This window comes from Natrix helvetica (genome assembly GCF_964273705.1).
Source record: "Natrix helvetica genome assembly, chromosome: 2".
Taxonomy (NCBI): Eukaryota; Metazoa; Chordata; class Lepidosauria; order Squamata; family Natricidae; genus Natrix; species Natrix helvetica.
Genome location: NC_138552.1, coordinates 294,335,297 through 294,389,532, shown reverse-complemented (window position 1 = coordinate 294,389,532; position 54,236 = coordinate 294,335,297). Strand labels below are relative to the sequence as shown.

At 46.8% G+C, this 54,236-nt stretch overlaps 1 protein-coding gene across 1 annotated transcript; it reads right to left on the bottom strand.

Moving 5' to 3' along the window:
• Positions 1-7,686: 7,686 nt before the first annotated feature.
• Positions 7,687-48,980, bottom strand: TLCD3A (TLC domain containing 3A). Its single transcript, XM_081945496.1, has 5 exons — positions 48,716-48,980; positions 28,620-28,703; positions 18,778-18,994; positions 12,073-12,168; positions 7,687-10,650 (listed from the first exon to the last, which is right to left on the bottom strand). Exons 1-5 carry the CDS (start codon positions 48,835-48,837, stop codon positions 10,378-10,380), a joined length of 792 nt encoding a protein of 263 aa, XP_081801622.1. The 5' UTR covers positions 48,838-48,980; the 3' UTR covers positions 7,687-10,377.
• Positions 48,981-54,236: the final 5,256 nt, after the last annotated feature.

The following is a 54,236-nucleotide window of genomic DNA, read 5'->3' as shown; positions in this document are numbered from 1 at the left end:
ATTTCTCCTTAGTTCCAGGTTGCTTCTCTCCTTGATTAGTTTCCACTCATTGCTCCTTGTCCAGCCCTCAGGTCCCTTGGAAAATAGCTTGACTCCCTCTTCTTTGTGGCAACCCCTGAGATATTGCAAGACTGCTATCATGTCTCCCCTAGTCCTTCTTTTCATTAATTCAATACAATAGCAGAGTTGGAAGGGACCTTGGAGGTCTTCTAGTCCAACCCCCTGCCTAGGCAGGAAACCCTATACCGTTTCAGACAGATGGCTATCCAACATCTTCTTAAAGACTTCCAGTGTTGAAGCATTCACTACTTCTGGAGGCAAGCTGTTCCACTGGTTAATTGTTCTAACTGTCAGGAAATTTCTCCTCAGTTCTAAGTTGCTTCTCTCCTTGATTAGTTTCCATCCATTGCTTCTTGTTCCGCCCTCAGGTGCCTTGGAGAATAGCTTGATTCCCTCTTCTTTGTGGCAACCCCTGAGATATTGGAAGACTGCTATCATGTCTCCCCTAGTCCTTCTTTCTATTAAACTAGACATACCCAGTTCCTGCAACTGTTCCTCATATTGTCTTCGACAACTGAAACGGAGTTCGGACATTCCAGTAAAGATTTTTCCCCTGAAATATTTTGAAAACAAAGATTTCTATTAGGCCTCTTCCCACTCTGAAAGGTGGACCCACTAGCCACCAAGTCTGCAATTACAGTAGTGGCCAATATTGTGGAAACCTTTTGGGAAAAGTGTACTTTTGAGGTTTGATGCAGTGGTGGGCTTCAATTTTTTTACTACCTATTCTGTGGGTGTGGCCTTTTTTCTGGGTGTGGCTTGGTCATATGGCTGGGTAGGCGTGGCCAACTTGTAAAATGTGGTGAAACTCACTTAACGCTCTTGCTTAGCAACCAAAATGTTGGTTCAGAAACTCAGAAACATTTGAAGCACGCAAGTCTTAAAGCTGTCAAGTTACAAGACCCTTGCACCCCTAACCCTTTAGAGAAAAAAACCCCAGGGGTGTTCAAACTTGACAGCTTTAAGACTTGTGGACTTCAACTCCCAGAATTCCTCCTCCAGTCATGTTGGCTCAGGAACTCTGGCATTGAAGTGTGCAAGTCTTAAAGCTGTCAAGTTACAAGACTCTTGCACCCCTAACCCTTTAGGGAAAAAAAAAAACCCAGGGGTGTTCAAACTTGACAGCTTTAAGACTTGTGGACTTCAACTCCCAGAATTCCTCCTCCAGTCATGTTGGCTCAGGAACTCTGGCATTGAAGTGTGCAAGTCTTAAAGCTGTCAAGTTACAAGACCCTTGCACCCCTAACCCTTTAGGGAAAAAAAACCCCAGGGGTGTTCAAACTTGACAGCTTTAAGACTTGTGGACTTCAACTCCCAGAATTCCTCCCTCAGTCCTGTTGGCTCCGGAACTCTGGCATTGAAGTGTGCAAGTCTTAAAGCTGTCAAGTTACAAGACCCTGGCACCCCTAACCCTTTAGGGAAAAAAAAACCCCAGGGGTGTTCAAACTTGACAGCTTTAAGACTTGTGGACTTCAACTCCCAGAATTCCTCCTCCAGTCATATTGGCTCAGGAACTCTGGCATTGAAGTGTGCAAGTCTTAAAGCTGTCAAGTTACAAGACCCTTGCACCCCTAACCCTTTAGGGAAAAAAAACCCCAGGGGTGTTCAAACTTGACAGCTTTAAGACTTGTGGACTTCAACTCCCAGAATTCCTCCCTCAGTCCTGTTGGCTCCGGAACTCTGGCATTGAAGTGTGCAAGTCTTAAAGCTGTCAAGTTACAAGACCCTGGCACCCCTAACCCTTTAGAAAAAAACACCCAGGGGTGTTCAAACAAGTGTGCAAGTCTTAAAGCTGTCAAGTTACAAGAACCTTTGATGGCTAATAACACCTTTTTTAGGAGTAGTACCAAATCGGTGGAAATATAATTTAATCAAGAATGTAACGCAACCAGGTTTGTTCAATTATCTGTATTCTATGAAGTTATAGCCAAATAACCAGAAAAAGGAAGTGCAACTTGCTTAGGTTGATATCAGGTAGCTTTACATCATCCAATGGTAGGCAGTGAGCATGAATGCTTAGAGAGCCAATCAGGTGTCATCTTGGTTTGGCAATGAGCCAATCATCACAGTAGGATTCATCTTTTGATGTCATGTGTTGCAGCGAAGAGGAGGACTTTTGTTAGGGTGTTATGTGAGCTCTTATCAACTTGGTTGGTTTTTTTTTTATGTCCTTTTGTTTAGTGAGCTTGTAAAACGTGATAAAATTAAAGGAATGGTGCAAAGAGTTGACTGGTCGCCCAGAAAGCGATGTAAAATATTACTTTTTTAAAAAGTTTTTTATTTTTCCATTTTCGTAACGAATAACCACATGTATACTGTTACATAACCAACATTATATTATTAAATATTTACATCAATTCATCTTACCATCAACTCCCAAAAACGATTATTGGCTCTTCCGCTCTCCATAGACCATAGTTGTACCTTTTCCATCACTTTCTTCTCCCTCTCTCCCCTCCTCTACGTCCTTTCTTCCCTCTGTCATCCTTCCCTTCTCTCCTTCCCCTTCCTCTCCTCCTCTCTCCCCTTTCCCTCCTCGTCCCTTTCCCCCCTCTCCTACCCTCTCTTCTTCCCTTCTCTCCTCTACTTCCCACTCTTCCTCTCATTTACTTGGTCTATTTCAGCCTCTGAGCAAGCTCCATTTTATGTTGACGGTGTTTATAACTTGTAAAACGTAATAAAATTAAAGCAGTGGTGCAAAGGGTTGACTGGTCGCCCAGAAAGCTGAGGAGAAATACTGAGGAGAAACTTCCTGACAGTGAGAACAATTAATCAGTGGGACAGAAGTTGCCTCCAGAAGTTGTGAATGCCCCAACACTGGAAGTCTTTAAGAAGATGTTAGATAGCTATTTGTCTGAAACGGTATAGGGTTTCCTGCCTAGGCAGGGGGTTGGACTAGAAGACCTAGGGTTTCCTGCCTAGGCAGGGGGTTGGACTAGAAGACCTCCAAGGTCCCTCCTTTTCTTTACAACTGCTATTCTAAAAGCAAATACTTCATAAAAGTTATTGCATTGCGTTCTTGATTAAATTGTCTTTCCGTTGATATATAATTGTATGGTATTACTCCCCCCCCCAAAAAAGGGGTGTTATTAGCCATCAAACCTCAAACATACTGTACACGTTTCTTAAAAGGTTTCCACAATTTTGGCCACTACTGTATTTAATGTTTCTGGATTTTCGGAGCACTATCAGGTGGCAAGAGAAATCAAAGAATGAAGGAAGCCTGCAAAAAAACTAAGCACCATTTCTTCATTGAAATTGCTTTTTTTATTAGTTGCCAAAGATCAAGGGCCCGAGTTGTGTGCAAGGTTGCAACAATCCAGTGCAATTGGAAACCCAGGCAATCCATAATGACATTTATTATTTATTTGTTTGCTGCCTTTGTTGTTTTTACAAAAACTCGAGGCGTAAACATATCTAACACATGTTCTTCCTATTTTCCACACAACAACCACCCTGCGAGGTAGGTTGGCCTGAGATCTAGCTGCTTTTTATGCCTAAGGCGGGACCAAAACTCACCGTCTGCTGGTGATTGGCTGAAAGTCACCCAGTTTACATGCCCTAAGGCGGGACTAGAACTCAACATCTTGTGATTGGCTGAAAGTCACCCAGTTTTCATGCTTAAGGCGGGACTAGAACTCGCCCTCTCCTGGTGATTGGCTGAAAGTCACCCAGTTTTCATACCTAAGGCAGGACTAGAACTCACCGTCTGCTGGTGATTGGCTGAAAGTCACCCAGTTTACATGCCCTAAGGCGGGACTAGAACTCAACATCTTGTGATTGGCTGAAAGTCACTCAGTTTTCATGCCTAAGGCGGGACTAGAACTCACCATCTGCTGGTGATTGGCTGAAAGTCATCCAGTTTTCATGCCTAAAGTGGGACTAGAATTCACCGTCTCCCGATGATCGGCTTAAAGACACCCAGCTACCTTTCATAGCTAAGTCAGAACTCAAGATGGTGAACATACATAATTTCCTTCCTGCCCCACAACAACCCTATAAGGTAGGTTGGTCTGAGAGAGAAGAAGTGGCTTATAAACTCCCCCAGCGGGTTTTCATGCCTACGACGGGACTAGAACTCACCGTCTCCTGGTCATTGGCCCCAAATCATCCAGCCAGCTTTCATAGCTAAAGCAGAATCTGAGCTCACAATTTCTTGCGTTAATTACTCCTCTATTTTTCAGGGCTATTTCGTAATATATATTTTTAAAGTCACATTTTTTTGTGTACAACCTGATATCCGGCCAATGTAATATCAACGCAAACTGGTTGTATGCCTTGGCAAGTCGCTCCAAATGATTTCAGACATCGGAACTGACCAATGGTTTTTTTTTTAAAAAAATCAAATGGTCACATTTTTTTGCCCCCCCCCCCGAAAGGTTCAAAAAGACATCCTTCCTTCCTTGTAGCACTGACGGCGTTACCTAGTTTGGTAATGAAACGTCTGCAAGAAAACCAAGCAAACTCAAAGAGAACACCAAGGACCCCCACCCTTTTCCCCTTCCTCAATTTTTCTCAATATTCTTCGGGAATGTGAAGATCTGTTAATGGCATGAGAGATTAATCCTTCTAAGTTATTACCTTTTAGTCTTCCTCACCTTTAATTTGTTCCCACCACTTTAAAGTGGTTAAACAGCACTCTTAAATGGGGCTTTTGTGATCCATTGCAAGCATCAACAGGTCCAGCTTGCTTTCAACAACAACAAGTTGTACACCCATCACAGGAAGAGGAAAATAAGTATAGCAGACACAGGAGCTTTCGCCAGGGGGCGTTAGGACAAAGCATTCATTTTAAGAACAACAGAAGTTATGCCCTGTCGGATGAGACCCCTGCCCAGTCTCATCCAGTAGTTTGTTTCCTGTTTGTCCAATAACTGGCCAAGGAAGCCAGAGACTTCCCAGCAGATGGTCATCAAAGGAGAAAGAGAAGGAGGGGAGGGAGGGAGGGAGGAGGAGAAGAAAAAAGAAAGGAGAGGAAAGGGAAGGAAGAAGAAAGAAAGGAAAAGAGAGGAATGGAAGATAGAAAAGTGGGAGGAGAGGAAAGGGAGGAGAAGGGATGGAAAAGGAAGGAAGAAAAGAGGGAGGAAAACAGAAGGAAGGAAAAGAGAGGGAGGAATGGAAGATAGAAAAGTGAGAGGAGGGATGGGGGAGAAGGGGAGGGAAGGAAGAAAAGAAGGAGGAAAAAGGAAGGGAAGGAAAAGGGAGGGAGGAATGGAAGATAGAAAAGTGGGAGGAAAGGGAAGAGGAATGGAGGAGAAGGGACAAAAGGAAAAAAGAGGGAGGAAAATGGAAGGAAAGGAAAAGGGAGGGAGGAATGGAAGATAGAAAAGAGGGGGAAAGGGAAGAGGAAAGGAAGGAGAAGGGAAGGAGGAAAAAAGGGAAGGGAAGGAAAAAGGAGAGAGGAATGGAAGATAGAAAAGTGGGAGGAAAGAGGAAAGGACGGAGAAGGGAGAAAGAAAGGGAATGAAAAAAAGAGGGTGGAAAACAGAAGGGAAGGAAAAGGGAGGGAGGAATGGAAGATAGAAAAGTGGGAGGAAAGAAGAGGAAAGAAAGGAGAAGGGAAAGGAAAGGGAAGGAAGAAAAGAGGGAGAAGAAGGGGAGGGAGGAATGGAAGATAGAAAAGTAGGAGGAAAGAGGAAAGGACAGAAGGGAAAGAAAGGAAGAAAAGACAGAGGAAAGAACAAGGAAGGAATAGAAAGAAAGGGAAGGAAGGGAAAGAAGTTCAGGAGGGGGTGGCAGCAGAGAAGTTCTTGACTTACAACCACAACTAAACCCAAAATTTCCATTACTACAGAAGGAGAAGGAAAGAGAGTACACGGAAGAAAGGAGGAGGAGGAAGAGAGGAAGGAAAGGGAGGGGAAGGAAGGAAGAGGAGGAGGAAGGAGAGAGCAACAGGGAGGAAAGGAGGAAGGAACGAGAGAAAGAAGAAGGGAAGGAAAGAGCAGGAGAGGCATGGAGGAAAAGCAGAAGGAACAAGGAGAAGGAAGGGAAGGGAAGAAAGGGGAGCAGGACATGGAGGAAGGAGAAGAAGGGAAGGAAGGAAAGGAAGGAAGGAAGGAAGGAAAGAAAGAAAGAAAGAGAAAGAAAGAAAGAAAGAAAGAAAGAAAGAAAGAAAGAAAGAAAGAAAGAAAGGGAGGATGAAGAATGCCTGTAGCTTGTACTTGGTATTTCGTCTCATGTTCAACATTTTAACAAGGGTAGGAGCAAAACAGTGCTTAAACTTGTATGTTCTCCATCATGAATCAGTGTATGAACATACTATTATTTTCTACATTGCATTTTGGGGGGGTTATAACAAAAATTGTATGGTGATGTAACAGCACCGAGTGCTTTGACACGGGGGGGGGGGGAAATGCTCCTGTGGGGGAACTTTATTCATTCAAACCAGGATTTAACCTGGTTCCAGCAGCTGCTTGTTCCTTGGATGGGCAAAATAAGTTAAGCAAGAGATGGAATTAGGGAAGATAAACCTCCATGTAGACTTATTTCCTCAGTCTACAGCATTTCTCGATCTCAGCAACTTTTAAGATGGGTGGACTTCAACTCCCAGCATGCCCCAGCCGGTCAGCTGGGGAATTCTGGGAGTTGAAGTCCACCCATCTTAAAATGGCTGAGAATGAGAAACGCTTGTTTAAAGATGGTTGTCTCTTGTGATATACACAAGCTAGGGACAAAAATGGTTTTAATCGGACACATTTCAAGCACAAATCATAGCATTTTAGGCCCGAGACAGCCATCCTGACCCGACTGTAAATATTCAAATGCCCCCCGACTCAAAACAGCACTTTTTCAAACATTTCCAGCAGCATAGATGGAACTGTACACAGGTAAATCTTCGTCTTACAACCACAATAAAGCCCCAAATTCCCACTTTTCAGCGAGACAGTTGTTAAGTGAGTTTTTCCCCATTTTACGACCTTTCCTCCCACGGTTGCCCAGTGAATCGCTGCCGTTGTTAAGTTAGGAATGCGTTGTTAAGTGAATCTGGCTTCCTCGTTGACTTTGCTGGTCTGACGTTCACCAAAGAGGACCAAACGCAACCCCGGGACCCTGCGACCGTCATAAATATGAGTCAGTCGCCAAAGGTCTGAATTTTGATCACGTGAGCACAAGGACGCTGCGGTGTGGAAAACGGTAGTGTGTCACATTTTTCAGCGCCGTTGTAATGTTGAAGAGTCACTAAACGAATCATTGTTAAGTTGAGGATTATCGGTAGTAGCAAATAACCAGGCGAATGTTTCAGCTTCCTCAAGTCCTATCAATTTGTTTCCACCACCCATGTTTGGAAAAGATTTCTCTATTCTCCCCTGCCCCAAAACCACGACCTTGAGCGAGCAGCGCCCTATTGTGTTTCCGTGAAAATAAGACCCTATCCAGTGGTGGGTTCCTATCGGTTCGTACCGGTTCGGCCAAAGTGGTTTGGCAGCCTGAGTCCCTGGAACCGGCAGCGACCCAAGCCTGCCATGCCCTTGAACCAGTTCTCCAGGGAGCGCCATATGCACCGCCATCTTGTTTTTCAGTTCTGCACATGCACAGAACAATTGTAATTGCACTGCGCATGCGGTGGGGGGTTGCAGGTGGCACACCCCGATACGGGCATACCGGAGCTCCGGAGGGCCTACCCGCCCGCCCAAGCTCCTTACCTGTGCTTTAACACTTTGGCGTTTCTGCGCACATGCATGGCGCATTCGGCGCCTGAGCAACGCTCCACCGAGCAGCTGGAACGTCGCGGAGGCTTGCGGAAGCGTCGCAGGCAAGTATGACGCATGCGCACGCCGTATACGGAATATGGAACCCACCGCAGCGCAGGGCACACAAACAACCATACTGGCAGTAATGCCTGCCGTAACCCACCCCTGACCCTGTTTTATATTTTCTTGCCACAAAAAAAGGCACCAGGTCTTATTTTCGAGGCATGGATGTCATCCACTGACTCACCTCACTTGTGCGCCTTGGGCCAGTCCTCTTTTTCACTATCAGAGGCCTTCAAGAACTTCTTTGCCCGGCAAGGCCAGAAAGATTTTCCTGAGGGTCTCTGCAGCCAGTAATACCACTCCGGATTGGAGATTCCGGTTTTGACGTCATCGCAAGACACAGGGAATAGCTGCAGAAGAAATGGGCCGAGGTGTGCGATGCCTGGCCGCAACTATCCGAAGGCAAGTAGTAGGGAAGCTCCACCACCACCACCCCACCATCTGCACCCTAGCTTAATTTTTACCTGTGCACCAGGAGTGGGTTGCTGCTGGCATTACTGCCAGTTCGATGGGTGCGCAATTTACCACGTGCATGCGCATTGGTATATAAATAGGTTTGCGCATGCGCGAAACATTTTAAAAGGGGGAGAAATTAAATTTGTGCAATGAAAAGAGTTCTGCGCAAACCAAAAAACAACATGGTGGCACCTATGGCGCCACCCAGAGAACCTGTTTGGGGGCATGGCAGTCCTGGATCGCTGCCAGTTCCAGGGACCCAGGCTACCAAACCACTACCAATTCAGCCGAACCAGTCCGAACCAGTATGAACCCACCACTGCTGTGCACCCCGGAGTGGGCGTGGTCTTAATTAGGGCTTATTTTGGGCGCACGTGTAAAAAAATCAAGCTAGGGCTTACTTTCAGAGTAGGTCATATTTTGGGGAAAACCCGTTGTCTTTCCAAAGCTGAATGGAAATAAGGACTCTCTGTATAGCATGGGACAAGTTGCTGTGTCCAATTTTTCGTGGCCAATTCGCCCTCAGCCCTAAGATGGAGAGTCAACAGCCCCCAGCTCTGGAGGTGGCTGATGAGGAAGAGGAGGAACAGCTATGTCCAGTGCCGGATGTGCAGATACGCAGAAGGCAGAGGAGAGGCGAGCAGTGGAAATCTATGGGCTGGTCCTTGGGATGGAAGAGCTACCACTGCTAGCGACATCCCACCCTAGCTCTGGGGATAAAAGGCAGGGAGCAGAGATGAATAGGTGTGGTAGACAATTATTCATCTCCCTGCCGATCAGCCACTGATAGCCTGCTGTGTGGGACTTTTTGCCAGGGCTGCTGGTGTTCTTAATAAAGGAATAGTTGATTTAATTACAGAGGGTTTGTCATGTTTGGGACAGAACAGAATCTTACAAGAACCCTTCCAGATCTGAACAGCCAGTTCGTTCCATCCTCAGCAACTTCATCTTCACTTCAGATCACTCTCTCAATTTCCCTTCTTTTCTCTGTTAATAGCTGCAAAGTCAGAAAAAATCAAGATGGCAGTGGGAACGCCACTAGTTGAAGCCTCATTGATTTTTACGTGTGTCACACACACGGAGCACCAAAAATTCTCGTCTTGAACCTTTTCTTGAATCACGATCCGGTTATCCGCCTCAAAAGTTGGCACCTGTTCCGACATGACCTTGACGTCGCCCAAGTTTTCCATGTTGTGCATCGAAAGGGCGCTTGGAATGTGCAAAAAAATGCAACATTGGACAATGTTGTCTGTTCGAAGTGAGAATCTTTCCACGATTTGGGACAATGGCGGTCCCAATTCTCTCCAGTTTCTGTTTTTTTTTCTAAGCATGACTATCCGTATGAATGAGAAACACAAGAATGTTGAGATGTATTTTTAACAAAAAACAAAAGGGAGGCTAACATTTTCCAGGCGCAATCCCTCGGCACTTTTGGTAAAATCTAGGCAGCCTTCAAGAAGTCCAAATAGGCTATCCGTATTTTACCAGCAGCAAACTGGCACAACAGAGAACATATCGAAGAAGGTTTAGAACACGGGTGTCAAACTCACCGCGTCATGTTGCTGTCACGTGATGTTTCGTGACATTTTTTCCCTTCACGGAGCTAGGGTAGCCGTGGCTGCCAGTTTGACACCCCTGTTGTAGAAGGTAGACATTTTTTTCAAGGTGAGGAAGTGAAAAAGATCAGGGCACGCTCTGATGTGGGATAATCAAAGGACAACGTGCAAACCAGTCTGTGCGGTGTTCTCTAACCTCGTTGCCCTAAACCGCCAACTAAAGATGTTGGGGCAAAAGAAGAGATTTGCAGAATTCTCATGGCCTCCGGGGCTGGCCATCTGCAAGTCCCAGGTTCCACTTTCAACATCTGGAACACATCTGGAACACCGCTGCAGTCAGTGGGCATGGATACGGGGAGCTTCGGAAACATACAACCTCAAGGCTCGTGATGGTTTGGCGACCACGAAGGCACCTCTGCGGAGGTGATTCACCTCCATCTCGGCTGGGAAGAACAGCAGCCGGTTCCGCAATGGCGCTTCCCCCCCCAAATCCCTCAGTCCAGAAACATAAGGCAGGTTGCTTCCAAAGGGGATTTTGTGGTGTTTTTTTGCTATCGCGTTCGATCCGGAGCTGGTGAACTGCTGTAGAGCCTCATCGCTTTGCGGCAGATGAGAGCAAACCAGTAGATCTGGGGCGCGATCAGGAAGGCGTTGGCCACGTTGCAATGCAGAGGGATGCGGAAGGGCACCTCGTAGATCGGCACGTTCGTCTGTCGCCCATAAACCCAGTACATGTACGGAAAAAGGAGGATCCGGCAGATGAAGAACGTAACCAAGATGAGGATTCCGTTGATCTTATGCAGGAGGGAATCTTGCATTTTCAGCTGTCAACACCCCCCCCAAAAGAAAATGTTGAGAAGGTTAAAGGACAGGCAACACTGGCCCACAAATAAGATAAAGGCTGTGAGTGATTCCCACCGTTGCTTCTTTAATTCCTGCATGGGGCAGGAGGGTGCCTGCTGCATCTCTGTATGATTTGTGTTCTGACTTGCTTCCTTTTAAGCCTTAGTAAAGGTAGTCCTCGACTTACGATGCCAATCGTGCCCAAAATTTCTGTTGCTCGGCAAGCAGATGCGAAGTGAATTTTGTCCCATTTTACAACCTTTCCTGCCACAGTTGTTAAGTGAATCGCTGTGGTTGTTAAGTTAGGAACAGGGTTGTTAAGTGAATCTGACTTCCCCAGAAGGTCGCAAAAGAGAATCACGTGACCCCGGGACACTGCGACCGTCATAAATACGAGTCAGTTGCATCTGAATTTTGATCACATAACCAACCACAGCAATGGTCATAAGTCACTTTTTCAGTGTCGTTGTAAGTTCAAATGGTCACTAAGTGAACATCTGTAAGTCAAGGACTACCTGTAGAGGGCTTCCGAAATTCTACCATGGATTGTCCTCGACTTATGAACATTATTGAGCCCAAAATATTCATTGTGAAGCGAGGTTGTTAAGTGAGTTGCGCCTCATTTTATGACCATTTTTTGCCACAGTAGTTAAGCCAACCACGGCAGCTGTTAAATAATCAGCATCTGTAACGTTCCAGGCCAGCTTCTGACAAGCAAGGCCAATGGGGTAAGCCAGGTTCCCTTAACGACTGGGTCAGTGTATGAGACTTCATGACCTGGAAGACATGGTAACAAGGTCAGCCAATGAACAGGCATAGCAACTAAGTCAGCCAATGAGAGTTGTTTGGAAACTGAAATGGTATTTGCTGTGTGAGCAACAAGGAGACAGCAAGGAGCCTGGGCGTGGCTTAGCTTTGCAGCTCTATGTTGAGCTCTAAACTAGTCTGCTGCTCTGAACTGAAACTGAAACTATTCTGTCCTCTGCCTGTGTTTGCTTGGATTTACTATCACGTTGGAAAAACCTATTTTGGTATTGTATATTTACTCCATGTGTTATATTATATATAAAGAGAAGCTAATGAATTCCTGCTGAATCAGTTACCTGTGTGTGCTTTCTGGATGTGATGGATGCTGCCAACGCTGACAGACTGCGTAACTCATTTAACAACCACAGCAACTCGCTTAACAACCCTGGCCAAAAAAAGGGGGCGAAACTTGCTTAACAGCTGCCTTGCCTGGCAAAGGAAATTTGGGGCTGAAAGTTAAGGACTAACAGGGCTTCGCATTTTCATTGAAAGCCGCCCAGAGTCGCTTTGCGAGGTGAGAAGGGTGGCATCTAAAGTTAATAATAATAGTAATAATAATAAGAAAGATACGAAGGTCCCAGGTCTGAAATACTTACCTGCATCAGGATCTTCCCCAGGGATACAAACGGGGTGCTCAGCTCGGCAGTAAAGATGCAGCCCACGAAAAAGTCTCCGAGTTCACCTCGCAGATGCTGTAGAGAAAGAGAGAGGGAGAGAGGGAGGGCGGGTGGGAGGAAGGGAGGCAGTGGGGGAGAGAGAAAGAGGAAGAGAGCGGGAGGGAGAGGGAGGGAGGGAGAGAGGGGCAGAGGGAGGGAGAGGGGGTGAGAGAGAGGAAGAGTGGGGAAGAGAAGGAGGGAGGAAGAGGGAGGAAGAAAGGGAGAGAGAGGGAGGAAAAGATGGTGGGAGAAAGAGAGGGAGGGAGAGAGGGAAGAAATGGGAGAGGGACAGAGGGAAGAAGAGGAAGAGTGTGGGAGAGAGAGAGGAAGAGGGGGAGAGAGAAAGGGAGGTAGAAAAATAGGAAGGGAGAGGGAGAGAAGAAGAGAGGGGGAGGGAGAGGGAGAGAGAAAGAGAGGAAGAGTGTGGGAGAGAGAGAGAAAGGGAGGGAGAGGAAGAGGGAGGGAAAGAGAAAGAGGGAGGAAGGGGGTGAGAGAGGGAGGGAGCGGGAGACAGAGAAAGAGAGAAAGAGTGTGGAAGAGAGAGGGGGGGAGCAAGAGAGAGACAGAGAGAGAGACAAGAGAGAGGGAGAGGAAGGGAGGGAGGGAGGGAGGATCCAGTGGAAAAGGATGCTTTAGAGCAGGAGTGTCAAATTTGCGGCATCACATGACCTAATGGGATTTTTCCCCTCTTCACTAAACTGGGCGTGGGCGTGGCCAGTGCGTGACGCATCCGGCCCGCGGGCCACAGGATTGACAGCCCTGTTTTAGAGCCATGGATGGGATGCAAACTGCTTGCAGCCTGACCTACAATATAATACAAGAGTAGAGTTGGAAGGGACCTTGGAGGTCTTCTAGTCCAACCCCCTGCCTAGGCAGGAAACCCTATACCATCTTCAAGGCCTACCAGCTTCAATGCCCGTCAGCCACCTTGGGGTTCCCTGGCCCCGTGTGCCTGCATACCCCCACACAGGCGCACACAGCTATTCTGCAGCCTTCGAGCCACAACCTTCGCAGCAAAAGGAAGGGGGCTCATTTTGGCTGCGGGATCAATGCGAAACCAAGGACAAACCAGGATTACAGGTCGGATCTTGGAAAACCCACAGAATGAGACCCCGAGATCCAGTATCGTCTCATTGAGGAGCACCGAGACTTTGGCATGCGTGTTCTGACCTTCCCATGAGCATGAAGCCGACTCCTCGTCCCAATAAAACCCCTTTTATGTCACTTTAAAGGGAATTCCTCTGCAGCAAAGTCCCGGCCAACAGTCTTTCAAGAGATTTCACAACCACAGACCTTTATCAGGCTTGGAGAGCTGCCAGGCTGATATGTTCTAAACTCCATGCTGTAGCAGCAATTCCTTGGCAAGAAGTCAGGAAGAGATCTTCACCCTACTGAAAGGAACTAATTGTCTCCTGCAAACTCCACTCCCCTTTCGTTCCTGTTTACTCTCTCTGGGAGGGGCCATTTACCATCCACCTGTGCCTTTACTCCCGAGTCGGCTCTTATTCCTTAGCTGTTCCCTTCTCCTGGCAGCTCTGCGCATGCGCACACTGGGGACAGGCTCCAGCTGTTTGTCTGCCTCATTGATGTCTGACTCTGATGGCAGCTGATAACTGGCATACGGCCCTGGCCCCCTCTCTGCCTCATACACAGAGCCCTCATCAGAGCCTTCCCCAGACTCCAGGACTGGCCCATCTTCCTCCCCAACCTCCTTACTATCTGAGTCTGTTAGCAGTTCTGCTGACCACTGGCGGGTCACAACAATGCGAGGGAAGGCTGGCTTTGATTTAGCAAGATTATACAACTGCCCCCTCTCCCCCAATAAATAAAAGGCAAACTGGACGTTGCTTCGATATCCATCGGGAGAATGCAGACTTCACAGGTGGAATGTCTGCCTGCCCATTAGAAAAACGGTTGGGCCACATTTCCCGAGCATTTAAAACAGGAGCTTTTGCATAGCTTTTGCATAGTCCGAGCCTGTAAAGATGAAGTGAGGAAAGCTAAGGCTCACAATGAAGAAAGGCATGCCACAAAAGTAAAAAGTAACAAAAAAGCTTCTTCCAACATGTTAAATACAAGAAAAAAGTTAAGGAAACAATTGGTCCATTGCTAGGAGAAAGTGGCAAAAATGTGACAAGCAACAGGGAGAAAACAGAACTATTTAATTCTTTTTTTTTTGCATCTGTCTTTAAACAAAGGGATAAAACAGTCCAACCTGTCAAAAGCAGCACCACAAAAATCAGATTAGGAACACAAGTTGAAATAGGGAAGAAAATGGTAAGTGAGCACCTGTCTACCCTAGATGAGTTCAAATCACCAGGACCGGATGGATTACACCCCAGGGTTCTGAAGGAACTAGCAGACGAGATCTCAGAACCACTGAATTATATCTTTCAGAGATCCTGGAACACCGGGGAACTACCAGAGGATTGGAAAAGAGCTGATGTGGTTCCAATCTTCAAAAAAGGGAAAAAGCAGATCCAGGAAACTACAGACCTATCAGCCTAACCTCAATACCAGGAAAGATTCTGGAAAAAATAATCAAGCAACGAATTTGCGAACACCTAGAAGCAAACAAAGTAATAGCCAAAAGCCAACATGGATTTGTCAAAAACAGATCATGCCAGACTAATCTTATTGCATTCTTTGATAATGTGACAAAATTAGTGGACCAGAGGAATGCCGTTGATATAGTTTACTTGGACTTCAGTAAGGCATTTGATAAGGTAGACCATAACCTACTACTAGATAAAGTAGAAGAAGGTGGGTTAGACAGCATCACCACCAGATGGATTCGTAACTGGCTGACCAACCGCACTCAACGTGTAGTCCTCAATGGAACTGCATCTACATGGAGGAAAGTATGCAGTGGAGTACCCCAAGGCTCTGTTTTAGGCCCAGGACTCTTCAACATCTTCATCAATGATTTGGATGAGGGAATAAATGGGGAACTCATCAAATTTGCAGATGACACCAAGCTGGCAGGAATAGCCAACACTCCAGAAGATAGGCTTAAGATACAGGAGGATCTTGACAAACTTGAACATTGGGCACTATCTAATAAAATGAAATTCAATGGTGAAAAGAGTAAGGTTCTACATTTAGGCAACAAAAATGGAATGCACAGGTACAGTATAGGTGGTATCTTCCTCAATAGTAGTAACTGTGAGAGGGATCTTGGAGTCCTAGTGGACAATCATTTAAATATGAGCCAGCCGTGTGCAGCAGCTGCCCAAAAAGCCAACACAGTTCTAGGCTGCATCAACAGAGGGACAGAATCAAGAGCACATGAAGGGTTAATACCACTTTTCAAGGCGTTGGTAAGGCCACACTTGGAATACTGCATCCAGTTTTGGTCGCCATGATGTAAAAAAGATGTGGAGATTCTAGAAAGAGTGCAGAGAAGAGCAACAAAGAGGATGAGTGGACTGGAGACTAAAACATATGAAGAACGGTTGCAGGAACTGGGTACGTCTAGTTTAATAGAAAGAAGGACTAGGGGAGACAGGATAGCAGTCTTCCAATATCTCAGGGGTTGCCACAAAGAAGAGGGAGTCAAACTATTCTCCAAGGCACCTGAGGGCAGAACAAGAAGCAATGGGTGGAAACTAAGCAAGGAGAGAAGCAACTTAGAACTGAGGAGAAATCTCCTGGCAGTGAGAACAATTAATCACTGGAACAGAAGTTGCCTCCAGAAGTTGTGAATGCCCCAACACTGGAAGTGTTTAAGAAGATGTTGGATAGCCATTTGTCTGAAACGGTATAGGATTTCCTGCCTAGGCAGGGGGTTGGACTAGAAGACCTCAAAGGTCCCTTCCAACTCTGCTATTGTATTGTATTGTATTGCAAACATCTCTTCATCCAGGTGTTGTCTGATCTCGTATTGATCTCGTAGTGGAGTTTTTAAAGGATTTAAGTATTAATTCGTTTTCATTTAAATAAATTAATTCATTTTACAGTTTCAATGCACTGCAGGCAGTCCTCGACTTGCAACCATTCATCTAGCAACCGCTTGAAGCAGTGGTGGGATGCTAAACCGGAGGCTGTTGGTTTAACCACCCCAACGAGGCCGTCGAAATGATGTCCCGGTGCTTGGAAGCCGTTCGGGTCTGGATGGGGGACAACAGACTCAGACTCAACCCCTCCAAGACTGAGTGGCTGTGGCTACCGGCGCCCCGGTTCAACCAGTGGATGCCATCGCTGGCCATAGGGGGCGAACAATTGCCCCCCGTGGAACGGGCACGCAATCTGGGCGTCCTCCTTGATGCCCGGCTGTCGATGGATGACCATGTGGCAGCCGTGGCAAGGGGGGCGTTCCACCAGGTTCGCCTGGTGCGCCAATTGCGCCCCCTATTGGATCGGGACGCCCTACGCACGGTCACTCATGCGCTGGTGACGTCTCGCCTGGACTACTGCAATGCTCTCTACATGGGGCTCCCCTTGAGATGCACCCGAGGACTACAGCTAGTTCAGAATGCGGCCGCGCGGGCCATCATGGGAGGAACAAGATACTCCCATATAATACCACTCCTGCGCGAGCTGCACTGGCTACCTGTGGTTTTTCGGGTGCGTTTCAAGGTGTTGGTTACTATCTTTAAAGCGCTCCATGGCATGGGACCTAGTTACCTGCGGGATCGCATCTCACCTCACACATCCCTACGACCAATCCGTTCTCAGAGGGAGGGACTCCTCCAGGTGCCATCCGCCAAGCAGTGCCAACGGGCGGCGCCTAGGAGTAGAGCCTTCTCTGTGATGGGCCCAACCCTCTGGAATGACCTCCCCCCCGATATTAGAACTACTACCGACCTCCGCTCCTTCCGACAGAAGCTTAAGACCCACCTGTTCCAATTAGCTGGCTTAGCCGATTTATAGCTCCATCTTTCACCTCCTGGCAAACATCTTATTGTGGAATTTTTAAGGGAATTTTAATTTTATTTGTATTTTTTAACTAAATATGGTACAGTATATTTTCTACTTCCTCCGTCTATGTCTATGTTTATGTATATGTATATTTATGCACATCTATTTTGATATGTATATGGTTTTTAACAATGATTTTTAATAATCATTGATTGAACAATGATTGATTGATTGAACAACCGTTTTGGTGCGTGCATGCTTCGCGCGCGCGCTCACACTTTGCGTGCGCTCATCAGTGGTGGGATTCAAAAAATGTTTATTACCGGTTCTGTGGGCGTGGCTTTTGGGGCATGGCATGGTTTGGTGGCCATGACAGGGGAAGAATACTGCCAATCAGCTGGGACCTGGGAGGCAGAGAATAGATGGGGGCAGGGCCAACCAGAGGTACTATTTGCCAGTTCTCCGAACTACTCCAAATTTCCGCTACCGCTGAATATCAACCCTGGTGCACGTGCCTAAAGTACTTGAAAATGGAGCACTTAGAACAGGGGTGTCCAAACTTGGCAACTTTAAGACTTGTGGACTTCAACTCCCAAAATTCCCCAGCCAGCTGGCTGGGGAATTCTGGGAGTTGAAGTCCACAAGTCTTAAAGTTGCCAAGTTTGGACACCCCTGACTTAGAAGCTCAGCTGCTTACTTTCCAAGTCAGCAACAGTAAGTAGAACAGCGGGAGGGGGGGGGGATCAGTTGTGGCATGTAATTGAGATAAGCTAGAAAGCAGGAAATAAAGGACAGGATAGGGCAGGTGGCCAGGATCAACCGATTGTTGGAGCAACCGGTTCGAGCAAACCGCTCCGAACCGGCTGAAACCACTTCTGGTTCGAAATGACAACGGCACTGAAAAACATAACTTACCACTATTTTTCACACTTATCAACCATTGTAGCATCCCCACAGTCACGTGATCAAAATTCAAATGCCTGGCAGCTGGCTCATATTTATGACGGTCGCAGTGTCCCCAGGGTGTGTGTGTGTGTGTGTGTCACAGGAACCCCTTTTGCGACCTCCCAACAAGCAAAGTCAGATTCGCTTAACCACCGTGCAATATGCTCCGCGACCATGGCAAAACAATCGTGGGGAAAAACGGATCACGCGGCGACTCGCTTAACGACCACGTCACTTTATGATCAAAATCCCAGTGGCAATTGTGGTCGTAAGTCGAGGACTGACTCCACAGGTAGTCCTCGACTTACAACAGTTCATTTAGTGAACGTTTGAAGTTACAACAGCATGGAAAAAAGTGACTTATGACCGTTTTTCACACTTAAGACAATGACGGCCTTCCCATGGTCACATGATCAAAATTCAGGTGCTTGTCAACGGACTTGTATTTATGACAGTTGCAGTGTCCTGGGGTCATGTGATCCCCTTTGACGACCTTCTGACAAACAGAGTCAAGGGGGAAGCCAGATTCACCTAACTAACTTAGTTAATTAACTTAACTAAGTTAGTTGCTAACTTAGCTTCAGTGACTCACTTAAGAACTGTGGCAAGAAAAGTCATAAAAATTGGCAAAAGCTCACTTAACAACTCTCTCATTTAACAACAGAAATTTGGGGCTCAATTGTGGTCGTAAGCCGAGGACCTTTTTTAGATTTTTTAAAAACAACAACAACTAGGAATCACGTTGTTTTCCATTGACATCTTTCACAATAACATGGATGGCCTGACCAACATCAGGCCTATAGTTCGACCACCCTTTTGATCCCCAGGAGGTAGCCTCACCACAGCGACCGGCGTTAAGATGAGGAGGATGAAGAGGTGGTGGGTGATCATCAGCCTTTCCTTCTGGAGAAAGCTTCGGAGGTTATCCCAGGAGTACTTCCCGTTGGATGGTCCTTTGTCTTGATTTGTCTTGTGCCAGTGGCAAAGATACATGACGTAAATATCATAGGTCATGTATGACACCACGATCCAGACATATTCCCTGGCGATCCAGTGCCTGTTGCGGGAGAGAAGAACGGTAAGGGCGACTAGATTGGGGCAAGTCACACTTCTTATATGTCGTTCATACATGTAATGTAACATACAATGACTAAGTTCTGTCTAGGGTTTATATATATTAACCCACAGAGGAAGGGAGGGGAACGATGGCCTTTTTGTGACTTGTGGATTTCAACTCCCAGAATTCCTGAGCCAGCATGGGGAACAATGACCTTTTTGTGACTTGTGGACTTCAACTCCCAGAATTCCTGAGCCAGCATGGGGAGCGATGGCCCCTTTGTGACTTGTGGACTTCAACTCCCAGAATTCCTGAGTCATCCATCAATACTGGCTCAGGAATTGTGGGACTTGAAGTCCACAAGTCACAAAGGGACCATAATTCCCCTTTCCTGCCAGTGTGTTGATGTAGTATTATTTATCCTTTTACAGGTAGTCTTCAGCTTATGACAATTGAGCCCCAAATTACTGTTGGTAAGCAAGACAGTGACTTTTCCTGTCCGAAGTTCGCAAAAGGGGATCACGTCACCCCAGGACACTGCGACCGTCATAAATATGAGCCGTTTGCCAAGCGTCTGACTTTCTGATCATTGCAACGGTCGTTAAGTGTGGGGAAAAAAAGGTCCCAAGTCAGTTTTCTCAGCATCCTTGTAACTTTGAAAAGTCATAAAACGGGGCAGAAGTGTTTCCCTTAGCAACGCATGTTTCACTTAGCGACAGGGACTTGGGGCTCCGTTGTGGTTCGTAAGTCGAGGACTGCCTGTAGTCAAAGAGGAATTGAGACGAATTCAAAACCCAAAAGGTATCAGGTTCCCAAATATTAAGGTCTCCTACACCACCCGTTAAGGCAGGGGTGTCCAAACTTGGGAACTTTAAGACTTGTGGACTTCAACTCCCAGAATTCCCCAGCCAGCCATGCATGGCTGGCTGGGGAATTCTGGGAGTTGAAGTCCACAAGTCTTAAAGTTCCTAAGTTTGGACACCCTTGCATTAAGGCAAATATTAACACGCTTGTAGCATAATAGCTGCCCAGTCCTTAAACCACAAATGAGGATATATCTTGATATTCCAGTTGTTTTTTTGCCTCCAGCGAGATTGGCCAAAATGTACCCAAATTTATCCCCTAATTGTTGGAGATGCAATCACAAGCCTGGAACATTTTATCACATGTGGTGGACGTGCCCCATCACAAGGAAGTACTGGTGCAAAATTCGAAAGTGGTTAGAAGAAATTACTGAGCAAAAAATAGAACTCAAACCAGAAGCATTCTTATTAGGACTCCTGGATCAAAAAATGGACAAACAATTTCAATACATAATCATACACATACTCACTGCAGCCAGGATTGCCTTCGCACAAAATTGGAAAAAAATTAATACACCCTCAGATGAAACTATAATCAGGAAAATACTCGAGTGTGCAGAAATGGACAAAATGACAATAGAACTAAAAGAAAGAGAAGAATCGGACTTCTATAATGTATGGAATAAAATATACAAGTGGCTACAAATCAGAAGCCAAAAGAGGAAATGGAGAATACAAATAGATGGAGATACAAACAATGAATATTACTATAAGTGTTTATACTATGCTTGTTACATCATGGGACAAGGCTATAGTAATAGGAAGGCAATGCAGAAGGGAGAATTATAAAAGCTAGGCAGGAAAGCCGATATTGAAAGCTGTAAAATTACTCTATATTGTTATGTGTGTTCCGTGTTTTGTTTTGTTTTATTGTGTGTTTTTCCCTTGTTGTGTCTTTTTTACTGTTTTTAAAGATTAAAACATTCAATAAAAATTAATTTTAAAAAAAAATGAAGTCCACAAGTCTTAAAGTTCCCAAGTTTGGACACCCTTGCATTAAGGCAAATATTAACAGGTCTCCTACACCACCCGTGTAAGGCAGGGGTGTCCAAACATGGGAACTTTAAGACTTGTGGACTTCAACGCCCAGAATTCCTGGGGAATTCTGGGCGTTGAAGTCCACAAGTCTTAAAGTTCCTAAGTTTGGACACCCTTGCATTAAGGCAAATATTAACACGCTTGTGGCATGATAGCTGCCCAATCCTTAAACCACAGATGAGGATATATCTTGATATTCCAGTTGTTGTTGTTGTTTTCTGAATTAGACCTAGCCAGATACAAAATTCACCTGTTTCCCTTTTCTAAAACAATCTGTCCTAGACGGAAATGTAACCAAAATACTCAATCAGGCACACACAAGAATACAAAGAGGTTTCTACATAATTGTGTTGGGCAATGCTCCCAAAATCATATTTCTTGGCAAGCTTTTCGCATACCGAAATTCAGGCCTGTCCTGACAAGCAGCTTTAGAGAGCCCCAAGGTTCCGTCGCTAACCGAGACGTGCCTTTTCGGTGAGTTTGGCCCCGCCTTTCAGACCTGTCTGGTCACACTTGTTAAGGGAATCACTGCAGCCGTTAAATGGGTCGCACGGTTGTTAAGTGAATCCGGCTTCTTCCCCCATTGACTTGGCTGGTCGGGAGGTCGCGAAAGGGGGGATCACGCTTTTGACGCCCCACCCCCCCCACCCCAGGACGCTGTGACTGTCACAAGTATGAACCTGTTGACAAGCATCCTAATGTAAATCACGTGTCCAGGGTCATAAGTGTGAAAAATGGTCCTAAGTCACATTTTTTCAGTGTTGTCATAACTTTGACTGACTAACTAACGTGTGTGTGTGTGTGTGTGTGTGTGTGTAGACACACACATATGGAGGGAAGTATGCAGTGGGGTACCACAAAGATTTGTCTTAGGCCCAGTACTCTTATATACAATATCAGAGTTGGAAAGGACCTTGGAGGTCTTCTAGTCCAACCCCCTGCCTAGGCAAGAAACCCTATACCAGTGATGGCGAACCTTTTTTGGCTCGTGTGCCACAAGTGGGGGGAGCACAGGGGGGGTCGTGTGCGGGTGTGCCGCACCCATAATGCAATGCGTGACACACACCCCAGTGCGCATGCACGCACAATGCGCGACCCCCCCTATTTTACATGCTTTTTTCGCCCTCCCCAGGCTCCAGAGGCTTTATAGGAGCCTGGAGAGGGCAAAAAGGGCCTCCCCCCCCCCCCGGAGGCCCTCCGGAGGCTTCAGGGACTGTCCGGAGGCTTCCCTGAAGCCTTCGGAGCACTCAAAAGGATCTTCCGGTTTGCTCGGAGGGTTGTTTGGAGCCTCTGGACGGTCCCTGAAGCCTCCGGAGGCCCTCTGGGAGGGCAGGGGAGGCTCTTTTCGCCCTCCCCAGGGTCCTATAAAGTCTCTGGAGCCTGGGGAGGGCGAAAAATGGCTTTTAAAAAGGTGAACTCAGCTGGCCAGTGCGCGCATGCGCCTCGCGTGCCCTGACAAATGGCTCTGCGTGCCACCTGTGGTACGTGTGCCATAGGTTCACCATCACTGCCCTATACCATTTCAGACAAATGACTATCCAGCATCTTCTTAAAGACTTCCAGTGTTGGGGCATTCACAACTTCTGGAGGCAACTTCTGTTCCACTGATTAATTGTTCTGTCAGGAAATTTCTCCTCAGTTCTAAGTTGCTTCTCACCTTGATTAGTTTCCACCCATTGCTTCTTGTCCTGCCTTCAGGTGCCTTGGAGAATAGCTTGACTCCCTCTTCTTTGGGGCAACCCCTGAGATATTGGAAGACTGCTATCATGTCTCCCCTAGTCCTTCTTTCTCTTAAACTAGACATTCCCAGTTCCTGCAACCGTTCTTCATGTGTTTTAGTCTCCAGTCCCCTAATCATCTTTGTTGCTCTTCTCTGCACTCTTTCTAAAGTCTTCGCATCTTTTCTACATCGTGGTGACCAGAACTGAATGCAAATATTCCAAGTGTGGCCTTACCAAGGCTTTGTAAAGTGGTATTAACCCTTCACGTGATCTTGATTCTCTCCCTCTGTTAATGCAGCCTAGAACTGTGTTGGCTTTTTTGGCAGCTGCTGCACATGGCTGGCTCATATTTAAGTGGTTGTCCATTAGGACTCCAAGATCCCTCTCACAGTTGCTACTATTGAGCGAGGTACCACCTATACTGTACCTCAGGGGTGTCCAAACTTGGCAACTTTAAGACTTGTGGACTTCAACTCCCAGAATTCCCCAGCCAGCTCTGCTGGGAGTTGAATTCTGGGAGTTGAAGTCCACAAGTCTTAAAGTTGCCAAGTTTGGACACCCCTGTTGTACAATTCGTTTTTCTTGCCTTAATGTACAATCTTACTCTTTTCACCATTGAATTTCATTTTGTTAGATAGTGCCCAATGTTCAAGTTTGTCAAGATCCTTCTGTATCTTAAGCCTATCTTCTGGAGTGTTCGCTGCCAGCTTGGTGTCATCTGCAAATTTGATGAGTTTCCATTTATTCCCTCATCCAAATCATTGATGAAGATGTTGAAGAGTACTGGGCCTAAAACAGAGCCTTGGGGTACTCCACTGCATACTTCCCTCCATGTAGATGCAGTTCCATTGAGAACTACACGTTGAGTGCGGTTGGTCAGCCAGTTACGAATCCATCTGGTGGTGGTGCTGTCTAACCCACATTCTTCTACTTTATCTAGTAGTAGGTTATGGTCTACCTTATCAAAAGCCTTACTGAAGTCCAAGTAAACTATATCGACAGCATTCCTCTGGTCCACTAATTTTATCACTTTGTCAAAGAATGCAATAAGATTAGTCTGGCGTGATCTGTTTTTGACAAACCCATGTTGGCTTTTGGCTATCTATCTATATCTATCTATCTATCATCCATCTATCTATCTATCTATCTATCTATCTATCTATCTATCTATCATCTATCATCTATCTATCTATCTATCTATCTATCTATCTATCTATCTATCTATCTATATCTATCTATCTATCTATCTCTATCTCTCTCTCTCTCTATCTCTCTATCTATCTATCTATCTATCTCTATCTATCTACCTACCTATCTATATCTATATCTATATCTATATCTATATCTATCTATCTATCTATCTATCTATCTATCTATCTATATCTATCTATCTATCTATCTATCTCTATCTATCTATCTATCTATCTATCTATCTATCTATCTCTCTCTCTCTCTATCTATCTATCTATCTATCTATCTATCTATCTATCTTTATCTATCTATATCTATCTATCTATCTATCTATCTATCTATCTATCTATCTATCTATCCATCTATACCTATACCTATCTCTCTCTCTCTCTCTCTCTCTCTCTCTCTCTATCTATCTATCTATCTAATCTATCTACATCTATATCTATATCTATATCTATCTTTATCTATCTATCTATCTATCTATCTATCTATCTATCTATCTCTATACCTATCTATCATCTATCATCTATCTATCTATCTATCTATCTATCTATCTATCTATCTATCTATCTATCTATCTCTATACCTATCTATCATCTATCATCTATCATCTATCATCTATCATCTATCATCTACCATCTATCTATCTATCTATCTATCTATCTATCTATCTATCTATCATCTATCTATCTCTTTCTATCTCTATCTCTATTTATATCTATCTATCTCTTTCTAGCTCTATCTATATCTATATCTATATCTATCTATCTCTTTCTAGCTCTATCTATCTATATCTATCTATCTATCTATCTATCTATCTATCTATCTATCTATCTATCTCTATACCTATCTATCTATCTATCTATCTATCATCTATCTATCTATCTATCTATCTATCTATCTATCTATCTATCTATCTATCTATCTATCTCTTTCTATCTCTATCTATCTATATCTATATCATCTATCTATTTATCTATCTATCTTTCCATTTTTTTATCTTTCTATCTTTCTATCTATCTATATCTATATCTAACTACCGTCCTAGATCCAGCATAGTTTTCGTCTCTCCAGTGAAATGCCTCGCCTGTGTTCATCGCACGCTCTTTCCTTGATGCTATCTGCCTGCTGCCCTCAGACAGCTCTGCCAGAAGCCTCTGATGAACTCTGCACACACAGAACGTAGCTTTTTTGTGAGCGATGCAACAAATGTGTGTATTGTTCCTGTGAGAAAAAAAGGTTTACATTTGCTAGCAAAACAAAGCAAACTGCACGTAGGTCAGTATAACAGAACTGGAAGGGACCATGGAGGTCTTTTAGCCCAACACCCTATACCATTTTAGACAAATGGTTGTCCAGTCTATTCTTAAAATCTCCAGTGATGGAGCACCCATAACTTCTGGGTGGCTCCACTGATTAATTCTTCTAACTGTCAGGAAGTTTCTCCTCAGTTCTAAGTTGCTTCTCTCCTTGATTAGTTTCCACCCATTGCTTCTTGTTCTGCCCTCAGGTGCCTTGGAGAATAGTTTGACTGCCTCTTCTTTGTGGCAACCCCTGAGATATTGGAAGACTGCTATCATGTCTCCCCTAGTCCTTCTTTTTCTTAAGCTAAACATACCCAGTTCCTGCAACCGTCCTTCATATGTTTTAGTCTCCAGTCCCCTAATCCTCTTTCTTGCTCTTCTCTGCACTCTTTTCAGAGTATATAAACTAAACTGAATTTTTAAATTTAATAACTCTTGTCGTTTCAATGTTTTGTTCTGTAATTTATTCAATGTCTATATAAGATAGATAGATAGATAGATAGATAGATAGATAGATAGATAGATAGATAGATAGATAGATAGATAGATAGATAGACTGACAGCCAGCCAGATAGAGATAGATATAAGAGATAGGGAGAGATAGGGAGGGAGGTAGATATAATAGATGATAAATAAATAGATAGATAGATAGATAGATAGATAGATAGATAGATAGATAGATAGATAGATAGATATAGATAGATGAGAGATAGGGAGGGAGGTAGATATAATAGATGATAGATAGATAGATAGATAGATAGATAGATAGATAGATAGATAGATGATAGATAGATAGATAGATAGATAGATAGATAGATAGATAGATAGATGAGAGATAGGGAGGGAGGTAGATGTAATAGATGATAGATAGATAGATAGATAGATAGATAGATAGATAGATAGATAGATAGATGAGAGATAGGGAGGGAGGTAGATGTAATAGATGATAGATAGATAGATAGATAGATAGATAGATAGATAGATAGATAGATAGATATAAGACAGATAGGGAGAGATAGGGAGGGAGGTAAATGTAATAGATGATAGATAGACAGAGAGACGGACGGATGGACGGACAGAGTGAGAGAGAGCGTGAGAGATAAGGAGAGAGGTAGAGACAGACAGACAGATGGCTACAGATGGTCCATGATTTTCAATCATTCCTTTAGTGACCATTCAAAGTCACAGCGGCATTGCCAAAGGCGAACTCTGACCGTATTTCACCCTTTACGACCGTTGCAGAGTCCCCGTGGGCAGGTGATCAAAATTCAGGTGCTTGGCCACTGACTCATAATTACGACGGTGGCAGTGGTGGTCCACCGGGGGTCACGCGATCGACTCTGGCGACCTTCGGACGAACCAAATCAACAGGGAAGCTGCATTCACTTCCCAACCGGGCGCCTCACACAACCCCTGCAGGGATTCGCTTAAGCCAGGGGTGTCCAAACTTGGGAACTTTAAGACTTGTGGACTTCAACTCCCAGAATTCCCCAGCCAGCATGGCTGGCTGGGGAATTCTGGGAGTTGAAGTCCACAAGTCTTAAAGTTCCCAAGTTTGGACACCCCTGGCTTAAACAGCCGTGGTGAGAAAGGTTGTAAAAAATGGGGGGGGGGGAAAGTCACTTGGTGATTGTCACACTTAAATGACGGATGTTGTGAGCTCAATCGTGGTCGCAAACGTCGAGGACTTTCTGCAAGGGAAGGCGTTTTGAAATTGGGCCTGCAGCTGTAGCCTTAAATGGCTAATGATTACCCATTTTCGGCCTTAAGGGTACCTGGTGTCGCCCTCTGAAATCCCATCCGATTCTGTGTCAAAAGTCTTTTGTTTTTCCTTTCAAATTCATTCCTAGGTATACCGTATTTTTCGGAGTATAAGACGCACCGAGGTTTTGAAGAGACAATTTTTTAAAAAAAAAAATAGGTAGGTAAATAGAGGGATAAAGAGGGAGAGAAAGAGAGAGAAATCCAGTAGGTAGGTAGGGACAGAGAGAGAGAGTAGTTCGGTAGGTAGGTAAATAGAGGGATAGAGAGAGAGAGAGAAATAGAGAGATAGGGAAAGTGTGTAGGTAGGTAGGTAGATAAAGGGAGAGAGAGAAATAGAGAGAGAGAGAGTGCAGGTAGGTAGGTAGGTAGAGGGATGAAATAGAAAGAGAGAGAGAGAGAGAAATAGGTAGGGAGAGAGAGTGTGTAGGTAGGGAGGGAGGGAGAGAGAGAGATATAGTAGGAAGGTAGGGAGAGTGAGTGAGTGTAGGGAGGGAGGGAGGGAGAGAAAGGGATAGAGAAAGAGAGAAATACAGTAGGTAGGTAGGAAGAGAGAGAGAGTGTAGGGAGGGAGGGAGGGAGAGAGAGAGAGAGAAATACAGTAGGTAGATAGGAACAGAGAGAGAGGAGTTAGGTAGGTAGGTAGGTAGGTAGATAGTGGGATAGAGAGAGAGAAATAGAGAGAGAGAGTGGGTAGGTAGGTAGATAAAGGGAGAGAGAGAGAGAGAAATAGAGAGTGTGTGTGTAGGTAGGTAGGTAGAGTGATAGAGAGAGAGAAATAGAAAGAGAGAGAGAAATACAGTAGGTAGGTAGGGAAAGAGAGAGTAGTTAGGTAGGTAGATAAATGGATAGAGAGAGAGAGAGAGAGAGAAATAGAGAGAGAGAGAAATACAGTAGGGAGGGAGGGAGAGAGTGTGTGTAGGTAGGTAGGTAGAGCGATAGAGAGAGAAAAATAGAAAGAGAGAGAGAAATACAGTAGATAGGTAGGGAAAGAGAGAGAGTAGTTAGGTAGGTAGTAGGTAGGTAGAGAAAGGGATAGAGAAAGAAAGAGAAATACAGTAGGTAGGTACGAAGAGAGAGAGTGTAGGTAGGGAGAGAGAGAGAGAGAAATATAGTAGGAAGGTAGGGAGAGTGAGTGAGTGTAGGTAGGTAGGTAGGTAGGTAGAAGGATAGAGAGAGAGAAATAGAGAGAGAGAGAAATACAGTAGGTAGGTAGGTGTTTCTGCTGGCACAGCATTTGATCAATGTAATTCTCATCAATCAATTAAAGAGCTTTCCAAAAGGGGAAAGCTGTTCATTTCTGCACAGTCTAATATCTTCTTCATTACCTCCCCTTCCCATGGGATTTTTATCTGCTTTCCAATTTTGTGCAAATGCAATTCTAGCTGCTGTTATTATTTGTACAGTCAAATATGAATCTTCTTTACTCTATTTCTCTGGTAGAATACCCAATAAAAATACCTCTGGCTTAAACTCTACGGGTTGACGTATCATTTTCTCGAAACCACATTTGTATTTTCACCCAATAAGCTTTTTGCGTCCCTACCCATCCACCCCATATGATAATACGTTCCTGGCAATTGGTGACATTCCCAACATTTAGCTGATTTATCCTTAAAACATTTTTGCTAATCCCATCCAATTCTGGAATCTCCTATCTTGGCGGGTGAGCATCCTGTCCGAAGTCCAAGCAGGATTTCAGATACCTATCGCTGTTTTTTTCTTTCTTTCTCTTTTTCATTACCTGTCGTGTACCACATCTTTGCAGCTGAAAATGACAACTAGACCGGAGAGGGTAGCCATGACGGCTTGAATGGAAGAGACCAGCCTAGAAGGAGAAAGCAAAATTAAAGTCAGAATAAGGGACGTGGGTGAGAGAGAAGAGGGGGGAAACAGACAAGGCAAAAATATGAAATATTTCTGGAAGCCACCGGACGGAAGCTTGCAACAGACACCCAGGAGGATCAAGATAACGGAGCGATGATTAAACGAACTGGCTAGGCTTAGTTCACAGGAAAAAAAAAAGAAGATAAGAGAAGATAGGATAGCAGGCTAAAGTTATCTGGAGCAGTATTTTTCAAACTTGCCAACTTTATGTTGGGTGGATTTCAGCTCCCAGAATTCCCCAGCCAGCATGCTTTAAGATGGGTGGATTTCAATTCCCAGAATTCCCCAGCCAGCATGCTTTAAGATGGGTGGATTTCAATTCCCAGAATTCCCCAGCCAGCATGCTTTAAGATGGGTGGATTTCAGCTCCCAGAATTCCCCATGCACCATGCTTTAAAATGGATGGACTTCAACTCCCAGAATTCCCCAGCCGGCATGCTTTAAAATGGATGGAGTTCAACTCCCAGAATTCCCCAGCCAGCATGCTTTAAGATGGGTGGATTTCAGCTCCCAGAATTCCCCATGCACCATGCTTTAAAATGGATGGATTTCAATTCCCAGAATTCCCCAGCCAGCATGCTTTAAAATAGACAAGACTTCAACTCCCAGAATCCCCCAGCCAGCATGCTTTAAGATGGGTGGATTTCAATTCCCAGAATTTCCCAGCCTGCATGCTTTAAAACAGATGGGATTTAATTCCCAGAATCCCCCAGCCAGCATACTTTAAAATAGACAAGACTTCAACTCCCAGAATTCCCCAGCCAGCCTGCTTTAAGATGGGTGGACTTCCACTTCCAGAATTCCCCAGCATGCATGCTTTAAGACAGATGGGATTTAATTCCCAGAATCCCCCAGCCAGCATGCTTTAAAATAGACAAGACTTCAACTCCCAGAATCCCCCAGCCAGCATCCTTTAAGATGGGTGGACTTCAATTCCCAGACTTCCCCATGCACCATGCTTTAAAATGGATGGACTTCAACTCCCAGAATCCCCCAGCCAGCATGCTTTAAGATGGGTGGATTTCAATTCCCAGAATTCCCCAGCCGGCATGCTTTAAAATAGACAAGACTTCAACTCCCAGAATCCCCCAGCCAGCATCCTTTAAGATGGGTGGATTTCAATTCCCAGAATTCCCCATGCACCATACTTTAAAATGGATGGACTTCAACTCCCAGAATCCCCCAGCCAGCATGCTTTAAGATGGGTGGATTTCAATTCCCAGAATTCCCCAGCCGGCATGCTTTAAAATAGACAAGACTTCAACTCCCAGAATTCCCCAGCCAGCATCCTTTAAGATGGGTGGATTTCAATTCCTAGAATTCCCCATGCACCATGCTTTAAAATGGGTGGACTTCAACTCCCAGAATTCCCCAGCCCGCAGGCTTTAAGATGGGTGGATTTCAACTCCCAGAATTCCCCAGCCAGAATGCTTTAAGAGGGGTGGACTTCCACTCCCAGAATTCCCCAGCCAGCATGCTTTACAATGGGTGGATTTCAACTCCCAGAATCCCCTAGCCAGCATGCTTTAAAATAGACAAGACTTCAACTCCCAGAATTCCCTAGCCAGCATGCTTTACAATGGGTGGATTTCAACTCCCAGAATCCCCTAGCCAGCATGCTTTAAAATAGACAAGACTTCAACTCCCAGAATTCCCCAGCCAGCATCCTTTAAGATGGGTGGGACTTCAATTCCCAGAATTCCCCATGCACCATGCTTTAAAATGGGTGGACTTCAACTCCCAGAATTCCCCAGCCAGCAGATGTCAAGCTTCAAAAGACGCTTTTGGGGTTGCAACTATTATCACTTCTCAGCTTGCCAAAGGACTATTGGGGGGTGGCGGTAGATAGAAATTTGATTTCAGACATCAAGATGCCAGGAGTGGGAACCAAGGACACCTCATCAGGGGTTTTCCAGGGCTTTTACCAGACTTTCTCCCAACAATATCAAGAAATTCCATTGGTCAATGTGACCTCGCCTAATAGGTGGAAGTAGAATCTATAATTATGCTTGTTTGCACAGGAATTTGTTAGATCTGGTTTTGCCCTCATCTTTGCCAATTATGATGTACTCAATAAAATTTAGCATTAGAGACTGGATTATCTCGATCGGGCTTGCTTCGGTTGGGTTCGTCCATCACAATGTCGACAGCAGACTTTAAGATATGTCGGCTTAACAACCGCATGATTCACTTAACAACGGCAGGTGATTTGCCCCGAAACCATGGCAAAAGAGATCATGAAACGGGCCGGAACAAAGTTGGCAAAAACTGGTTGTAAAATCCGATGTGACTCACTTAACAACGCCTCCCTCAACAACTGAAATTCTGGTCTCCGTTGCAGTTGTAAGTCAATGACACACACACACGTATTCAAACGTATATATAGTAACCCATCTCACAGTAAGGCTCTGGATGGCATACAATAATCAATAAAAACAATACACAGATAAAAACAGGCATTTCATAGCATGGTGGATCCTCTCCTGGGAGAAGATCTAGATGACCTCTAAGATCCCTTCAGTTACAATACAATACAATAGTAGAGTTGGAAGGGACCTTGGAGGTCTTCTAGTCCAACCCCCTGCCTAGGCAGGAAACCCTATACCGTTCCAGACAAATGGCTATCCAACATCTTCTTAAAGACTTCCAGTGTTGGGGCATTCACAACTTCTGGAGGGAACTTCTGTTCCACTGATTCATTGTTCTAACTGTCAGGAAATTTATCCTTAGTTCTAAGTTGCTTCTCTCCTTGGTTAGTTTCCACCCATTGCTTCTTGTTCTGCCCTCAGGTGCCTTGGAGAATACCTTGATTCCCTCTTCTTTGGGGCAACCCCTGAGATATTGGAACACTGCTATCATGTCTCCCCTAGTCCTTCTTTCTCTTAAGCTAAACATACCCAGTTCCTGCAACCGTTCTTCATATGTTTTAGTCTCCAGTCCCATAATCCTCTTTCTTGCTCTTCTCTGCACTCTTTCTAGAGTCTCCACATCTTTTTTTACATCGTGCGACCAGAACTGAATGCAAATATTCCAAGTGGCCTTACCAAGGCCTTATAAAGTGGTATTAACACTTCGCGTGATCTTGATTCTCTCCCTCTGTTGATGCAGCCTAGAACTGTGTTGGCTTTTTTGGCAGCTGCTGCACACGGCTGGTTCCTATTTAAATGGTTGTCCACTAGAACTCCAAGATCCCTCTCACAGTTACTACTATTGAGCACGGTACCACCTATACTGTACCTGTGCATTCCGTTTTTGTTGCCTAAATGCAGAACCTTACTCTTCTATTGAAGAGAGCCAGTTTGATCTAATGGCTAAGCCAAGGCTAGCCTAAACTAGAAAGTTAGGAGAGTGAGTTCCAGTCCCTCCTTAGCCATGAAAACCAGCTGGATGACTTTGGGCCAATCACCAGGAGACGGTGAGTTCTAGTCCCGCCTTAGACATGAAAGGTGACTTTGGGTCAATAATCTGGGTGACTTTGATCCAGTCAGTAAGAGGTAGTGAATTCTAGTTCCACCTTAGGCATCAAAGGCAACTGGGTGACTTTGGGTCAATGATCAGGAGACGGTGAGTTCTAGTCCCTCCTTAGCCATGAAAGCCAGCTGGATGACTTTGAGCCAATCACCAGGAGACAGTGAGTTCTAGTCCTGCCTTGGACATGAAAGCCAGCTGGGTGACTTCGGGCGAATGACCTGGGGCTGCAACTGTAGCGGTAAATGGTTAATGATTACCCATTTACGACCTTGAGGGTAAACCTGGTGTCGCCCTGCCAACTCTCTGAAATCCCATCCGATTCTGTGTCGAAAGTTTTTTTATTTTTCCTTTCAAATTCATTCTTAGATATACATTCTTATAGATGCTATTTAACGTTTGTCAATTCATATCATTTTTCCGCCTGTATGTTGACATTTTCATATTTTCTTATTTCCCCTCCCTCTAATTTAATCATTTGTCGTCTGAGGTATTTATTTCACCAGGAGATAGTGAGTTCTAGTCCTGCCTTAGCCATGAAAGCCAGCTGGGTAACTTTGGGCCAATCACCAGGAGATAGTGAGTTCTAGTCCTGCCTTAGCCATGAAAGCCAGCTGGGTAACTTTGGGCCAATTACCAGGCGATAGTGAGTTCTAGTCCTGCCTTAGCCATGAAAGCCAGCTGGGTAACTTTGGGCCAATCACCAGGAGATAGTGAGTTCTAGTCCTGCTTTAGCCATGAAAGCCAGCTGGGTGACTTTGGGCCAATCACCAGGAGATAGTGAGTTCTAGTCCTGCCTTAGCCATTAAGGCCAGATGGGTGACTTTGGGCCAATCACCAGGAGATAGTGAGTTCTAGTCCTGCCTTAGCCATGAAAGCCAGCTGGGTAACTTTGGGCCAATCACCAGGAGATAGTGAGTTCTAGTCCTGCTTTAGCCATGAAAGCCAGCTGGGTAACTTTGGGCCAATCACCAGGCGATAGTGAGTTCTAGTCCTGCCTTAGCCATGAAAGCCAGCTGGGTGACTTTGGGCCAATCACCAGGAGATAGTGAGTTCTAGTCCTGCCTTAGCCATGAAAGCCAGCTGGGTAACTTTGGGCCAATCACCAGGAGATAGTGAGTTCTAGTCCTGCCTTAGCCATGAAAGCCAGCTGGGTAACTTTGGGCCAATCACCAGGAGATAGTGAGTTCTAGTCCTGCCTTAGCCATGAAAGCCAGCTGGGTAACTTTGGGCCAATCACCAGGAGATAGTGAGTTCTAGTCCTGCTTTAGCCATGAAAGCCAGCTGGGTAACTTTGGGCCAATCACCAGGCGATAGTGAGTTCTAGTCCTGCCTTAGCCATGAAAGCCAGCTGGGTGACTTTGGGCCAATCACCAGGAGATAGTGAGTTCTAGTCCTGCCTTAGCCATGAAAGCCAGCTGGGTAACTTTGGGCCAATCACCAGGAGATAGTGAGTTCTAGTCCTGCTTTAGCCATGAAAGCCAGCTGGGTGACTTTGGGCCAATCACCAGGAGATAGTGAGTTCTAGTCCTGCCTTAGCCATTAAGGCCAGATGGGTGACTTTGGGCCAATCACCAGGCGATAGTGAGTTCTAGCCCCACTTTAGGCATGAAAGACAACTGGGTGAGTAACAAACCCTGCCAGGGGTTTAAAAAAAACACCCAGAGAGCCTCCCTATGCATGAACACTCTACCTCTCCATAACAATAAACAGGAAATGCTACTACATTTTATTTATGTACCAAGAGAAGGCATGTGGCTCCCCATCCTTTATGCATAACCCGGAGGTGCATAACGTAATCACAAAATAATCTACCAAATGGAGGAAAGAATAAATCACCAAACCCTCTCATCACAAAATAAGAAAACAAAATTAACATAACCAGGAAAAAAAAACAAGCTATTTTTCTTTATGGCCGGCTACTGCAAGAACCAGTTAGGAGGAAATCGTGTTTTCCTCGGCTTGAGTGTAATTTGGTTTACATCCCAAATAAATATTTAAGGCCGATTCTGATGGAATATTAGGAGAGGGGAAAATTCACCAGATCAAAGTCAGTTTGAGGCAACTGTCCCAGACAGGAGATGGACTTTGTTTCCGACGAGTTACATTTGTAGAGGGGCGAGATGCAAATATGTCGCAATATTTTAGAACAGTGTTTCTAAATCTAAACCTTGGCAGGTTTAAGCTGGGTGGGCTTCCACTCCCAGAATCCCCCAGCCAGCATCCTTTAAGAGGGGTGGACTTCCACTCCCAGAATCCCCCAGCCAGCATCCTTTAAGAGGGGTGGACTTCCACTCCCAGAATCCCCCAGCCAGCATCCTTTAAGAGGGGAGGACTTCCACTCCCAGAATCCCCTAGCCAGAATGCTTTAAGAGGGGTGGACTTCCACTCCCAGAATCCCCCAGCCAGCATCCTTTAAGAGGGGTGGACTTCCACTCCCAGAATCCCCCAGCCAGCATCCTTTAAGAGGGGTGGACTTCCACTCCCAGAATCCCCCAGCCAGCATCCTTTAAGAGGGGAGGACTTCAACTCCCAGAATCCCCCAGCCAGCATCCTTTAAGAGGGGTGGGCTTCCACTCCCAGAATCCCCCAGCCAGCATGTTTTAAGAGGGGAGGACTTCAACTCCCAGAATCCCCCAGCCAGCATCCTTTAAGAGGGGTGGGCTTCCACTCCCAGAATCCCCAGCCAGCATCCTTTAAGAGGGGTGGGCTTCCACTCCCAGAATCCCCAGCCAGCATCCTTTAAGAGGGGTGGGCTTCCACTCCCAGAATCCCCCAGCCAGAATGCTTTAAGAGGGGTGAGCTTCCACTCCCAGAATTCCCCAGCCAGCATCCTTTAAGAGGGGAGGACTTCAACTCACAGAATCCCCAGCCAGCATCCTTTAAGAGGGGTGGACTTCCACTCCCAGAATCCCCCAGCCAGCATCCTTTAAGAGGGGTGGACTTCCACTCCCAGAATCCCCCAGCCAGCATCCTTTAAGAGGGGAGGACTTCCACTCCCAGAATCCCCTAGCCAGAATGCTTTAAGAGGGGTGGACTTCCACTCCCAGAATCCCCCAGCCAGCATCCTTTAAGAGGGGTGGACTTCCACTCCCAGAATCCCCCAGCCAGCATCCTTTAAGAGGGGTGGACTTCCACTCCCAGAATCCCCCAGCCAGCATCCTTTAAGAGGGGAGGACTTCAACTCCCAGAATCCCCCAGCCAGCATCCTTTAAGAGGGGTGGGCTTCCACTCCCAGAATCCCCCAGCCAGCATGTTTTAAGAGGGGAGGACTTCAACTCCCAGAATCCCCCAGCCAGCATCCTTTAAGAGGGGTGGGCTTCCACTCCCAGAATCCCCAGCCAGCATCCTTTAAGAGGGGTGGGCTTCCACTCCCAGAATCCCCAGCCAGCATCCTTTAAGAGGGGTGGGCTTCCACTCCCAGAATCCCCCAGCCAGAATGCTTTAAGAGGGGTGGGCTTCCACTCCCAGAATTCCCCAGCCAGCATCCTTTAAGAGGGGAGGACTTCAACTCACAGAATCCCCAGCCAGCATCCTTTAAGAGGGGTGGACTTCCACTCCCAGAATCCCCCAGCCAGCATCCTTTAAGAGGGGAGGACTTCAACTCCCAGAATCCCCCAGCCAGCATCCTTTAAGAGGGGTGGGCTTCCGCTCCCAGAATTCCCCAGCCAGCATCCTTTAAGAGGGGTGGGCTTCCACTCCCAGAATCCCCCAGCCAGCATCCTTTAAGAGGGGTGGACTTCCACTCCCAGAATCCCCCAGCCAGCATGTTTTAAGAGGGGAGGACTTCAACTCCCAGAATCCCCCAGCCAGCATCCTTTAAGAGGGGAGGACTTCAACTCCCAGAATCCTCCAGGCAGCATCCTTTAAGAGGGGTGGGCTTCCACTCCCAGAATCCCCCAGCCAGCATCCTTTAAGAGGGGTGGGCTTCCACTCCCAGAATCCCCCAGCCAGCATCCTTTAAGAGGGGTGGGCTTCCACTCCCAGAATCCCCCAGCCAGCATCCTTTAAGAGGGGTGGACTTCAACTCCCAGAATCCCCCAGCCAGCATCCTTTAAGAGGGGTGGGCTTCCACTCCCAGAATTCCCCAGCCAGCATCCTTTAAGAGGGGTGGGCTTCCACTCCCAGAATCCCCCAGCCAGCATCCTTTAAGAGGGGTGGGCTTCCACTCCCAGAATCCCCCAGCCAGCATCCTTTAAGAGGGGTGGACTTCCACTCCCAGAATCCCCCAGCCAGCATCCTTTAAGAGGGGAGGACTTCCACTCCCAGAATCCCCCAGCCAGCATCCTTTAAGAGGGGTGGGCTTCCACTCCCAGAATCCCCCAGCCAGCATCCTTTAAGAGGGGTGGGCTTCCACTCCCAGAATCCCCCAGCCAGCATGTTTTAAGAGGGGTGGGCTTCCACTCCCAGAATTCCCCAGCCAGCATCCTTTAAGAGGGGTGGGCTTCCACTCCCAGAATCCCCCAGCCAGCATCCTTTAAGAGGGGTGGGCTTCCACTCCCAGAATCCCCCAGCCAGCATCCTTTAAGAGGGGTGGACTTCCACTCCCAGAATCCCCCAGCCAGCATCCTTTAAGAGGGGAGGACTTCCACTCCCAGAATCCCCCAGCCAGCATCCTTTAAGAGGGGTGGGCTTCCACTCCCAGAATCCCCCAGCCAGCATGTTTTAAGAGGGGAGGACTTCAACTCCCAGAATCCCCCAGCCAGCATGTTTTAAGAGGGGTGGGCTTCCACTCCCAGAATCCCCAGCCAGCATCCTTTAAGAGGGGTGGGCTTCCACTCCCAGAATCCCCAGCCAGCATCCTTTAAGAGGGGTGGGCTTCCACTCCCAGAATCCCCCAGCCAGCATCCTTTAAGAGGGGTGGGCTTCCACTCCCAGAATCCCCCAGCCATTTATTTACAAATGGTAAAACATGTTTCCAAAGCAAGCCACAATACAAGAAACGCAAAATCAAGGCGATAAGAGGAAAAATAAAAACCCAGCGAGGAACAAGTGAGTTTGCCTCCAGGAGGAGGGCTGGGCTAGATGACCTCAAGGAGCCCTGCCAACTCCCCCCCTCATTTGATGGGGATTTCTGCAGTTGGCTGAGCCCATTTATCCAAGGAAAGCAACACAGCCTTCCTTTGTGAGGCGACCCACTTTCCACTTCACACCGCTGAGTTTCAAAGGCCTTAAATCCCCCCATCCCGTCCCTTCCCTTCCCGTGCCCCAAATATAAAAAGAACGAGGGGGGGGGAAACAGCTTCAAAATTGCAAAGCACGTCTAAAATTCACATGGAAGAGGCAGTCCTCGACGTACGGCCACAGCTGAGCTCTAAAATTTCCCTGGCTAATACCAAGACAATCCTTGAGTGACTCTTATCCCGTCGTTGTTAAGAGAATCTGGCTTCCCACCCCACCCCTGTAGATTTGGCTTGTCGGAAGGTCGCAAAAGGGGGATCACACGAGCCCCTCCCGGGAGACTGCAAGCCTCATAAAGACGAGTCCGTTGCCAAATGACTGAATTTGGACCACGGGACCAATGGGAATGCTGCCGGTGTGAAAACTGCTCGTAAGTCGGGTTTTTTTTCAGCGCCGTTGTAACTTCGAACGATCACTAAACGAATGGTTGTAAGTCGAGGACAACCTGCATCCTTCAAGTCCACATTTTAGGCACTCGGCAACCAACTTCAACTAGCATTTACGGCCTCCCGCCGTCACATGATTGCAATTTATGACCTCTTTGCTGGAAACCAACATTTATGTTCCTCTTCTGGCAAATAATGGCTCCTCGGTTATTCATTGTTTCCTTGCAGACGTTTCATGACCCAACTAGGTAATCTCATCAGTACAAGAAAGGATATTCTGGCACTGATGAGGTTACCTAGTTGGGTCATGAAACGTCTGCAAGGAAACAATCAAGCTCAGAGAGGAGCACCACGGACCCCACAGTCCTCCTCCTCTTCCTCCTCCTTTCTTCAAACTCCTCTCCCTTGCAGCCTTGATGATGTTACCTAGTTGGGCAATGGAACGCCTGCAAGAAAACAATCAAACTCAGAGAGCTCCAAGAACCCCACAGTAGTCATCGTCCTCCTCCTCTCCTCTTCCTCCTCTTCCTCCTCCTCTTCCTCTTCCTCCTCCTCCTCACAAAGCCCACTCCTTTCTAACCCTGATGATGTTACCTAGTTGGGTCATGAAACGTCTACAAGGAAACCACCAAACTCAGAGTACCAAACTCAGAGAGTACCAAGGTTCCCATAGTCCTCCTCTTCCTCTCTGCCAACCCCTCACCCTTCTACCGTAGTATTGATGATGTTACCTAGTTGGGTAATGAAATGTCTGCAAGAAAACAACCACACTCAGAGAGCACCAAGGACCCCCAGGCCTCCTCCTCCCACTTCTTCCTTCTCTTCCACTCTGCAATCCCCCCTGCCTTCTTGCACTGATGATGTTACCTAGTTGGGTCATGAAACGTCGGCAAGGAAAACACAGATTTTAAAGAGCTCCAAGGACCCCTGAGCCACAAAGATTCTCCTTTATTGAAATAACGCCCTATAGCAAACAACGGGCCCGCTTAACAACTGCCTTGTTCACCCAACCATGGTGATAACCCACTTAATGACTGCTGCGACTGACGGACTGAAATTGTCAAATACTCGTCGGCCAAAAAAGCTTTACTTTTGGAGGCGAAGCCAGGAACCAGGCGTATCTCAGGTGTAACTGTTTAAACTGGAGAAAGGAGGGCAGGTAGAGGAGGATAGACACCAAAGAAACACCGTGCCAGAAATAACTCCCAGTGCAATCTGGCAAGGTTGCCGTGTCCGGATGGCTGTGTAAATATCCTTAAATCAATAACTTCGGCTTTCCTTTCATGCTACTCTTAATCTACTCCGGCCTTTTTGAGACATTCCTTTCTTCCTCCAGGTTTACTCCTCTCCTTTCGGGCAGGGCCCTCGTCAGGCAGGTCAAAGAAGGAACCCCAAAATGTAAGACAAAGGAGGACAATTTTTTTTAAAAAAAAAATCATTTTAGAAAATGCTGTTTCTGGGAATCGGCTGTATTGCTCCCGACGGCAAGCCGAGGGAAGAAAAAAAAAACCTTGCCAACTGTACCACAGAGCCTCCAGCCTCAAAAGCCAACACAGTTCTAGGCTGCATCAACAGAGGGAGAGAATCAAGATCACCTGAAGGGTTAATGCCACTTTATAATGCCTTGGTAAGGCCACACTTGGAATATTTGCTTTCAGTTTTGGTCGCCACGATGTAGAAAAGATGTGGAGACTCTAGAAAGAGTGCAGAGAAGAGCAAGAAAGAGGATCAGGGGACTGGAGGCTAAAACATATGAAGGAAGGTTTCAGGAACTGGGTAGTTTAATAGAAAGAAGGACTAGGGGAGACATGATAGCAGTCTTCCAATATCTCAGAGGTTGCCACAAAGAAGAGGGAGTCAAACTATTCTCCAAGGCACCTGAGGACAGAACAAGAAGCAATGGGTGGAAACTAATCAAGGAGAGAAGCAACTTAGAACTGAGGAGAAATTTCCTGACAGTGAGAACAATTAATCAGTGGAACAGAAGTTGCCTCCAGAAGTTGTGAATGTCCCAACACTGGAAGTCTTTAAGAAGATGCTGGATAGCCATTTGTCTGAAACAGTATAGGGTTTCCTGCCTAGGCAGGGGGTTGGACTAGAAGACCTCCAAGGTCCCTTCCAACTCTGCTATTGCGTTGTATTGTATTGTAAGAGCCATCTACCTCCAAATATCAATGGCCGCGCAGAGCCACGATTGACAGGAAGTTGTTTGTCTCCAGATTTCACAAGTGGTAGAATTTAACTTTTTTCTCTCTCTCTCCTTTTTCTCCTAGTTAACAGAATCCACCCCGAACTCAGCAGGAGAGAAGGAAGTGAAGCAACACTGGGGATATTTCTGAGGTTACTGGCGGTTACTAAATTTCCCTCGGCTTTTAAAACGAACTTCATTTGGGATCCCCACTTCAGGGGGGGGGGGGATTCCCCAGAAACTTTGCCGAGGGAGGATGTGTCTGTGTGTGTGTGTTTAAGCCTGCTTTATTTCTCCCCGTCTGTGTTACCACGCTCTGCAGACGTAGTATTCAGCCGGTTCGTATCACCCAAAGCAGTAGCGCAAATCACCAGTGGACCTTCCCACCCACACCCGCCTCATCTCTATGCGGTCCCATTTAGGCACATTTTTGAGGCCGGCCACCTGCGCGGAAGGTGGAGGTGCAACAGGGGTGGGTTGCAGGCGGTACGTCCTGGTACGGGTGTACCGGTGACTGCCGTGAGCACCGGGTACCGTTCCGGTATGGTGCTCCGGAGAGCCCACTCGCCTGCCCGAGCCCCTTATCTGTATTTGAGCTCTTCAGTGCTTATGCACATGGTGCCTGCGCAACGCTCCACCAAGCAGTTGGAGTGCCGCAGTGGCGTCGCGGAGGCGTCGTGGAGGTAAGCCAGGCTACGCGCCTACATGTGAGGGATGCTGGGCCCCGTTGCAACCGGTAAACCCAACACTGATGTGCTATCAAAGCGCATAAGCAGGAGGGGCATGTGTGCCAGCGAAGTGGGCACGCACATGCAAACCAGTGGTACTGTTCAAGGTCTTAATACAACAATACAATAGCAGAGTTGGAAGGGACCTTGGAGGTCTTCTAGTCCAACCCCCTGTCTAGGCAGGAAACCCTATACCGTTTCAGACAAACGGCTATCCAACATCTTCTTAAAGACTTCCAGTGTTGGGGAATTGCTTCTTGTTCTGCCTTCAGGTGCTTTGGAGAATAGCTTAACTTTCTCGGGTTTTCTCTTGAAAATGTTTCACTTCTCATCCAAGAAGCTTCTTCAATTCAGACTGAATGGTGGGGAAGGGAAGGGAAGGGGTTATATTCTTTGCATGCATTTGGTCATTAGTACTCTGAGGGTCCGTGGTTAGCTCTCTGAGAATAAGTTGAAGACAGAATTACAGAATTACAGAGTTGGAAGGGACCTTGGAGGTCTTCTAGTCCAACCCCCTGTCTAGGCAGGAAACCCTATACCTTTTCAGACAAATGGCTATCCAGCATCTTCTTAAAGACTTCCAGTGTTGGGGCATTCACAACTTCTGGAGGCAACTTCTGTTCCACTGATTAATTGTTCTCACTGTCAGGGAATTCCTCCTCAGTTCTAAGTTGCTTCTCTCCTTGATTAGTTTCCACCCATTGCTTCTTGTTCTACCCTCAGGTGCCTTGGAGAATAGCTTGACTCCCTCTTCTTTGTGGCAACCCCTGAGATATTGGAACACTGCTATCATGTCTCCCCTAGTCCTTCTTTCTCTTAAGCTAAACATACCCAGTTCCTGCAACCGTTCTTCATATGTTTTAGTCTCCAGTCCCCTAATCATCTTTGTTACTCTTCTCTGCACTCTTTCTAGAGTCTCCACATCTTTTCTGCATCGTGGCGACCAAAACTGAATGCAGTGTTCCAAGTGTGGCCTCACCAAGGCATTATAAAGCGGCATCAACACTTCACGTGATCTTGATTCTCTCCCTCTATTTATGCAGCCTAGAACTGCGTTGGCTTTTTGGGCAGCTGCTGCACATGGCTGGCTCCTATTTAAATGGTTGTCCACTAGGACTCCAGGATCCCTTTTACAGTTACTACTATTGAGGAAGGTGATTCACTTAACAACTGAGAAGTCATAACGACCGGGTTACTCACTTAAAAACTCCAATGATTCCTTTAACGATTGTGGCAAGGGCGGGCATAAAATGAGGCAAAAACCTCACTTAACAAATGTCTCACTTAGCAGAAGTCTGGAGTTCCGTTGTGGTCCTAAGAAGATGACTACCTGTATTAAGGTGCTTAAGACCGGCTGGGAAATGACAACCGCCACCCAGTTACAGATAGTCCTCGGCTTACGACCACAATGGTACCTGGCGCTTCCTTTGCTAACAAGGCAATTGTTAAGTGAGGCGCACCCTATTTTGCTACCTTGTTTGGTTAAGTGGTTAAGAGAATGACTGCCGTTGTTAAGTGAATCATGCAGTCATTCAGCAGATCGGGCTTACCCATTGTCAGAAGGTCGCAAAAGATGACCACATGACCCCGGGAGATTGCAACCGTCATAAGTCCATGCCAGTTGCCAAGTGCCTGGATTCTAACCATGTGATCATTGCAGCAATGAGCATCTGAAAGTCTCTTTTTTCAGTTGTAACTTCAGTCACTAAACGAATCATCGTAAATCAAGGGCTATCATGCATATTTCCAGATGTGGAATATCCTTCTGTCCCTAATATTCTTCCGAGTTTCATTCCACGCAGGCTTCTGGCTTTTAAAAACAGGCCAAGTTATTTATGGCGGGTGGGGGACCGACGTGTCAAGCAGCTAGATCTCAACGAGGAGCAATAACTTCAAGGTGGGCAGATCACACCCGAGAGGAGCCATAGCTTCTTCTTGGCGGTTTGGTCTGTGCCAATCAAGGAGTTACTCAATTAGATGTCGTTAGTCACGGAGTATTGTTGCCACATTTTCCCTTGGATGAGGTAGACACAACTAATGAGTATGTAACACTCCTGTGGCCACTCCCATTGTCAAGGGGCCCTTCCCTTCCCTTCCCTTCCCCTGGGGGCACAACGACACAACTTATTTCCTTGCGTTAATCCAGGATACACCTCACTTCAAGGCAGTAGTGAGTTTCAAAACTTTTTTAGAACCTCTTCTGTAGGTGTGGCCTGCTTTGTGGGAGTGGATTGCCGGCCATGTGACCAGGTAGGAGTGGTTTGCCAGACATGTGACCAGGTGGGAGTGGCTTGACAGTCATGTGACTGGGTGGGCGTGGCCAACTTGTAACATGTGGTGAAACTCACTTAACAACACTCTTGCTTAGCAACCAAAATGTTGGCTCAGGAACTCTGGCATTTGAAGCACGCAAGTCTTAAAGCTGTCAAGTTACAAGACCCTTGCACCCCTAACCCTTTAGGGAAAAAAAACCCAGGAGTGTTCAAACTTGACAGCTTTAAGACTTGTGGACTCCAACTCCCAGAATTCCTCCTCCGGTCATTTTGGCTCAAGAACTCTGGCATTGAAGTGTGCAAGTCTTAAAGCTGCCAAGTTACAAGACCCTTGCACCCCTAACCCTTTAGGGAAAAAAACAAACCCAGGGTCTTCAAACCTGACAGCTTTAAGACTTGTGGACTTCAACTCCCAGAATTCCTCCTCTTGCTCTTCATCTTGATGATGTGCAGACGGGTACTTGGGGGTAAGGCCACAGGGATGAATGGCCCCTCCCAGAGGAAAGAAAAAGGTAGCGAAAAGGGAGTGGAGTTTGCAGGAGACAATTAGTTCGCTTAATTGGTTCCTGACTCTCCAATATTCCTGGCCAAGTTCTGCAGAGATCAGCCTGGCAGCTCTCCAAGCCAGAGAAGGTATGTGACCGTAAATCCTCCCTTGAAAGACTTTGCTGGATGTGAAGGAGCAGAATTCACAGCAAATTAATAAAAGGTGTTTTTGTCGGGACCAGGAGTTGGCTTCAGGATCTTGGGAAGCCTCGGTTAGAACATTTCCTACGAGGTTGGGCTGAAAGACTACGGCTGCTGGCCCCAAGGTAATAAATGTCACAAAATTGAGAAGGATTTGAACTCGTGTCTCCTATTCCTAGGCCAGCACTTTAAGTACAGGAAGTCTTTGTCTTACAAACTTTCGTTTAGCGTCCGTTCAAAGTTACAACAGCACTGAAAAAAGTGACTCACGGCCATTTTTCATACCGTCATTGCAGCATCCGAATAGTCACACGATGGGAATTCGGACACTTGGCAACTGGCATGTACTTAGGATAGTTGCAGTGTCCCTGGGGTCACGTGATCCCCTTTTGCGACCGTCTGATGAGCAAAGCCAGATTCCCTTAACAACCGTGTGTTTTTAACGCCGCAATGATTCACTTAACAAATGTAGCCCAAAAAGAGATTTGTGACCATTTTTCACACTTCCAACCGTTGCAGCCTCCCCGTCGTCACATGATCAAAATTCAGACGCTTGGCAATTGACTCACATTTATGACGGGTGCAGTGTCCCTGGGGTCAGGGCATTTCCCTTTTGCAACCGTCTGGTGAGCAAAGTCAATTGGGAAGCCAGATTCACTTAACAACCGTGTTCCTAATTTAACCACGGCAGTGATTCCCTTAACAACTGCCCCGCTTAGCAACAGAAATTCAGGGCACGGTTGTGGTCGTACGTCAAGGACTGGCTGTGTGACACTGCACACCTGCAAGTGGCAAGCATTTATGCAAAGCCCTACACCAGAATACGGCAGCCTTTGAGTTACGACCGGAATGGACCCCGCCCAGGACATAAGGCATGACGGTCATAAAGTGGCTCAGTCATCTGACCAAACTTTTCTCGCTAATAAATGCAAGTAAATCTTCATCAGACTGTCTGTTGCTTCACTTCCGACCTAAAAACAAATTCATTCAAGGTGTTGCCACTTGCAAAAAGCTTATTCACATTTCTTGCCTTCCTAACAACAACAATCAATCCACATCTGTCATCACACCCAAGTAAACGAGGAAATTCCTACCTCTTGAGGTCTAGCAACTTGTTTCAATGAGATGACATGAATGGGTGATGAGGAAGCAGAAATATCTGCAATATTAGCTACAGAAAAGGCAGCCCTTCAACTTACAAACTTATGTTGTTAAGTGAGATGTTTGTTAAGCGAGCTTTGCCCCATTTTACGACCTTTCTTGCCACCGTTAAGCGAATCACTGTGGTTGTTAAGTGAGTCACACGGTTGTTAAGCGAATCTGGCTTCCCCATTGAGTTTTCTGGGCAGAAGGTCCCCAAAAGCAGTCACAGGTACTGCAATGGTCGTAAATATGAATCAGTTTACCAAGTGTCCGAAATTTTATTACATGTCCACAAGGACGCTCTAACGGTTGTAAGTATGAAAAAGGGCTGTTGTAGTTTTGAATGGTGAATCGTCGTAAGTCTGGAAAGCCTGTAATATTTAATGTTTTGTACCTAAAATGTAATTATAGGTAGCCATCCCCTTACAACCAGAATTAGGACTAAAATTCCAATTGCTAACCAAAGTTGTGTCTGATGTTGCAACCTTTTTTGCCAATGTTGTTGAGTGAATCCCTGTGGTTGTTAGGTGAATCACATGGTTGTTAAATGAATCACATGGTTGTTAAGTGCATCACATGGTCCTTAAGTGAATTCGGCTTCCCCCTTTGACTTTGCTTCGCAGAAGGTCACAAGTGGGGATGCTGAAACTGGCATAAAGGCAGGTAGTCCTCGTTCATTTAGTGACTGTTCAAACTTACAACGGTCCTGAGAAAGGTGACTTATGACCATTTTTCACAGTTATGACCTTTGCAGCATCCCCATAGTCACGTGATCAAAATTCAGGCGCTTGGCAGCTGCTTCATACTTACGACCATTGCTGTGTCCCAAGGTCAGGCGACCCCCTTTTGCGACCATCTCACAAGCAAAACCATTGGGGGATGCCAGATTCACTTAACAATGTTCCTAACATAACGGCGCCCGTGATTCACTTAGCAACGGTGGCAAGAAAGGTAGTAAAACGGGGCAAAGCTAACTTAACAAACGCTTCCCTGAGCAACAGGAATCTTGGGCTCCATTGTGGTCGTAAGGCGAGGACTACCTGTTACATGCCAACAGCTATGTGCCCGAATTCATGACGTTGTGACGGCCGAAAGTGCAAGGACCCGGTCACAAGTCATGTTTTCCACTGCTGTGGTAACCCCGAACGGTCGCTAAATGAATCTTGGTAAATTGAGGATTTGCCACTTTTAGGATGGAGCCACTAGCTTCTCTCTATCCCAGAGAAAAAGGGAGGCTTACTACTGGTATTTGCTACGTATAAAGTTTGCTAGCTGAAGCATCAGGTTTCTTTAATCAGGATTAGATCAGCCCATCTTCCTCAATTTCCTGCTCAGAAGTAGGGATGGTATTCAGCCGGATCAGACCCGTTCTCGAACCGGTAGCAGAAATTCCACAGGTCCCAGCTCTTTGTCACTCTATTTAGGCATGTTTTTGATGCCGGTCGCATGCGCGGAAGGCCGGGTACATGAGTGAAAGCGGCGCAGGAAGCGAGTGGGCACATGCATGGCAAACCAGTGGTAACAACATGTTTCAACCCTCCCTCCACTGTGGAGGAGTCTGTAATGTCAGAAGGGGCTCCCAGAGAATCGCAGGTAATCCTCAACTTACAACGGTTCAGTTAGTGTCCGTTCAAAGTTACCACGGCATTGGAAAAAGCGACTTACGACCATTTTTCACACTTTACGATTTGTGGACTTCAACTCCCAGAATTCCTGAGCCAGGCACCCTCTGGAATTCTGGGAGCTGACGTGCACCGGTCATAAAGGTAGTCCTCGACTTACAATTGTTCATTTAGTGACCGTTTGAAGTTGCAGCAGCACCGAAAAAGCAAAACTCTGACCATTGTTCACACTTACGACCGTTGCAAGATCTTCTCGGTCACGTGATCAAAATTTGGCTGCTCAGCGTCAACTGACTTGTATTTATGACGGTTGCCATGTCTCGTGATTCTCTTTTGCGACCTTCCAAACAAGCAAAGTCAATGGGGAAGCCAATTCGCTGAACCGTCGCATTCCTCACTTAACCACTGCAGTGATTCACTGAACAACTGTGGCAAAGAAAGGTCGTAACTTGGGGCAAAACTCGTTTAACCGCTGTCTCGCTCAGCAATGGAATTGTTGGGCTCCCTTGCGGTCGTAAGTAAAGAGAACTACATTTTATGCCAAGGTTGGCATTTTCTTCACACTGCAGGTTTCATCTTTGCTTAACTCTAATCCTTTCTTTTTCTTTCTTTCTCTTCATTTTTCCTTTCCTCCTTCCTTCCTTCCTCTTTTCTCCATTCTCCCTCTCTCCATTTCTCCCTCTTCTTTCCTCACTTTTCCTTCCTTCCTTTTCTTCATTCTCCCTCCATTTCTCCCTCTCTTTACTATTCGTTTCTTCCTTCCTTCTTCCATTCTCCCTGCCTCCATTTCTCCCTCTCTTCTTCACTTTTCTTCCTTCCTTCCTTCCTCCTTCCTCTTTTCTTTTCCCTCTCTCCATTTCTCTCTCCCTCTTCACTTTTCTTTCTTTCCTTCCTTCCTTTTCTCCATTCTCTCTCCCTCCATTTCTCCCTCTCTTCTTCACTTTCCTTCCTTCCTTTTCTTCATTCTCCCTCCCTCCATTTCTTCCTCTCTTTCTCTTCACTGTTCCCTCCTTCCTTCCTTCTTTTTCAATTCTCCCTGCCTCCATTTCTCCCTCTCTTCTTCACTTTTCTTCCTTCCTTCCTTCCTCCTTCCTCTTTTCTTTTCCTTCTCTCCATTTCTCTCTCCCTCTTCACTTTTCTTTCTTTCCTTCCTTCCTTTTCTCCATTCTCTCTCCCTCCATTTCTCCCTCTCTTCTTCACTTTCCTTCCTTCCTTTTCTTCATTCTCCCTCCCTCCATTTCTTCCTCTCTTTCTCTTCACTGTTCCCTCCTTCCTTCCTTCTTTTTCAATTCTCCCTGCCTCCATTTCTCCCTCTCTTCTTCACTTTTCTTCCTTCCTTCCTTCCTCCTTCCTCTTTTCTTTTCCCTCTCTCCATTTCTCTCTCCCTCTTCACTTTTCTTTCTTTCCTTCCTTCCTTTTCTCCATTCTCTCTCCCTCCATTTCTCCCTCTCTTCTTCACTTTCCTTCCTTCCTTTTCTTCATTCTCCCTCCCTCCATTTCTTCCTCTCTTTCTCTTCACTGTTCCCTCCTTCCTTCCTTCTTTTTCAATTCTCCCTGCCTCCATTTCTCCCTCTCTTCTTCACTTTTCTTCCTTCCTTCCTTCCTCCTTCCTCTTTTCTTTTCCTTCTCTCCATTTCTCTCTCCCTCTTCACTTTTCTTTCTTTCCTTCCTTCCTTTTCTCCATTCTCTCTCCCTCCATTTCTCCCTCTTCTTCAGTTTTCTTCCTTCCTTCCTCTTCTCTCCTCCCTCCCTCCATTTCTCTCTCCCTCTTCACTTTTTCTTCCTTCCTTCCTTCCTTCCTGCTTGCTTGCCTGCCTGTCTGTCTTCTCTCCCTCTGCAGAAGGACCAAATCTTTGCCACACCAAGCCAGAATCCTACAGTCCTTGGCACATCTGGGCTTGGGGGAGCAGGAGCTTCCCCAACCTGGCGCCCCCCTTGTGCGGGGGGCGGAGGAGAGCCCACCCGCAAGATCCCACCCCTCGGGAAGGAGCGGGGGAGGGCTCTCTGCTCTTTCCCAGCCCCTCTCCCCACCCCATCCCCCAAACAAACCCCTCCGCAACTCAGCTTTTCTTTCGCAAGCAACAGGTTCGATCCCCGGAGTTGCCGCTTCCCTCGGCAGCCTCCGCCGGCGACTTTTTGCACGGCTCCCTTGCCCGGTTTCCTGGGCAGATCCGGGTCGGGGCTGGGGTGAGTGGGTGGGGGGTTCTCCCGCCGCCTTCCTCCGGGATGCTGCCCGGCTTCCTCCCGCTTCCTGCCCCGCCCGGTGCCAGCCGGTACCTGCCGCTGAGAAGGATCCGGTCCTTGAGGCTCCATGCCGGCGCCAGCCACTGCAGGCTGCGGATGGCAGCGGCGAAGAGAGCCGGGAAGAGGACCAAGCCCAGGGCCAGAGTCTGCCACATCCCCGCCGGCCGCCGGGTCGCTCTGCTCCGCCCGGCGTCCAGGAGCTCCCGGAGACGCTCTGCCCGGTGGGGCGGAGGCAGGGAGGGACTCGCTCCGGAGCCAGCCGCTCCCCGCAGCCAAACGGCCCGCCCTGGCCGGGTGTTTGTCAACAGCAGGCCGGGAGGAGGAGGAGGAGGGCGGAGGGGAGGAGCCGCGGCGGCCGCTGCTGCGACCGTGGACCGAGAGAGACGAGCTTTGGAAGAGACGGGCGTGGGGAGCTCGGAGGCGGCCTTGGCAGGCCCGGCTTCCAAGGGAGAAGCGCTCCGACTTTCCCTTTCACCGACCCCCCCCCCTCCCCGGGCCCCAATCTCTCCCCACTCCACGCAGGATCCGCTGCAAGCAACGGGCCAGTTCTGGAGTGGAGGGTGGAGCGGAGGGGGGCGTGGTTCGACTAGAACGCGGGCTGCGCTGCCAGCGGCGAAAGTTCTGTCGGAACATCTGCAGGGAGATTCAACGTTCTACTATTGGAACGTTGGGAAGGCGAACGTTCCAATGCCGGCGGACGCTGGAATTCTGAACGTTGCAGACGACCGAACGCGGAATGACCCTGAGTGTTCCATCCGGCCGAACACGACGATTCTCAGCGTTCCATGCAACCGAACGTTGAGACCCTGAGCGTTCCATCCGGCCGAACGCTGGAATTCTCAACGTTCCATACAACCGAACGTTCCATCCGGTTGAAAGCTGAGACCCTGAGCGTTCCATCCGGTGGAACGCTACAATTCTCAACGTTCCATACAACCGAACGTTGGGACCCTGAACGTTCCATCCGGTGGAACGTTGGAATTCTCAATGTTCCATGCAACCGAACGCTGAGACCCTGAGCGTTCCATCCGGTGGAACGTTGGAATTCTCAACGTTCCATGCAACCGAACGCTGGGGCTCTGAGCGTTCCATTCGGTCGAACCCTAGAATTCTCAACGTTTCATGCAACCGAACGTTGGGACCCTGAGCGTTCCATGCTGCCGGCCGTTCAACCGCGACCCCCGAGACTGCGGGAGATGGGCCTTCATGGCGCGGAAGTCCCCCCTCCCCACTCGAAGTGGCCCTTCCACGCGGAAAGAGCAGGGGACGTTTGCTTTAAGATACTAAGTGCCTCGGGCCAAGCGCCACAATGTATCTATTGGGTGGCGGCGGGGGAGGAGCTGCATTCCTGTGACTCCCCCACCCCCGGTTAGATTGCCAAGAGGGTTTCCCGCCCCGGAGATCGCAACCGGTAACCGTCTCCCCACGTTGCTTCCAAATCCCCAGCAGTCGCTGTTTGGGGATCGGGAACCACGCTAAAAAAAAAATGCACTTGCTGATGTAGCCGGTCACTGAGGATGTGTACAACGGTCAAAGTTCACTTTTTTCAGTGCTGTTGTAACTTCAAGCTGTCAACAATTGAACTGGGGTACCTGTATGGCCCCTTTATGACTGGTGGACTTCAACTCCCAGAATTCCTCAATATGGCTGGCTTAGGAATTCTGGGAATTGAAGTCCGCAAGTCCAGAGGTGGGTTCCTGCCAGTTCTAACCTCTTCTATAGAAGAGGTTTCAGAAATCTACCCTGCCGTTTAGAACCGGTTCCAGCTCCCTCCCCTTGCCCGTCCGCACATCAAGATGAAGAGTGAGAGGAGGAATTCTGGGAGTTGAAGTCCACAAATCTTAAAGCTGTCAAGTTTGAACATCCTGGGGTTTTTTTCTCTAAAGGGTTAGGGGTGCAAGGGGCTTGTAACTTGACAGCTTTAAGACTTGCGTGCTTCAAATGCCAGAATTTCTGAGCCCGTATTTTGGTTCGTAAGCAAGAGCATTGTTAAGTGAGTTTCACCACATTTTACAAATTGGCCACACCCACCCAGTCACATGGCCAGCAAGCCACTCCCACAAAGCAGGCCACACCTACAGAAGAGTTTCTAAAAAGTTTGAAACCCACCACTGTGCAAGTCGTAATAATTTCCCTCACGGATCTGTAACTGAATAGACAACACCCGCTAATCAACTTTAGCTCTGTGGGTCACATGGCATATGCATTTAATAAATTGGGTAATCCTCGACTTATGACCACAATCGAGCCCAGTGTTTCTGCTGTTAAGTGAGACATTTGGGAAGTGAGTTTTGCCTGGGTTTACGACTTTTCTTGCCACAGTTGTTAAGTGAAACATGGCCGTTGATAAATTAGTAGCCCGGTTGTTAAGTGAATCCGGCTTCCCCGTTGATGTGGCTGGTCAGAAGGGTCACAAAAGGGGGGGTGGTGTCACCTGACACCCTGGGATGCTGCAACGGTCATAAATATGAGTCAATTGCTAAGCATCTAAATTTGGGTCACGTGCAATGGTCATAGATGTGAAAAGCGGTCGTAAGTCACATTTTTCAGGGCCCTTGTGACTTTGAATGGTCACTAAGTGAAGTGCTGTAAGTCGAGGACTACCTGTATTTAATGTTTTCTCCTGACCTCATAATTGCACATTGCAACCAGCCTGTTGACCATCCCAATTCCGCAGGCTTTTTATACAGCAGGAGTCCCCAACCAGATTCAGGCCACAGAAGTGGTGGGCGAGCACACGCATGTGCGTGCGTGAAGCTGTATTTGTGAAAATGGCAGACCCTCACATGCTGAAACCATCCCCTCTGCCCCCGCCCCACCCCCGCACTGCCACAGCCTTTAAATTTAATTAGATTAACAGAGTTGGAAGGGACCTTGGAGGTCATCTAGGCCAAACCCCCTGCTCAAGCAGGAGACCCTACACCATTTCTGACAAATGACCTCCATCTAGCCAGAAAAGTTGGAGACCACGGCAATACAGGATCCATCCAGTCCCCCTTCAGCAGCACTAGGCAGAACTAGAACTCACCGTCTCCTGCTGATTGGACCAAAGTCGCCCAGCCAGCTTTCATGTCAAAGGCCACGATAGAATAGAATAGAATAGAATTAGAATAGAACAGAACAGAACAGTACAGAATTAGAATAGAATAGAACAGAACAGAACAGAACAGAATTAGAATAGAACAGAACAGAACAGAACAGAATATAAATATAGAATAGGGTAGAACAGAACAGAATATAATTAGAATAGAAGAATTAGAACAGAATAGAATAGAATAGAATAGAATAGAATAGAACAGAATAGAATAGAACAGAATAGAATTAGAACAGAACAGAATGAGAATAGAATAGAACAGTATAGAATTAGAATAGAACAGAATAGAATAGAACAGAATTAGAATAGACTAGAATTAGAATAGACTAAACTAGAATAGAACAGAACAGAATTAGAACAGAATAGAACAGAATACAATACAATAGCAGAGTTGGAAGGGACCTTGGAGGCCATCTAGTCCAACCCCCTGCCTAGGCAGGAAACCCTATACCGTTTCAGACAAATACCTATCCAACATCTTCTTAAAGACTTCCAACGTTGGGGCATTCACAACTTCTGGAGGCAAGCTGTTCCACTGATTAATTGTTCTGTCAGGAAATTTCTCCTCAGTTCTAAGTTGCTTCTCTCCTTGATTAGTTTCCACCCATTGCTTCTTGTTCTACCCTCAGGTGCCTTGGAGAAGAGTTTGACTCCCTCTTCTTTGGGGCAGTCCATGAGATATTGGAAGACTGCTATCATGTCCCCCCTAGTCCTTCTTTTCATTAAACTAGACATACCCAGTTCCTGCAACCGTTCTTCATATGTTTTAGTTCTAGAATAGAATTAGAATAGAATAGAATAGGATAGAATTAGAATTAGGATAGAATAGAATAGAATAGAATAGAATAGAAATATAGAATAGAACAGAACAGAATAGAATGGAAGGGACTTTGGAGGTCGTCTAGTCCAACCCCTGCTCAGAGGAAACCCTATAGCCATGATGCCGAACCTAGGACACATGTGCCAGAGGTGGCATGCAGAGCCCTCTCTGTGGGCACATGCTCTGTCGCCAGCTGCTCTTCCGGTTTCCATCATGCGCATGCAGACCAGACCCTGGACGTGCAGCTGGCTGCCCTATACATGTGCACCGGCCAGCTGCTCTCTTCTGGGGTTCTGGCCCTTCGGCATGTGCGTGCACTCCAGTTTCAACACTCAGTGCCGAAAAGGTTAACTGTCACTGCCCTCTACCGTTTCAGACAATCTCTTCTTGAAAACGTCCAATATTGGAGCATTCACAACTTCTGGGGGCAAGTCGTTCTACTGGTTAATTGTTCTCACTGTCAGGAAGTTTCTCCTTAGTTCTAGGTTGCTTCTCCCCTTGATTAGTTTCCACCCATTGCTGACAGTTAGAACAATGAATCAGTGGAACAGAAGTTGCCTTCAGAAGTTGTGAATGCCCCAACACTGGAAGTCTTTAAGAAGATGTTGGATAGCCATTTGTCTGAAACGCTATAGGGTTTCCTGCCTAGGCAGGGGGTTGGACTAGAAGACCTCCAAGGTCCCATCCAACTCTACTATTGTATTGTATTGTATTAAAGGGTCATGGCATTGGGAAGGTTGAGAACCACTGCTCTAAGCAGAGTCAACCCACGGAAAGCTGCGGGACCAGACAATATTCCTGGTAGGGTGCTCAGAGGATGTGCAGACCAACTGGCAAATGTTTTCACCGACATCTTCAACATCTCTCTGAGCACCGCTGTTGTCCCAAAGTGCTTCAAGACAACGACCATCGTCCCCGTGCCCGAAGAAACCATCAATGTCCTGCCTCAATGACTACCGTCCCGTTGCACTTATTCCCATCAACATGAAGTGCTTCGGGGGGCTCGTCCTGAGGTACATAAAGACCCCGTTGCGCGTAACATGGGATCCACTGCAGTTTGTATACCGCTCGAATCGCTCCACCGACGACGACGTCTCCATTAGACTCCATCTAGCCCTCACTCACCTAGAAAACAAAGACTCCTACGTACGAATGCTGTTCATAGACTTTACTTCAGCATTCAACACTATCATTCTCCAACATCTGATGGGGAAGCTGGCCCTGTTGGGCGTGAACACCTCCCTCCGTAACGGGATCCTGGACTTTTTGACTGGAAGACCTCAGACAGTCCGGATAGCGAAAAACACTTCTAGTACCATCATACTGAGCCCTGGAGCCCCTCAGGGCTGTGTGCTCAGTCCCCTGATGTTCACCCTGCTGACGCACGACTGTGTAGCAATGCACAGTTTGAATCACATCATAAAGTTCGCTGATGACACGACCGTGGTGGCTCTTATCAGCAAGAACGATGAGACAGCATACAGAGAGGAGGTGGAGAAGTTAACGAAGTGGTGTAAAGCCAACAATCTGTCTCTGAATGTAGACAAAACAAAAGAGAGGGTTGTTGACTTCAGGAGGACACAACGCGACCGCTCCCCGCTGAAGATCAACGGCTCCTCCGTGGAGATCGTAGAGAGCAC

Excerpts from the sequence above, each read along its gene's own strand:
- TLCD3A (XM_081945496.1), bottom strand. The coding sequence starts at position 48,837 with ATGTGGCAGACTCTGGCCCTGGGCTTGGTCCTCTTCCCGGCTCTCTTC. Across the intron at positions 28,704-48,715 it reads CGGATCCTTCTCAGCGGCAG|GCTGGTCTCTTCCATTCAAG; the intron begins GTACCGGCTGGC and ends TTCTCCTTCTAG. Across the intron at positions 18,995-28,619 it reads AAAGATGTGGTACACGACAG|GCACTGGATCGCCAGGGAAT; the intron begins GTAATGAAAAAG and ends CTCCCGCAACAG.